The sequence below is a fragment of the Lepisma saccharinum genome, chromosome 1 (assembly GCF_977018435.1).
Source record: "Lepisma saccharinum chromosome 1, izLepSacc3.1, whole genome shotgun sequence".
NCBI lineage: Eukaryota > Metazoa > Arthropoda > Insecta > Zygentoma > Lepismatidae > Lepisma > Lepisma saccharinum.
The window spans coordinates 16278634-16350722 of NC_139229.1; the positions used below are offsets into that span (position 1 = coordinate 16278634).

Sequence of the window (72089 nt, forward strand, 5' to 3'; positions counted from 1 at the left end):
TAACTTTATTTTTCGTCAATTGGATCTAACATTCTTCTTTTTTTATTCAATAAATATTCAATTATTTATCTTTTTGACAATTTCTTTGGCTGAGCGTTGTTTTCACACATATTTTGCCGATCTTTAATTTCTATGGGATTGCGCTTTTTAGGTATAGGAGTTACTTCGCATTTTTTTTCCATTCTTGAGGGAACCAACCTTTGGAAACGGAAAGATGAATAATGTGCGGAAGAGCTTGTAAGCAAAAGGGGGATTCAATATTGCAGAACGGTTAGATCCCGTTCGCTCGTCGCTCTCTTTCATGCCTGGTCATTCAGACGGAAATCGCGTATGCGGCGTCGCAAGGTTTTGCCACTAGATGTCAGGCCTTACCCACTATCCTCGACTGGCTGCTTAACGTTTGAGACAGTAATTTAAAGGGTAATTGCGCTTTTGAACACTAAAAACATGGGTTTAACAAAAGTAATGATAATAATATATGTGAAATGAAATACTCCTTTCATTCCAATAGAAAGGCAACAGTGACCAATTCAAGAATAGAATTACGTGTTCCCTTACGTACGAACATAAGAAAAAAAAGCAACTCAAGATATTGCAGTAGAGTCCACGGTTGATACGTTTGTATCATTTTCAACAATTATTTATCTCAGTATATAATTTATGAACAATCTTATATTTGTTTACATAACTTGTACGGTTGTTATTCAGAATAAATAAGCTTAAGAGGTATGAATTAAACTTCATTTTACAAATGGAAAGTGATACAATTGTAATAATAATTATTCAATTATTTTTTATAGTTATTATTTTCTTTTATAGGACGGCTGTTTTTACAGAAATGTTAGTGATCTTAGTTATGAGCTAGATAATGAACCTCTTCATGCAGTAATAATAGTAACAATCAGTGTTTTTTCTGGAGGTACGCAACGGTATGCAGTACCCACACTTTTTTTTACAAAAAAAAACATTTTAATTTAACGAGAAAAGTATGTGTGTGTATTATATATATATATATATATATATATATATATATATATATATATATATATATATATATATATATATACATACATACATATGTGTGTGTGTGTGTGTGTGTACGTACATGAATGAAGGATCATTTATAAACATGTGAAGAACACAATACAAATCAATAGAATAATAATAAGTAGCCAACTTGAAGAATATCAGAACCTTTCTTCCCAGAAAAACACAGCAATAATAATAATAATAATTTATGACCTACTTAATAATGATAATAATATTAATAGAATATTAATCTTTTTAAACTATTACTTAAAAAAATTACTATTATTATGTGTGTGATACTTGATTCGAATTTGCGAGTTTGTGTGTGCACGTAATCATGTAGTTATGATTGTAATGAGAAATTTATCTGTCTGTATCAAGGTTTTTTTTCCTCATCGGTTTCCGAGCACGTTGAATGTTCCTTTTTCAATTTCATATAATCATCATTCACTTCATCGTCGCTATTTGTCAAAATGGCAGGAGAGCAACGTGAAATAAGGGAAGAGAAAACACCAAATTCATTACCTTTTTATTTGTTTATTTCCCGTGGGTTTTTAATGAAATCTTGTGGATTGCAATAAATGGTGAGCTTGAGCTACTCTTATGGATGAAACAACCACAAAGTAACATGCATGTGTGCTCCGTGAAATGAATACGGATCTTCCCCTTTGTTAATTCCAACGATTATGATGAAATTACCCGGCCTTCGTGTCGGAGTGGGTATCATAATGTTCTACAGGGTGTATCAGAAGTCTGTTACCACCCCTTGTAAAATCCGCAGGGATGTATTTTCATGGAATTTGATATGGGCGATACATAATAAGCCTAGGGGGACACCTTTTGGAGTATGTCACGCGGACAGTCGCCATCTTGGTTCCGCAATCTTGAATTCAACATTTTTTTTTATTTAAAATGATAGCTGGGTAATGTGATATATGACCATCGGCTAGAATTTCGTGAGGATGTCAAATCTGAAATCAGATTTCATGTAACTTCATTTGGTGAAAAGTTATTGGCAACTGAAAGTGATGTTTACCTGTTTGTCTCAGGTGCTGAACCATGCCGTTAACAACTGAGGAACGCATCCAGATCGTCTAACTGTGGGGTGGGAGAAGTGCCCGTGCAGTGGCTGCCGATTTCAACCTGCGTCATCCAGAACGTCACCCTGTGTCACATGTTGCAGTGGCACAGTTATTAACCAAATTCGAGGAGACGGACACGGTCTTGGACAGACCGCGTAGTGGACGACCGCACACAGTCACGGATGAAGCACAAGCTACGGCAGTGTTGGCCTCCTTCTCGACGTCACGGCAGCGAAGCCCACGTCGTTGATATGAACCTCACGGCTCATATTCATGTGCCGTTAATTATTCTGGATTATTTTATATTAGTTGGTTCTTATTATTTGATTATTAATATTTCGTATTTGTAATCTTTTATATTTCATAATTTTTGATAAATAGAAAGATTTATTACTAGGCTTATAATCCGCTAATATTTCCTTTATTGTAACAATAAGTGTAAACGCGGCCTAATGTAATAATCTATATGTTAATTTTCTGACCGAATCTTTAATATTGGATATGTAAATCTATGTTCTTTCACGGCAGAAAATGTTTATGATTTAGATTGACATAGATTTCGTTTAGCAACAATGGGAAGATCGAATCTGTTCTTTTAAGTTTAATGTACTCAATAAGGTTCAAGTTGCAACGTGGAATGATTCGAGTTTAGTCTTTATTAACGGAGATGAATCGTTCCCCTTATACAATTTTATTGGGTTTTGCTGCAACGTGGAAATTAGTTAAACTTTGATATTGAGATTGTGAATATAGACATTGATGAGTATTTAGTTTTTGGAAATGTCTCAAGTCGCGCTGTGCAAATTACGTAATGCTTAACAACTGAGCATCGATTGGAAAGGTATATAAGTAAATGCGGAGCTTAGTTTGCACGCATTCCATCAGCGTCGGCTCTACGATATAAACATCTGATGACACTTGGGAATAAAGACACCTGTATTTCGCCAAGCACATTTATACTTCGAAATTTATAATGTTATGGGACGACAGGTTATGATTGGCCGAAATCCTTTGAGGTTAATGACGCCTGCCAATTGGACATGTATTTGTCACTGTTGACCCACATGTTCTCATTCTTACGGATAAATGATAGAATTTCAGATCTTCGAACTTTATTTTGGATTTCTTCAAAATTTATTCAACGCATACTTATTTGAGCAAGCAAGCAAGACTAGACATGTAATGCAATGTGTCTCGTTTTTCAATGGAAAATGTCATCATTGGCGTGTATCTTGATGCAAGCTCTGCCTACATACGTTTCTCAATCCCAAGTACTCAGTAGAGCCCGTAGACTCTATTCTGCTTAAATCCTGCCCGTATTGACATCGATACTCGTGACACATTTTGGTCGCAATACTGTAGGAAGGGGCACGTACGAAAGTTTTTGTCTGCTACTGAATGGAAGGCCGTTAGCTTCGTCTACGGTTGCAAAAACAACAGGGTTCTCTTCCCTGGTACGGCTTCCTCCTAGCGACGCACATACACACGTAACTATTCCCTGCACATATACATATTTGGATTTTTCCCATGGAGACATGCAGCAAATTAGAATTCTGGATTCATCGAATCTAATATTAACGAACAGGGGATCCTGTATTTCTTTTAAATTTAAGGATATTCATGGATTGTAAATTGTTAACTGAGTGTAATTTAAGCTTTCGTATGTATTGGAAATAAACCATCTCCTGGATAAAAATGAATCCAAAAGAAAGGTCAAAGTAACCTCCCAGAAGATGCAGTTGACAATCTTCAAATTTGAGAAGAGTCGTTCAATTATTTCATGATTCACCAACACCTCCCTTAAGTTCTCAATGCTTTATTCACCAAGCCCGTACCTGAGAGGGGTCAGAGTATCCCATTTAGCCGTCTGAGTTTTAGCCAAGGTGAAATTAGAACATAAGGTATTTGGAAGACAGAGGCAGGCTAGGATTACCATTAATTTGCAGCTGTGTGTGTGTGTGTATTACTAAAGGCTATCTATAGTGGAGAGTGAAATAACATACAGTTATATATATATATATATATATATATATATATATATATATATATATATATATATATATATTACGCAGAAGAATTGCGTCTTACATAAAGCTAAGGTCAACCCTCATGCATGAATAAGCGCGCGTAACGGCCATGGTAAGTCTCGCAGGTAGGTAAGACGAGCAGAGCCGCGCTCGCTGTGAAAGAGATTGAGTTGACAGTAGCATCGAGACGTTCGTCGCGTCCAGTTAAGCAGCTGCCGTGCGACCGGTCAGTGGTTGTGCGTTTCAATTCGCCTGTGCCTCATTTGTCTACAGTATATTTGGGTATACAAATTGACGTCCGACCGGAAGTGACGTCGTCCTTGGCAATTGGCACTGCCATTGCGGCGTAGTTATTGATTAGTTGCGGTGTCGTTCATGTGACAATTGGTGCCCAACGTCACGGACGTCGAAACGTCTATCTGACAACGCCGCAACTAAAAACAATAAACTACGCCGCAATGGCAGCGCCAATTGCCAAGGACGACGTGACTTCCGGTCGGACGTCAGTTTGTATACCCAAATATAATACGGGCTATCACGTTTAGTTTCGTGTAGACAAATTAGGCACAGGCGAAGAAAAACGCACAACCACTGATCGGTCGCACGGCAGCTGCTTGACTGGACGGGACGAACGACTCGACGGTACTGTCAACTCAACCTCTTTCACAGCGAACGCGGCTCTGCTCGTCTTACCTACCTGCGAGACTTACCATGGCTGTTACGCGCGCTTATTCATGCATGAGGGTTGACCTTAGCTTTGTGCAAGACGCAATTCATCTGCGTAATATATATATATATAACTATAACTGTGTGTTATTTCACTCTCCACTATAGATAGCCTTTTATTTATTTATTTATTTACAGTAACACACACACAGAGAGCTGCTAATTAATGGTAATCCTAGCCTGCCTCTGTCTTCCAAATACCTTATGTTCTAATTTCACCTTGGCTAAAACTCAGACGGCTAAATGGGATACTCTGACCCCTCTCAGGTACGGGCTTGGTGAATAAAGCATTGAGAACTTAAGGGAGATGTTGGTGAATCATGAAATAATTGAACGACTCTTCTCAAATTTGAAGATTGTCAACTGCATCTTCTGGGAGGTTACTTTGACCTTTCTTTTGGATTCATTTTTATCCAGGAGATGGTTTATTTCCAATACATACGAAAGCTTAAATTACACTCAGTTAACAATTTACAATCCATGAATATCCTTAAATTTAAAAGAAATACAGGATCCCCTGTTCGTTAATATTAGATTCGATGAATCCAGAATTCTAATTTGCTGCATGTCTCCATGGGAAAAATCCAAATATGTATATGTGCAGGGAATAGTTACGTGTGTATGTGCGTCGCTAGGAGGAAGCCGTACCAGGGAAGAGAACCCTGTTGTTTTTGCAACCGTAGACGAAGCTAACGGCCTTCCATTCAGTAGCAGACAAAAACTTTCGTACGTGCCCCTTCCTACAGTATTGCGACCAAAATGTGTCACGAGTATCGATGTTAAAACGGGCAGGATTTAAGCAGAATAGAATCTACGGGCTCCACTGAGTACTTGGGATTGAGAAACGTTAGTAGGCAGAGCTTGCATCAAGATACACGCCAATGATGACATTTTCCATTGAAAAACGAGAGACATTGCATTACATGTCTAGTCTTGCTTACTTGCTCAAATAAGTCTGCGTTGAATAAAGTTTGAAGAAAGCCAAAATAAAGTTCGAAGATCTGAAATTCTATCATTTATCCGTAAGAATGAGAACATGTGGGTCAACAGTGACAAATACATGTCCAATTGGCAGGCGTCATTAACCTCAAAGGATTTCGGCCGATCCTAACCTGTCGTCCCATAACATTATACATTTCGAAGTATAAATGTGCTTGGCGAAATACAGGTGTCTTTATTCCCAAGTGTCATCAGATGTTTATATCGTAGAGCCGACGCTGATGGAATGCGTGCAAACTAAGCTCCGCATTTACTTATATACCTTTCCAATTGATGCTCAGTTGTTAAGCATTACGTAATTTGCACAGCGCGACTTGAGACATTTCCAAAAACTAAATACTCATCAATGTCTATATTCACAATCTCAATATCAAAGTTTAACTAATTTCCACGTTGCAGCAAAACCCAATAAAATTGTATAAGGGGAACGATTCATCTCCGTTAATAAAGACTAAACTCGAATCATTCCACGTTGCAACTTGAACCTTATTGAGTACATTAAACTTAAAAGAACAGATTCGATCTTCCCATTGTTGCTAAACGAAATCTATGTCAATCTAAATCATAAACATTTTCTGCCGTGAAAGAACACAGATTTACATATCCAATATTAAAGATTCGGTCAGAAAATTAACATATAGATTATTACATTAGGCCGCGTTTACACTTATTGTTACAATAAAAGAAATATTAGCGGATTATAAGCCTAGTAATATATCTTTCTATTTATCAAAAATTATGAAATATAAAAGATTACAAATACGAAATATTAATAATCAAATAATAAGAACCAACTAATATAAAATAATCCAGAATAATTAACGGCACATGGATATGAGCCGTGAGGTTTATATCATATGGCCCCCACTTTGAAAATCGTTTCTTGGACGAAATATATATATATATATATATATATATATATATATATATATATATATATATATAAATGAAGGAGAAGAACGATTTACGGAGAATATGCACTATACTATTTACCCTTTCTCCACAAAATTACTAAATAATACGTAATAATAATACAAAGGAATATTTACAGGTACAGTCATCCATTAAAACCATTAAATATCTATGGGTATTACAAACATACTATATACACCAAATACCTGGAGTGTTAGTCATAACATCCCCTTTAAATTTCAAAAAACTTTCATGCAAACAATGCCCTTATTGACACAAACATGTTTCATCAGCCTTTTATTTAATTTTGCTACGGCTGCCCACATACTTAAGTTCTGCAACCATACGGCTAAGAAATTCTTCAAACTTCAGTTGTTTTCGAGCGATTTGTTCGGAAATCTTCTCCTTAAGATTTGATTAGAACCTTTATCGATTTCACACACTAAAGGAAAATTCCCTATCGAGTCTACTTTACTGATTTCTTCCATTTCATTCCAAACTGACTATTCACCAAGAGCACTAAGTTCGTCATAAAGTCTTGGCGATATGGTTAGATCCACCAACATTTCAGATCGCCGCGTGCAGTCTTGCGAGTGGGCTATCGAGCAAGTACTGCTAAATCCAAACGTCGCTATGCAGATACTCCATTCTGATGAAGCGAACTTCTACGTAAATGGGGAGGTGAATAGGCAAAGTTGAAATTATAAACGTAGCGATAAAGATTCGAAACACAACCCTGGGAATAATCGGGATATACAAAGCACCCAATATATCCTACACAAAATTATCACGTTTAGAAACCGCAATCTCTGAAGTTTTCCCGCGTGTTGACAAATTGATTATTTTAGGAGATACAAACGTAGACTTTCTTTCGCCACACAAACCGGAGACAAAATACTTTCGATCAATTCTTAATTCTGTCGGCCTTACGCAAATTATCAATAAACCGACTAGAATAACGGAAAATAGCGAATCACTCCTGGATGTCGTAATAACAGATGACCCTGCCATTGTACGTTCATCAAATGTAACCGTACCTATCGGAAACTCAGATCACTGCATGGTAAGTGTCACCCTTGCCATTGAAAAACCGAAAAGAGAAAAACATTATGTCACATACCGTAATTTCTCAAATTTCAATAAGGAGAAATTTGATGATGATGCTGCAAAAATTGATTGGGCACAAATTAACAGCTACGACAACATCGAAGATAAGGTACAGTATACATCTACCAATATTATCCACCTTTTTGACAAACATGCACCTCTCCACACTAAACCGGTTAAGCATAAAAGTGTTCCGTGGATATCCGAAAACACGAAATTACTCATGAAACTCCGCGACAGAGCTTTATTAAAATATAAACGCGAAAAGACAAACAACAACTGGGAACATTACAAGGAACTAAGAAACTTTACAACTACGGTGCAGCGACAAGAAAAAAAAGCATTCTTTAACCATCACCTACGATCTAATGAAAACAACAAAGACCTGTGGAGCAAACTCAAGGCGTGGGGAGTGTATAGTAAAACTACTAATAATGAAATACCCTCTGATATACGAGACGTAGATAAAATAAACGAACATTTTTCAAACATTTGTCGTGAGGCCGACTGCTCGAAATCAGCCTTAACCCGTTAAGTACCACACTTTTTCTTTTGATTTTATTGACTGAAATTCTGATTGGATATGATAAGGGGGTTGTTTTAAAGTGATCCACGCAGCAATAAAAAATTTACCTGTTACCAGTTTCATATAAATAACTGTCCTAAAAATAGGACAGCAAACTTCATTACCATTCCACAAAGACAAAAACCTCGTGGGTTTGAGATATTATTCATATAAATCGTATGGAGACCCTTTCAAAGTTATATATAGCATTTTTACACGCCCACTGCATATTGTTTGCAAACTAGATGAATTAAACTGATAGCATGACAGAGTACTAAATATTGCTTTAATTAACTGTACTTTTACTTATGCTGTTCTCAACCCAAATTGTTATCTTTATTTATGAACATAGTTATTAATATGCTTTATTGAATAATAAAACAATTGGTTGTTCATAAACTTAGTTTTACATTTAATAAAAATTAAGAAATCAACTGTCCTATTTATAGGACGCTGGTACATAATGGGTTAAATAAAACCAGTAATTTTTTTAACTCCAAAATATTTAATGAAAGTGCACAACAATTTCATCTTAAAGAAATCAGTGAATATGACACAATTAAAGCAGTAAATAATATACGATCCAATGCCTCTGGCAATGATGGAATAACAATAAAAATGCTCAAACTATCACTTCCGTTTATCTTAAGTCACCTGACACATATAATAAATTTCTCCTTTCGGACTGGACAATATCCAATCAGCTGGAAAACAGCGCGCGTGATCCCTCTACCTAAGAAAAAAGTAACATCGTCCTTAAACGATCTTCGTCCTATAAGTCTACTACCCACCCTTTCCAAGATCACCGAAAAAATTGTTTACAATCAAGTCAGAAATCACGTGAACAGCCTCAATCTCCTTCCGAAATGCCAATCGGGCTTCCGCCCTGCTCACAGCACGGCGACGGCGTTGCTAAAAGTCACGGATGATATATTTCGCTCAATGGACAAGGGTATGACAGTTGCTCTGGTTTCACTGGATCTGACAAAGGCTTTTGACAAGGTTCATCACGACCTACTCTTAAGCAAGTTGAAATATTATAATTTTTCACACCCCGCACTCAAATGGTTCAGATCGTACTTGACAAACAGGCAACAGAACGTGTTCCTAAAAACTGCCACGCCCTCTCTCTCGAACACGCTTCCGCTAGAAACTGGCGTTCCGCAAGGATCAATTCTAGCTCCTCTCCTATATACAATCTTCACAGCAGATTTAGAAACCAACATAGAGCATAGTACCGTACACTTTTATGCAGATGACACCCAAATTCAAATCCCATTTCCACCAAAATCACCAGATTATGCAATAGCATTACTTAACAAAGATTTGGCAGCCATAAATACCTGGTGTAATGCAAATGGTCTGAAAATAAATCCTCAAAAGTCTGTTTTCACCGTCATGGGTTCCAAGAATAGCCTCGCAATGATAAATCTGAATAATCCACGCGTCAAAATAGAGACATCCGAAATTCCACATTCAAAAAGTATAAAGAATTTAGGAGTTATGTTAGACGAACACTTGAACTGGGACCTTCATGTTCAAGAGCAAACTAAGAAAGCCTACGCAGCACTAAGATCCCTCTATAAATTTAATGAATACTTAAATACAAATACTAAAATGAAACTTGTGCAAACACTGATTCTCCCTCTTCTAGACTACTGTGATATAGTATACGGTGCAAACTTGTCTGTTCGAAATAAGGTCAAAATTCAAAAAGTTCAAAATTCGTGTTTACGCTTCGTATATAGCATTAAAAAATTCGATCATATTCTTCCAACCCTGAACGAGAACAAAATGCTAAACATGAACAGACGTCGCAGACTTCATTTCTGTTGCTTTATACAGAATCTTTTGCATAAAAAAATTCCCGAAAATTTATTCGAGAAACTGAAAACCAGAAGGGAAATACACAACTACAGAACAAGAGGAACAGCGAAACTTGAACTCTTCAAACACTCACTGGAAATTTTCAAATCGTCTTTTACACTTTCAGCGGCAAAAACATGGAATGAACTTCCGCCCTCCATTACCTCCCTCCCCAGTCCTAACACATTTAAGAATAACCTAAAGAATTTTCTGTTAGATGAACAATATCTCTGTTCAAGCTCCCACGAGTAACACTACACAGTACAGTTTAGATTACATACGAGCCTCGCCAATCCAATCCAATGCTTGACAAATCTACAACTATATTGTAATATTTACGTATGCGTTGTTCTATCGTATCTCACAAAACTACCATAATCATGTACATCAATCTCAACATCCGTGCGTGAATGTCCTGCTCAGAAATGTTTAGTATGTGTGTTTTAATGTGTGTGTGTGTGCGTGAATGTGTTTTTTCTCTCTTTCTTTTTTACGTGTTGTCTTGATTTTTTTTTTTTTTAAATCTCATCTTTGTTCTTTCCTTGTAATCATTTTTTATTGTATTTTCTTCTCTTTTTTATGATTTTGTTTATGTACACTAGGTAAATGTCAAACGGGGTTAGGTGGGAGAACAGCCACAGGCTGAACCTCGCCCTTTAATAAAGAAATTTGAATTTGAATTTGAAATTTGAATTTGAAAACACGCGCTATTGGTCGCCTGACAACCCCGCATAGACAGATCCCTCCAAAATTACCGGTGCAGGGAAGATATCTGATGTCGGAAGATGGTACATTTCCCAAGTTCTTTCCCGTCAGTACCTGGATGAACAATTTCCTGGGGCATGGATCGGTCGACGTGGGCCCGTGGAATGGCCTGTCCGATCACCAGACCTAGCGCCAATGGACTTCTACCTTTGGGGACACGCTAAGGCTATGGTGTATGGTGTGAAAATCCGTGATCTTCGTAATCTGGAACAACGTATCATGGCTGCCTTTGAGCAAATTTCACCAGATACCTTGCTCGGTGTCCACAGACATTGGGAGAAGCGTCTGCACATGTGCATTGCCCTACACGGACAACATGTGGAGCACATTCTGTAACACGTAAACATCACTTTCAGTTGCCAATAACTTTTCACCAAATGAAGTTACATGAAATCTGATTTCAGATTTGACATCCTGACGAAATTCTAGCCTATGTTCATGTATCACATGACCCACCTATCATTTTAAATAAAGAAGTTGAATTTAAGATGGCGGAACCAAGATGGCGTCCGTCCGCGTGACATACTCCAAAAGGTGTCCCCCTAGGCCTATTATGTATCGCCCATATCAAATTCCATGAAAATACATCACTGCGGATTTTACAAGGGGTGGTAACGGACTTCTGAAATACCCTAGTAGAGGATTGCCTACTAACACTCAAAGAATAAGAACATAAGAAGAAGAAAGAGGAAAATGAGAAAGAGGAAGAGAGAAAGACAGAGAGAGAACACACACACACACACACACACACACACACACACTCACACACATACACAAAACAGAGAGAGAGAGAGGAAATATAAAAGAGGGAGAGAAAGAGAGAGTGAAAGAAAACTAGACTGAGAAAGAGAAAAGGAGAAAGAGGGAGAGAGAGAGAGAGAGAGAGAGAGAGAGAGAGAGAGAGAGATGGAGAGAGAAAGATTTGAAAAAAGGGGTAGAAATGTGTTTATTTTGAGATTTAACACTCAAAGAATAAAAGACGACAGAAAGTGGACAAAGAGAGAAAGAGGTAATGAAAATGCGAGTGATTATAGGTGGCGAACACAAGAAAGGGAGAGAGTTGAAAAAAGGTGGGTAGAAAGGTGTTTTTTGGTATTTAATCCGAGGGAGACACAGAGAGAGAGAGAGAGAGAAACTGAGATACCAAGAGAGAAGGAAAAGGGAGACATACTGAGACACAGTGAGAGATGGAGAGAGAAAGGGAGACATAGAAAGGCTGACATATATAGAGAGAAAGATATATATATATATATATATATATATATATATATATATATATATATATATATATATATATATGAACACGAGAAAGAGAGAGAGCTAGAAAAAGTGGAGAACATGGTTTTTTGGACATATTTTTGTTATATATCACTGAAACCACAAAAAAGACAAAAAGTTATATATAGAGAGATAGAGAGGATAAAGAGGCGAAAAAATATAAGTGTCAAACATGAGAAAGAGAGAGAGTTGAAAAAGAAAGGGGGGTAAAAAAGATGTTTTTTGGTATTTATTCTGATATGTTTGACAAGTAACCCTCAAAGAATAGAAAGAGACGATTTTGCACAAAAAGAGACAATAAAAGAGGGGATGTAGAGATATAGAGAGGATAAAGAGGGTGAGAGATCATAGGTGATGAACAGGAGAAGAAGAGAGAGCAAAAAAAAATGCGGAGAACAATGTTTCTTGGACATGTTTTGTTACCTACTACTCAAAGCACAAAAAGAGACGATAAAAAACAGGATATAGAGAGATAGAGAGGATAAAGATCAGTTTCCTGAGGCATAAACAATAATGTGGCGAACAGAGTAAATACGAAAGACCAGTTCTCCGATGGCCTTTGTTGAATTTCGAAATTGTTTGAAAGCACCATTGTAATTAGAAACGACTGGCAGTTAACGTTACTTAAACGAACAATTACTGTTGACCTTTCTGGCGGAAAATTACCACCACGTGTTAAGATATACGATTTAAGCATTTTCGCGAACTTTCGCAAACAGTATTCATGGACGGCATGTGAAAACAAACAAATCATAAGTGATTTTGCTAACCCTGAACACAATGCGAATGTGGATATGAAAATAGTCCAACGGGGGGATCTGTCTTGAGGGGAAACTCGGAAGTCAATCGAACCTGGGAAAGAAAGTGCGCCAATATAACAAGAAATCAAGGCCAGACGAAGACAGTGCTCGAGTATATCTTTCGCTGGGAAGGTGCACAGAGTGAACCAAGGATGTATTCAGAGTGGTGCTTTGTGTGCGTGGTGCTCTGCTGCTTGTCGTTCTCCGATGCAGGCTTTCAAGTGGATTTGACCCACCCGTTCAATGCTTCCTCCCAGTACTGGTTCGGCTATCCTGGGTTTGAGTTCACGAGGATGAGAAAAGAGTACCGTCCGGACGGGAGTTGGTGAGTGAAGTTTTCAAGTTTGATTAATTTAGTTTAGCTTTTGTGCCACTTTTGGTACCCTTGACCCTCTGTACCCCCTGGAAAAGGTGAAACATTTGCATACTTTATGAAGATTTTGTTGTTAATGAACGTGTTCAGTTGATTTTAGCTCGCGAAAATGTGTTATTGTGAAGTAAAGTACGTCTGTTACCTTAGCGTGTTACTTTACCGTGTATCAGAACAGCCCGAAGGCTCTGCGGAAGTGAATACAGCACCCAAAACGACTTTTCACAACAGCATCTATAATTTTACATACAGTGAGTGTAAAAAGTGTTTGGACACTGCTGTAGTTACGTTAATAATGGATCCTCTTGGCGTTGTGCATGATGGTAGGTGAGCGGGATAAAAGGGCAATGGTTCTACCTCAAATTCTTTCTTTCTTGGCACAACAACGAAATAAAAATATCAAAACATAAACAATCCATGAACAATCATAACAAAAATGCCACAAATTATGGGCACGGAAAGTCTTTGGACACTTAGTAAAAAACATTAAAAAGGACCTCTGTGAAACACGATCAATAAAGCTGGACTGCCATACACGTACCACTGACCCATTCAACCTCTGTGCTCACAGCTGTCAGTTCGAAAGTCTCAGTACTGGCAGTAGCTCCGCCTCATTGAACATGATAGTGCAACATGGGTCCCGGAAGGAGAGAGTTCACCGTTTGCAAGTTATCTGGCTACACAACCAGTGCAAATCGTTAAGGGAAATATCACGCTTGTCCGGAATTCCTAAATCAACAATGCACGTGATCATAGATCGCTTTGGCTAAAGAAAAACAGTAGAAAATAAGCCGAGCTGTGGACGACCAAGAGTGCTTTCTGTGCAAGACGAACGGTTTATTTTGCGAACTAGACCGAGGTAACCAAGTTTCCTTCAGTACAATTCGTAACGTATGCAGAGGAAATGCCTACCATGGACGCGTGGCAAGAAAGAAATTTTGGGATAGTGCAATAAACAGAAAGGAGCGCCTCGAATATGCCCTACACCACAGCAATTACGATGCAGACTTCTGGAACAAGGACATTTTTTTCTGACGAAAGCAAATTCAACTTATTTGGGTCGGATGGTAGACTTATGGTATGGCGGCAAAGAAATACAGAGTTGGAGCCGCGAATCTTAATCCCAACTGTCAAACACGGTGGCGGTTCACTCTTAGTAAGGGGTTGTATGAGTGCTGCCGGGGTCGACAAGTTGCATTTCATAGAGGGGACGATGGACCAGTACATGGACATTGATATATTGAAGAATAATTTGAGCGCTAGTGCGGCTCAAATGAACTTGGGTAATGATTACTTGTTTCAACAGGACAACGATCCTAAGCATACCGCCCTTAATACAAAAGTGTTGCTGTTATATAACACCCCAAAATAACTTCACACACCCCCTCAATCCCCAGATCTGACCCCCATACAAAATTAATTGAGTGTATTAGAGAATCAGATAAGAAAAAGAAACTTATCCAACAAATCCGACCTAAAATTAGTATCGCAGGAAGAATGGAACGCCATTTCACCTCAGATTACTGCAGATCTGGTTAAATCTGTATCAGACAGGCTCCGGGCAGTGATTCGTGCCAAAGGAAATCCAACAAAATATTAAATGATTGTGTTTTTTGCAGAAAATATGGACAAGAATGGCAAGTGTCCAAAGACTTTTTGTTTTCAAAATATGTGCGTTCAAAATATGTGAGGATAAGTATAAATTGCTGATTCCCCTTCGCGCTTGAACATAAATAAAACTGCAAATTTCACAGTGACCTTCATCCCTCTTTTCCAAGAACTCCGCACCTACCTGACCCAGCATTAGTGTGGCAGGGGGTTAAGAACATCCACCTATCTTACCACCACGAGCTTCAAGCAAGAATTGGCAATGAATGGTTTATGTCTCTCAGCGTTAACTAAGCAGTTACATGCCTTCATAGTCAAGTTTGGGTTCAACTTTCACTTGCCCATGCCTTTGATCTTGCTATCTGCTTCCCAGGAGGGTGGTGTTTTATCCAGTGTTTCTAGGAAAATCTATGGAACTTACTGTGCTGGTCTCCCAATCTGCCACAAGGAAGGGTGAACGAACTTTTAAAAGGGACAAATGTTGCGACGAACTGTTGCCTTTGCCCGCTCATCTAGTCACTGAAAAACTTTGGTATCGGATGGTATCGGTAAAAGAAAATCAACCGATACTCACCGATGCTGATACCCTCGGTATTGGCTCAGCCCTAGTTGTAGCAACGCGATATAATGGTTGGAAATTGTGTCAAGTAACCGAAAGAAAACGCCTGTGGTCGTTAATGAAGGTACCATCCTAGCATTAGGCTGGAGTGACTGGGGAGAATCGAAATTACTGAAAAACTATATCGCCTTCTATTCAAAGAGTCTCAGGTTCGATTCCGTAAGTCTCGGGTTCGAGTCCTGCCTTTATGTTCCTTGAAGTATTCTTTCATCATTGCCATCTAATCATCATTCATCCTATTTCCTTAACAGGGGCAATTTCTTTCTGATTAAACATGATTCTTGCTATTTGGCGTCGCTTTTCTGCCACTTTTGGTTAATCGCGACGATGTGGATGAGTGATATAATGAAATTGATGAAGAAACACTCACAAAGAACGTGTAATTAGTCGTGAATCCTTCTTAGTGAAAGTTTTAACTTTCTTAATTAATTTTACAAAACTTTAGAATGAATGTATCAAAATTGCGCCGTATAAGTGACAATACTACTGAATTCGCTGACTGTATCCCATGTGTATACTAATTGCAGGTATGCCGGAAATGACTTCTGCGCCGGAGAACACGGAGGAACTCATTTGGACGCCCCCTACCACTTATCGAAGACTGGTTGGAAGGTTGGGGATATTCCTCTTGATCGACTGATTGTCAAAGGTAAGCGATTAATGTAATTCTGTGCGGCATTTGGTGATGAACACACATACACACAAGACATAAAAATGTACCATGTGGTTTTATCCCCTCACCCATATCAAGTTTTGCGACATTGGATTGATTTGTATAAGTACGTCTGTCTTTTATAGGGATGGTACCAAACTATTCGTACACGACACAAAATGACCAAGTTACGATAAAACTGAGCTCACCATCATGATTCTCGCCATATTCTAGTTAATTTTGATATATTTACTACATGACCACCTTCTCATTTAATAAAATGAAGTTGACTCCAAATGGCGGCTTTCAAAATGGCGGCCATCTTGGTAGATTGACCTGGATGGTTTCACTCCTCACCCACACCATATTTTGCAACATTGGATTTTTTTATATCAGCTCGTCTGTGTTTTAAAGAAGTAGTTCCAAACTATTGGCCCAACCTGTATACAAATGTATGTTAATCTTCTAAATATATGTTTTAGCATAAACATTCATGTAGTTAGTTTCGTGTAATAGTCATAAATATAATCGTTGTAACATGTTGATAGTTACTACAGTAAATTAAGAAAAGTCTTGGTAATGTGCAATATAAGTGTTTATAATTCAAGTGAGTTTCAGAAATTAACATAAATTTTATACACAGGCCATCAAAATCCCACAACTTTTTCCCATAATATCTTAGAACACACTTCGAGATTTAGTGAAACACGAAAACAGACAAGTTGAAAGGACCGCCTTTGACCAAAATATTCACAAATGCAATTTGTTGTTTTCACAGTGAGAAACATGTTTTATTTATGCAAAATATTTTTTTGTGACAATGGGGATAACATGTAAGTCTTCGGGCATTTTTCATTTTATTCTGCACACTTTGATTGCCGTACAGAAAATATTTCATGAAGCATGCCGAAATATAATTTTTTTTTTAATGCACTACACTCCTGAATCGAAGAACCAGGAGCTACATATGTCAGCAAATCCTGGAAACTTGGACCTCCTGCAACTGTAAAAGTATAGGGCCGAGAGAAGAAAAAAATACTACGGTTTCTTATCTGGGTCAAAGCTACAAGTGTACAAAATTTAATTGAAATTCGTGTCGGTGGGTGACATGGCCTGAGTGAATTAACATGGAATGACCCTGAATCGAATTGGGTTCTTCATGACTGCAAAAACATTTCATTTAACAATTGGCTCTTCGGCTTTCAAAGTAAAGAAATTGAGAGGTAAAATAACTTCTGCAATGATTTCGCAAATTTGCGCAAACTTCTTTTAATTCTAAGTGCAACTAGAAAACTAGTTTTGGTTTTAAATATTGTCAACGCTTATTGCGCCATCTGTAGTTGTTTGCCTTAATTACGGTGCTACAAATGATTTCTCTTCTTTCCAGGGGTTTTGGTCGACGTGGCGTCGCACAGTGAAACCAACAGAGACTACCAATTGAGGGTGAAGGACCTGGAAGAGTGGGAGGACGAGAACGGAGAGGTTCCAGAAGGATCGGCCGTTCTGATAGACTTCGGATGGGCCCAGTATTACTGGAACAGGGCAAGATACTTCGGTACCTTCAGTAACAACGCCAGCTTTGCTCATTTCCCTGGTAAGAACATACTTAATATTTTGTACACCCAACGACGAAAGAAACAGTAGGCGAATTGTCCACCACCATTTTAATTCGGCTTGTATCACACATTCTGATGACAATCACTTGAAATAATGACGTCAATAAGCAGAGAACAAAACCTGCTTCGAACCAACATAGTTTCATTCCTTAAAACAACACAGGATGTAGTACCAATGGATGATTTATGCATGGTGTCTCACTCGCTCTCGGCCCGTGATTTTCCATTGCAACTTTCAAACTATTGAACGTAATTCAGTGAAATTTGATATGGACCTGCTTTGATGTACGAGAAGCACGATGACCTCGTAGCGTGTGTCTAAAGTGGCAACCACATCAGCATGCCTGGGCATGCCCCTCCATGTTACGGAAGGTATTAGTTCGCTCAGGCGTAGACGTCACATGCATTGCAGTAGAGACTAGCGTTGCCACACTATCCTTCTGCAACCGTGCTTCTCATGCACCAATGTATGTCCGTGTCAAATTTCACTGAATTGCGTCCAAGGGAAAATCAGGGACCGAAAGCGAGTAAAACACCCTGTATAATAATTATTATACATTTGCTTCCTTATTATCAATTGTTCAAGAATTTAGTCGTAAGTTAAGTTGAAAATTATATGAGAATGTGATCCAATTCGAAGTTTCTTGTTCGTAACTTATCTGCACACAAAAGAAGTGGACGTGGGATTATTTGTGGATAAATTATCCTACATAAGTGAAAAAATCGTATAGCGTGTTCCGCTTAGAGGAATCGATAAATAAGTGATTAGTTTATTAACACACTTTTTATATACCACGGTGCTATATGCCCGGGGAACTTTACCTTTGCATTACCTTATTATTATTGTATCCTTGGTGACACTCTTCTACTTGAGCCACATTTGTTTTTCATTATTTTTTTTCATTTCATGCAGGTGTACAAATGCATAATTATTTCATTGTGATATTATCATTTTTTGACGTCTCACTAAAAGCTATTTTTGGCAATTGTTACAATCGTGTTACTAATTATATTTTTGGATTAAATGGTTTAGCATGAAAATATAATCTGGTTCCTTTATTTTACAGCAAACATTGACATAATGCAGTTTTCGCTTTGGATATTCTGTTTAAATACAAACATAAATTTATTTATGGTATTAAATTTTTCCCCCCATTTTCTTGACCCGTACAAAGATAAAGTACCCCGTGCATACAGCACCATGCCATGGAGACACATATAGGGGATGTAAAGCTAGGGTTCCACACATTCTCGATTTCGGCAAATTTTAAAGGTGATGTGATCAGCACCACGCTTCGACCGCCTTTACTCCACCCCCAGGTACCCATTTATTTCAGGCCGGGTGGACTCCAGGCCCGAAAAAATTCCGACCTTAGATCATTCAACCAGGGAATCGGACACGGTCTCCGCGTGGCAGTCAGACGCCATACAGATTAGAGCCCCGCGACTCTTCACTTAAAAAAAAACATTATAACAAACTAATAAAACTATCTGTTGTTTCAGGTGTATCCCCAGAAGCAGCACGGTGGTTCGTAAAGAGAAAAGTAGTGGGGGTTGGAATAGACGTCCCCTCTATCGACTACGGACAGGCAAAGTTATTCCCCACTCACCGCATCCTCCAAGAGGCGAACATCTATATCCTGGAAAACGTAGCCCTGAACAGTAGACACAATTGGAGAGTTCTGCAACCTCTTTTGAGGCTCGAATCATCATTTGAGGCTCGTCGTAGCCTTTTATGATGTATATTTTGAGGGCACAGAGTTGGCAACACTGTGGGCCCTTACTGTAGCCTTTTATGAGGGGGGTCTATTGCCCCCTGTTTACATCTGGCAACACTGCCGTAGATCCTTTGACAGTGTTGTTAACCTACTGGGTTTTTCACTGTAAACTTTCATCAAAGGGCCTGAGGGGTCCATGTACTCTTTATGTCTGGCAACACTGTTGGGGGCCTAGTGTTGGCGACCTGTGGGTTTTTACTGTAGCTTTTTATGAGGGGGACCTATTGTCCCCTTTTTATATTTGGCAACTCTATTGGATGTTCCTCCTTTAAGGCTTGGGTTTTGCCAACCCATCCGAAGAAAATTCCACTATATGATTTTTCACTGGCTAAGCTAACCTACAAATAGGAATTGGCAACACTGACGAGGCTCGAATTATCATTTGAGGCTCGAATCATTATTTGAGGCTCGAATCATTATTTGAGGCTCAAAATCATCATTTGATGCTCGTCGGTGTTGCCAACCCACTCTACAAAAATTCCACTATATGATATTTTGAAGCTTTTTACGGTGTATGTTAACCTCACAAGCAGTGTTGCCAACTCGGGGCGAGGCGTAGCCTTTTATGGTGTATGTTAACCCCACCAGCAGTGTTTCCAACTCGTCGTAGCCTTTCACGGTGTATAATTTTTAGCTTTTTATGCTGTACGAATACTGGAAGCTTGACAGTGACAACCAACAGAGTAGGTAAACCTACATCCAGGAACTGGCAACACTAGTTTCTGACAGTGAATTTGAAATAAAATATTAAACAAAATACATGAGTAAGCACTGTGAGTACAAATAGTACCAGTGTTATGCCCCCGACTCCAACTAGGCAACTGGGAGAAATAATTGTACAACAATTTGTACCTAATTGTACAATACTTGTACCTAATTGTACAACATACATATACACAGACATAAAAGAAAAAGCCTTCCCGTAACTTACTTCATGTACAATTTATATGATTTTACAACTGTGAAAAGAAAGCATATGTGTTCTGTATGCACACATTTATTCTTATTTTTCGAAGTTGAATGAAAGCACATGTTTTTACGTTCTCGTAATACTAACCTTGCTCCACTGATTTTAAATTGCTTCCATCCGCTTTTTTTTTTCTGTGTTATTTCCGTATGCACGCAATATTCGCTTTCAATAGTATAATAAAACACAGAAGGAGTGTTAGTATAGCAGGCTCCGAGTTTACAATTTATTAAATTAAACAATAATTTATGTAAGAATATACTTGTACTTACCGAACACAAAATAATAAAAGCACATGTGAATGTTTGCGTGTGTTCATGTTATATGACGACTGAGTAAAAAAATAATGTTGACTCCCCGAAAGATAAAGTTCCTAGTTCGACATCAGATGCATGCAAATTTTATGTTTTGCTCTCCAAAATCTTGATTTTATGTTTGTGCTATTTGTCATACAGCAGAGGAGGAGAAGAAAGAGGGGGAGAGGAGAAGAGGGGAGAGAGAGAGAGGAGGTACTATCAGCGCCATCTATTAGCAAACAATAGAAATAAAAAGTAGGTCAAACTTTTTCAACACCCAAACATTTTGAATGTCTTCGCTTAGTAATACGATCTAGCTGAAGACGTTTAAAAGAGTACTCTTAGTCGACGAAGCTAATTGCTAGGGCCCTTATATTACTAAAATATTCTTTAATTTGCATATTTCTCATACCGCCATATGTTGTTCTAGTTGACTTCTTCCAAAAAAATGCTAATTAGCGAGAGTTAATTAAGCAAGGCAAGTAAAAGAAGCAAAATAGAACAACATATGTGCCGGCGTGAGATATGTAAAAAATCGATTCAGAGGTGGATCGAATTAAAATTGGGGGATATTTTGCATTTTTTCCCTATAATGTACAAAACATTTACCGTACATAATCCTTTCCATTTACAACAGTATAAAATAAGAGGAATGTGTGACAATATCCATATTAATTAGGAAGGTATGTTGTATGCTAGGTTAGCTAATTGTGTCTTCTACAGCTTCACTGTATACAGGGAAGATGGAAAAAAAGAGCTCTACGGAAACTGACGCTCTTAACAATATTGTATGCCCGTGAAAATTATATATAAATAAGACTTAAGCGTATTATCTGCTTTCATATCAGATTTTGCCAACCTGTAAGCTGTAGTGTTTAGGTGACAAGCGACCTGCTCAAATATGATACTGTTGACAATATTGTACGCCCGTGAAAATTATATATAAATAAAACTTAAGCGTATTATCTGCTTTCATATCAGATTTTGCCAACCTGTAAGCTGTAGTGTTTAGGTGACAAGCGACCTGCTCAAATATGATACTGTTGACAATATTGTATGCTCGTGAAAATTATATATAAATAAGACTTAAGCGTATTATCTGCTTTCATATCAGATTTTGCCAACCTGTAAGCTGTAGTGTTTAGGTGACAAGCGACCTGCTCAAATATGATACTGTTGACAATATTGTACGCTCGTGAAAATTATATATAAATAAGACTTAAGCGTATTATCTGCTTTCATATCAGATTTTGCCAACCTGTAAGCTGTAGTGTGTAGCAACAAGTTATTACGTAATATAATGATGTCATATCAGTCGTGTTGTTTTCTGATTGGCTTAGTGTCTCGAGTAAAAAAACAGAAATTTTGATTGGCTAATAATTTATATGTGGTGTTTTCTGATTAGTTTAAGTAAGCAAGATTTCTATTGGCTGTCTAAATCTATATAAGCCGGAGCACAGCGCTAATTTCTCACCTTTGCTGGATTGGCAGAGGAACCCACATAGCGAGGGATAGAACCTGAACGGGCTCCACCAAAGTATAGGAGACTAGAAGCATATAATTTAGCGGAAAAACCCAAGTAAGGTCATAGAGAATATTTTAAAAATAGATTTTTTTTTAAAAAAAAGTTAACAATTATATTTTGTATTGCACAGCATTGGGTATTAAATAACATACCCCCAAAAAATCTCTGCATTATGCGTTCTGTAAAAAATTGCCCTACGTGCCAAACTGCTGTGTCAAGTAAAAATTTTCAAAGACACTGTCGTACTTGTGTGCCGGAAAAGCGAATATGTGCGACCAAACTGTGCTCTAAGTGTGAAAAAAATATTACTATTGCCAACTTCAAGCGACACCAGCTTACTTGCAAGAGCACTGGAACATCTCTACCGCAACCTTCCAAGCGAAAGGTAGAAGTAACCTCCCTCGATGCATCGCCACCTGCCAAACGCGTCAAGCTGGCGAAGAAAGCAGACCGGTTTGCGTTTGAGCATTTATTAGAAGACTTTGACATAACATCAGACAGCTTCTGCGATGTGCGTAGTTTTCTGGGGAGCGAGCGAGCTAAGATAATATCCATCCTCAACGATGCATTGGCCACATACTCCACTAAATTCTATGCTGTGCTATGCTGCAAGTATAAGAAACCGTCTGATAAAATATATAAATTCTTCCATGCCACAAAAGCAAAAACACTGCATCAGGCAGATGTCACTGACCTCGACAGCATCTACGACAAGTTTGTCGAGGAACTTGTGGCAAAGCACGAGGAGCATCAGGCTAAAGGCTCGGGCGGTTCGCTGTGTGGCGACCCCCACGAACTTTGTCTGACACTTAACAAGTTCCTGCCACTGGCAGGGTCTAGCTATATTGCCCTGCCACCCGAGGTTGAAGCAAGGAAAGCTGTTCTGAATATTCAGAACAAAGACACCAAATGCTTCCTCTGGTCGGTGCTGGCAGCATTGCACCCTATACCTCGGGAAAACAGTCCACACCGTGTTGCACACTACAAGCAGTATGAGTCGGAACTGGAGGATGCAATGGCCGAGATTGCCTACCCTGTAGAAGTCTCGCATATTTGCAAGTTTGAGGTTCGTGCTCGTGACTTGTTGGGCCTACAATTAGCCATCAATGTTTACGGTCTCACCGAGGCAAACATCGTCTACCCTATTCGGGTAAGTGATGTAGATGATGATAGTGCACAGCAAATTGACCTTCTTCTTATCAAGAATAACACCTGCCACCATTATACGCTTATTCGCTCTCTTTCCAGACTTGTTTCAAATCAGAAAAATAGACATAATGGTCATATCGTGGTGTGTCGCAGGTGCTTGTCTACTTTCGACAACCGAAACCATTATAAATTCAAACACTCTCGAGGACCCAACATTGCTGCTGAGAAGCTAGCTCGCCACATGCTCTACTGTGGTACCAACAAGCCTGCACGAACTATCCTGCCCGAACCTGGTGCAGTAGAGTGTTTTCGCATGCACAGTGCTATGGTGAAGCATCCTGCCTATATTGTAGCAGACTTCGAGGCCTTTCTTGAACCTCTGTCTAACTGCCATCCCAACCCCGAAACATCCTCTACTATTCCTTTCCAAATCCACGAGGCCTCGAGTTACTCCTATGTTGTGGTGTGGCGAGACCAACATATTGCCTCCGAGCCCTATGTGTATCGCGGTCCCGACCCGGTCAAACACTTCGTGGAGAGAATGCAACAGGAAGGCATCAAGATAGGGAAGGTGCTGTTGGCCCTCAAGCCCATGCTGCCTCTGTCTCCGGAAGACAAGCATCAGCACGAAATGGCTCTAAATTGTCCTGTTTGCAACTCAGTCTTCAATGACGATAACAAAAATGTCCACCACCATGACCATTATGGGACCGGAAGCTACATTGGCCCGTGGTGCAACAGGTGTAACTTGAGAGCCAGGGACCCGCGCTTCATACCGGTTTTTTTTCACAATGGCTCGGGATATGATTTCCATCACTTGGTCACACATCTAGGGTACGACAATGCAAGAATCAATGTCCTGGCACAAAACGAGGAGCGTTATATTAGCGTCAGCAAGTGGGTGCCGATCCCCGACTCAAAAAGCAGGAGCATCGAGCTTCGGTTCCTCGACTCTCTAAGGTTCCTCCAGGCAAGCCTGGATGCTCTTGCTGGGAAGCTCAGAGACGACCAACTAGCCATTACCACATCAAATTTCCCGAACTTAGATGTCGCACTCATCAGACGTAAAGGGGTCTACCCCTACGAATACGTCACCGACACTTCCAAGTTCGAAGAAGAGTTGCTGCCTCCCCAGGATAAGTTCTACAGCCAGCTGAGAGGTTCAGGTATTACCGACGAGGAGTACAAGCATGCTCAGTCTATGTGGGTCAAGTTGGGTTGCCGAACTTTTGGTGATTACCACGATGCATACCTGAAGCTTGATGTGACGCTTCTTGCCGATGTGTTCCAGGCGTTTCGGGCGACTGCAATAAACATTTACAACCTGGACCCTGTATATTTTTACAGCCTTCCTGGACTGGCATGGTCGGCCATGCTCCTGCTGACTAAAATTAAACTTTCACTTATCTCCGATATTGATATCATGCTTTTCATCGAGAGAGCTATCCGGGGCGGCATGGTCCAAGTGTCGCAACGCTTCGCACACGCCAACAATCACCACATGGCCACTGGTTACGACCCCTACCAACCATCAAGCTACATCATGTACACTGATGTGAATAATCTTTACGGGCACTCCATGATGCAGCCACTCCCAACAGGACAGTTTGAGTGGGTTGATCCTTTATACCACGACATCGAAAAAGAGTGCGACAAGTTTGGGTTTTTTGCCGAGGTGGACCTTGACTTCCCCGAGAAGCTGCAGGATACATTCTGTGACCTTTCGCCTGCTCCGGAATTCAAGTGTCCACCTGGCTCGGATCAACCGAAGCTCGTCATGGACTTGGAGCCCAAAAAGCGTTATGTGCTACACTACCGGAACCTCCAGTGGTTAATGCAGCAAGGGGTCTCGGTCAAAGCAGTTTACCACGTGCTCTTGTTCAGGCAGTCTCCATGGTTGAAGCCGTACATTAAACTGAACACCAAACATCGCACTGCTGCCACTTCGGAACTTGATCGCGATTTTTTCAAATTAATGAACAATGCAGTATTTGGGAAGACCATGGAGAATGTGCGAAATCGCGTTGATGTGAGGTTGGTGACGAAGAAAACACAGTGTCGTCGACTTGTTGCAAGCCCGCTGTTCAGGTCTCGAACAATTTACAACGAACAGATGTCTCTGATTCACATGAACCGGGGCGAGGTGCTACTCAACAAGCCCATCTATGTGGGAGCTGCAGTTTTGGATCTGAGCAAGTTGTGCATGTTCGAGACATATTACGACATACTACGTGCACACTACAACCACAATATCTCGCTCCTCTACACAGACACAGACAGCTTGGTGTACCATGTTCGCACGGCCGATGCGTATGGTGATATAGCGAAAGTTCCAGCTCTTGTCAAGCTCTTCGACACATCAGGCTATCCCCAGCCGAACCAGTACGGCATCCTGCCCCGAAACAAAAAAGAGCCCGGCAAACTCAAGGACGAGAAAGACGGGAATGTGATTGTGGAGTTTGCTGGACTTCGTGCCAAAGCCTATGCGATCCGGGCTGAGGGTTCTGTAACAAAAAAGGCAAAGGGTGTAAGCAGGCAAGTGGTTCGGGATCACCTCAAGTTTGAGGATTACCTCGAGTGCCTCAGAACAAAATCGCCTCTTCTACAAAAAGAGCATCGTATCCAAAGCGTCGATCATGTGCTTACAACTAATATTGTCAGGAAAGTTGCTCTGGATGCACACGACGACAAGAGGTGTATTCTTGAATGTGGGGTCCATACACTTCCGTGGGGCCACTATCGCCTCCAAACTAGTAAGGCCTGCCCAGAGTGTAACAAAAAAGGCAAAGGGTGTAAGCAGGCAAGTGGTTTGGGAGCACCTCAAGTTTGAGGATTACCTCGAGTGCCTCAGAACAAAATCGCCTCTTCTACAAAAAGAGCATCGTATCCAAAGCGTCGATCATGTGCTTACAACTAATATTGTCAGGAAAGTTGCTCTGGATGCACACGACGACAAGAGGTGTATTCTTGAATGTGGGGTCCATACACTTCCGTGGGGCCACTATCGCCTCCAAACTAGTAAGGCCTGCCCAGAGTGTAACAAAAAGTAATAGGCAATGCGAAAAGAAAAAAAAAACAATTTTAATTTACTTCCACTTCCTCGATTACATGCATGCATGGCACAGCAAAATTAAACTTCTGGAAACTGCTAATTGCAATTTGTACTTATATATATAAAATTCCACATTTCTTATTGTGTGCTATTTTTTTTATTTATTTAAAACTGTTCAGTCACTCTTTCATTCTTGACGTCATACACAAATGTTTTCTCTGCAATAAGAATGACACTGCACAGAGTATCTGCAGGCAAGGCGTCGTGGAACTCGCATACAATCTTGATGTTGGTACGATCGTTAACAACCACCTGTTTTCTTTTAGATGTGTTGATGACAAACATGGGTCTGCGAGCTATGAACTCGTCGGGGTTGTAGTACACGTCCACATTGCCGGAGGTCACTCTCTTGTAAGCTGTGTACGCCTCGTAAAGTTTCAGGTAATCGTTGTTCGTAATGTTTAAGTTATAATTCTCGCGTGGAAAAACTTCATTCCTTCCATTTTTGAGGTAAACATTCTTAATTTTGCAATTATCAAACTGGCTAGAATCTTTCTCTTGGTTATTATCTTTCCCCGTCTGGAAGAGCACGACCGCAAACTCAGGCATATCGTACCGGATGCTGTTGAACTGCGTAGTAACATCAAATTCAAAATGGCTGCCGGAAGCAGGTTTCTGCACACACTGGTAACCGTAAAATTGGATGGGTACTTGGGGGTTCTTCAAAATGTCGGCTTTGTACTTGAGACCGTAGTTAGATTCGTATTCCACCACAGGCATGCGCAGCTCCATGAACTGGATGACGCACTTGGCTGCGTCGGGTAGTGTGTTGGCAAGTGCTGCACCGTCTGCACCCAAGGTGCTGTAACGCATCAGCACATCGTTGTCGTTGGCGCTTCTGCGAAAAGTGACGCGCAAGCCACCCTTCCACATAATCTCCGTGTAGTCGGAGAAGAAGCCTGGAAGCAAGCGCATGGGAAACAGTATTGTGTGGCTTCGAGTTTTGATTTTTGTATCTGCTTCGAATCCCCCTGCCTGGTAGTATGCTGCATCGGTCTTGGAGAGTTTCAGTGTTCCCACAGCTGTAGAAGTAATCCCAGGGTAGTCAACCCTATCGATGACGGTGCCATGCTTTCTAACTTCCACTTGCGAGAACAGATGCGGCACAAAATTGTCCACAAGTCTTAAATTTGCATTGGCGTGGAATGCTTCGCCGTTGTCTCTCTTCACCACATCAAACTTGATATACAAATCAGCTCTGTGAGGGTGAATGAACCCATCCCCAACGTCCACATCGTATTCGATCTCCCTGTTCGGCTCGTTCAAATTGGCGAACGTGCGGCGATTGGGTGGGAAAGATTGCAACTCGTAACTTTCGATTTGCTCCATGATTGTTATTTATTATACGTTAATCTCCACGACGGCGGTGGTAGTAGCTCCGGCAAAATTCACCACCTCATTTTTTTCGTTTGTCACTGCCAATTCTATGTTGTCTATGCGATTACGAGATATAGGGAAGTATATCGGTGGTGAGGGTGTGTAGATAATCGGTTCCATGAATTCAGAGTTTGGTTTGAACGTAGCGATGATACCTGTTTGCTTGTGGCTGCCTGGGATACCATCCGAGGATTTGGTGATCATGCCTTCTGCCACATTGCAATGTATGTTCAGAGTCTCGATGGCTAGAAATTTAGGAATGTTGGCACCGATGTGCTTGATGCCAGGTTCGAGCTTTGTGTTGTTCTCGAATCCCAGAAGCTCTCCAACAGTGCCTAGGTCTACTGTTTCCGTAGCAGACACAATTTCAACTCTGTGAGTTACAGAATTTTGAGATAGCAGTATATTTCTTGGCAATTGGGCTTGCAAGGTAGACAGATTGTACTGTCCTGGCGTGATAACTATTTTTTCATTTCCAACAGTAATTTTGTTATTGTGCTCCGTGACATTGGGTATTAGGTACATGCTGTAGAATGCACGAAGAGCAATAGATTTAGGATAGATGATGTCGTCATGCAACGCGAGTTTCAAGACCGAAGTCTCGCTGGTGAGATGGAACACTCCCATGGTGTTTTAGGTACCACAATGCTTTCTGAAAATGTTCCACCGACGGGTTATTTATTTTAGACATGTATGCGAGAACAGAAAGGCATAGGTGGCCGCAGTTAACATCGGTGAAACCCTGGATGCGTTTGTCATTGTAGTAGAGGTTGGCAACACTGAGATACTTCACCAACCTGGCAGGCGGTGTGCCACCGAACGAATCGAAAACAAATGCATTGTTATCGTTAATTTTGAGGTAGCATATCCAATGTGTACCAGGATTTTTGTAACTGTCCAGGTTGACCACGCCATACTCCTTTTTCTTCACAGCAGAGGGTAGAGAATCGGACATGAAAACACCCCTGAAGTTCCTTATTCCCAACAGTTCGATCAGAGATTCAATATCGAAGTTGGACAGGGCTTTTTCTTTTTTTTATATTTCTTCAAAGCATCGAGGTTGCTTTTTTGCTTTTTGGTCACACCTTTCCCCTTCTTCTCCATAGCCAGGTTGTGACGTTTCTGTTCTTCCAGCTCGGCCTTGTTCTTCTTTGCATCGATGACGGTTTTGGCGATAGCGGCACTGCCTCCAGCCAAGCTGCCCACTGCACCCAAAGCTGCCAAGATGGCCGGAATGCTGAATATGAAACCTCCAATCTTCTGCTGCTTCCGCGAATGCTGCAACTTTTTCAATTGTGGAGTGCTGAGCAGCAATTTCATTCCGTGTCCTTTGGACAAGCATGGACGTTTCTTCTCGAGTTGTTTCTTGGTGAGTAACCCATCGAGGGCACCCAGCGTTTTCAGATTCGAATATGGTATCTGGTACACGACGCCCTTGGGCTTCATGATGTATTTTTTTTTTTTACGATATGTTATTTTATATATGTTCCGAGATTTTTTGTTTCCCTCTCGTATAATTTTTTTACGGCATATTATTTATATATACTACGCAACCGTTAAACAAATTCTATTATGTGCTTTGTTTTCTTACCAAGAAGTTCTTTTGTCCCCTTGTACACGATTCGAGTTTTACTCTCGATTAAAATAGATAGCTTCTCGTCGGATAACATGCTAGCGTATCGATCTGGTAAAAATAGACTGTATTGTCCGTTGAGCAACAGACGTACTTTGGGACCATACTGGGTTGCAACAATTGAACCGGAAGTTATTGCGTAAGGTTTGTCCACTTCCAATTCTTGAATTTTTATATATTCGACTGACAAATTTAGCATTTGTTTTAATGCCTGGACGTCACTAATTTTTTCACTCATATCGAAGAAACATTTTTTTTTGGTCTCGTAGATTTTTTTACAGTGTGTTATTTATAGAAAAAAGTTTCGGCATTGCCTAATGCGATGAGGTGATCGATGATCCTACTGGTTTCTGCATTTGAAGCGTACCAGTCGTCTGTATATCGTCTCCTCCCCTGTCTCCACTCGTGAAGTTCGTCCATCATATCAGCCAATTTTTCATCAGCAGCCCGAAAAAAAGCATAGGGAGAAGAAGAAGATTTCACACTGCTTATTTTTCTCAGATGATCCAGAAGTAGCATTTCACAGGGCAAGCGAAATTGTGGTGTTATTTTAACTAAATCAATAAGCTTTTTAATATTCTTGTGACTATCGTCGAAGGTAAATGTAAATATTTTGCATAACACTTCAGTTGGTAAGTCTGTTATATGCGTAGACATTTTTTTTGCTAAATTTTTCTCTCTGTAATCCGTGTGTTATTTAATTACAGCCCCCACCCCAATTTTTGTTTTGTGTTCATGGCAATGGTCGTACCCAATGCTGCAACCCGTTCACCCAGCGAGGCGTCTCTGCTAACAAGTCTCCCGAACGCAGCATGCTCCAACATTCTGTCTGCATCGTGACGCGTGTCGAGATCAGTGTGAGTATTGTAAGCAATGTCGTGATCCTTGCATGCTGCGTTCAATGGGTTCACTCCCTTGTCTCCTCTCTCCAGTCGTCGTTCGAGTTTGGTACCCGGTCCGCAGTACTGGTAACCTGGCAGGTGCATCTCGAAGGGTAGCTTGTTGATGATGTCGTTCACGAGACCTCGACCCTCGGCCACATTCCAGAATTTGGGAGGCAGGGTGTTGATGATTTTGATAAGGTAACCTATACCTTTGTTGTCGTTGACAATGAAGTTGCTAAGCTTGGTGCTAATCATGTCCATGATGCCCACCTTCTCGTTGTGAAAGTTGCGATTACCTGCATTCTCTTCACCTGCGATAACCAGCAATCGATCTACAAGCTTTCTTACGTCGTCTACCCAAACAAACTCTTTAGGTAGGGTATTGTAGAGTTTGACACCGCTGCCAGTTTTAATTTGGTTCCATATTGGCTTGATGAGGTTCCTGTATTTTTCTCCACTGCTTGATTTTACGCGATTCTGTGTTGCATCGATGTTTTGGTACAGGGCATCCGTCATGATTAAAATTTCTGTGTAACTTTGGTAATCCTCGTCTGTATAATCTTTAGGTTGCTTTTTGGTGATAAGTTCCCACAGGCCCACAGTGCCAGGATACCTAGTCCAGCTGTTCTTCTCGCCCAAATTAATTTTCACGTCGTCACCTTCGAACGTGACTTTCGATTTCCCAATTTTCCAAACCACACCCTCGTTAGGTTCCACAGAGGGGTACAATCCAAACACCTCGTCCTTTTCAAATTTCCCGGTGCTCAGGTAATCTCTCGCCAACGGACCTAATTCAACTACCTTGTCCGAAAAGGTACTGCCTAGAACCTGACGTCTCAGAGGTGCAGCTCCAAGTTCGAACGGGGTAGTGTGAATACTGGATATCGGTGTAGGCACAGCATAATTTCGAGCAGCAAGTGGCACGAGCTCGTTGATTAAATCTTTGTTTTGCTCGGTAACATCTTTGATGTCTTTACCTAGTCCACTTATAGCATCGATGATAGGTTGGTCCTGTCGCTTTTTCTCTTCGTAAATTCCGCGATTCTCTGATTTCCAACCCCTGAAGCGTTTGGCCAGGTAGTCGCGCAGCTTCAGGTTGTCGTCTGCGAGTTTGCGTTTCATCATTTGTTATTTATAATACGTCAAGACGTTTCTTGTAACGTCGCAACGTTTAGAAAATTGTTAATTTTGTTTCTGTACTTTCCGTTATTAGGTTTCCTCGTCATGTCTATTGTGGCAAATCCGAAATCATCTTGGTTCCAGCATGAAGAGCAAAATTTAGAAAACTGATTGAAGTTCATGTCCCCGCCTACATAATCATCGTAGGCGTGTTTTAAATTGGTGTGGTCTTGACGAAACAAGCAAATAAAATTAGCATTGTCTCGGAGAAGCTGCTTGGGAATTTTGGAGAAGGTCTGAGCAAGGTAGAAGCAGTCTATGCCTCTGTGCCGCCCCTGAGTAAAAAAATTGCGAATCTCGTTCTGGTTCTCCAAAATCACATCGTCGAAGACCACCACCGAATTTTCATGGCAGCAGTCTAGTGGCATTACTTCGGAGGCAAAGGTAGCTATGCTCAGCCCTTCGTACAGTTTTGTCAGCTGTTGATATTTTGCTTGCTCCAAACTTTTGGAAAAAAACATACAAGTGCCTGTTCTTCCAATCTAACCAGTCGGGAGCAAGAAGAAAATTATCAATAAGTAAAGTTGTTTTCCCACACCCTGAAGGTCCGACAATAAGGCTGCGAATGTTGTCCGGCAACAATTCGCCGTTTTTCCTAGCCTGACACTCCGAGGGAAAATCTGGCAGTCGTCTCTCCACATCCCAAGCACCTGTTACACAATCACTTCGTTTGCGTCGATCCAACTTTTTTCCTCGAGTCCCAACCATTTCACCAACAGTTTGTCACCTTTTCTACGTAATACTTTTTCGATAAGATACGTATTGGGGTATTTTGTTTTGGAGAGTTCCTCCTCGTAGAATCGCCCTTTCAAAATTTCGTCGCGATTATCTTTTATTATATACGTGTGACGGTTACCGGGTAACAATCGAGCAACGGTGAAAAGTTCTGTACTCCAGTTTTTGGTAAAGACTTTTTCAAACATGCGCTTAAATTTACTAATTCTTACTTGGTCTCCAATTTTGAATTTCGGTTTTTTGTTAGTGGGCCGGTACTTGGGGCAATAAACAGTAGAGATCAGTCGTGCCTCATCAGACTTGCTGACATCGGCAGGCTTCATGCGTATCGTGCTATGCAAACTGTGATTATAGTCGTTTACGAGTTTCTGAAGTACGTCTACCCACTTGTGGTTACCTTGAAGCGTAAATCGTTTCCACATGCGTGTTTTGAGAGTACGGTTAAAACGTTCTACTACGCTGGCTTTGATGTGACTGAAAGTCGAGTAATGTTGAATATTTTGCTTCTGAACAAACTGTTGAAATATCGAGTTGTAAAATTCTTTTCCGTTATCCGTTTGAAGAAATCGAGGTCGCCTGCCACTTTCATTGAAAATAGTTTTGAATGCTTCCATTACGCACACACCTGTTTTAGCCTTGAGGGGCAAAGCCCACGCAAATTTTGAAAATGTATCTATAACAGTAAGAAGATACTTGTATCCTTTATTGATTTTATGTAAATTTTTTAGGTTGCCGCTACTCATTTCCACAAGGTCAGCCTGCCAAAGGTCATCCACGCCTTTGGTCACCACCGCCAGTCGTTTGTAGTTTCGTCGTGCAGGTTTATGAAGCTCGTTCACGATACCCTGCCTAGACATGGCGCGAAAATAAGAATATAGCCTGGATGGGATTTCTGGCTGCAGACAATGCTGGGTTTTCTATGTACAGCTTGTCACCTATTTCTATGTCGATAATTTGAGTGGCATCTTCGGCATAGGCAGTCTCGCGACTTTCGGGGTGTGTGAAATCGACCAGCTCAACTCCTCTTATTTTAGGCTCATCGCCAATGTTCGTCACGGTCATGATTGGGTAGTGGGTTGCGTGAGGCAAAGACCAGTAGGAAACCTTGACGAACTGAAGTGTGCCAGCGAGGAAAAATTGATGATAGGCTTTTGCAGGAGTCAACATGTAGAGTTTGTAACCTGGATTGAAAGGGGAGGAGAACTCTCTGTTTGGTATGCTGTACAGTTCGATGACAATCGTAGACTTGAGATTGTCGATGCTGGCATTTAGAGTGTTTACGTTGGTTCGAACCTCAGTCTCCACATCCTCCAATCTGCCATTCACCGATTCCAGGTGTTCCTCGATAGCATGAACAACAGTGTCGTAGTTTGGTTTGATCTTTACATCGACAATAAGGCTCTTGAATTTTTCATTTAAGTCATGTAGTTGGGTGCTGAAATTAGCTATAGTCGATTCCTGACTTGCCTCGATACTCCCAATTTGCTCTTTCACGCTGGCAATAATCTGCTGCAGGCTTTCTACAAGCGTCAACTTGGAGCTCTGTATTACAAGGTCGTGGACCTGGGTTCTAATTTCCGCAAACAATTCATGCAGCTCGGTGATGTTCTGGTTGGTAGGTAAAGTCGCGACAGACCCCCGTATCGATTCAATTTCGGATTGGATGTTTTTGATGTCGTCGGATTTGAGTATTCGGTTGAGAGTTCTCTTCACGCTTTTCAGTTCCTGAGAGGTAGGCAGGGTGGCCACCGTGTTTTGGAGCGATTCCAAAGCTTTTTTCACCGCGTCCAACTCGGAGGCATCGGCAGCAGCACGTATGCCTTCTTGCAGTTGCGTTATGTCATCCTGGGTTGGGGTAGATTGTTGCAGGGTTTCCAACTTAGTCTGTATGTCGTCGATCAAGTGATGGAAATGAGACAACTCGGATTCTGCATTCAGATTTTCCAGTTTGGCGATTTGCTGTTGAACATTGGCCAGTGTATCTCTGATGCCCGGCAGTTTGGTTTCCAGCTCATCGTGAACGTTCGCCAGATCATTTCTAATGACAGCAAGAGCATCCTCAATATGGGTTATGGTGCCTTGCAGCTTCCCGAAATCCTCGTAGGTCTCAAGTTGGAGTTTGATGTTGGCCACGCTACGGGCAATGGCGTTCAGTTCGCTGGACGACGGTAGATTGTTGATAAAATCCTCCAGCGTTTGGAGTTTAGTTTTTACTTCGTCGATGGCCGCCTGCAAAGCATCCGTTTGAAGCTCAGCCTTGATGCTTTTCAACGTAGGGATTTCGAAAGATTGAAACTGTTCGCGCAATTTAGCAATACTAGCGTTCACGCGATCGTAGTCGCCTTGTGTTTTAATGCTTTGGATGATAGTTTGCAGTTCGGTCTGGATGTTGCTTGTTTGATCCTGCAAGCGTTGTTTCAGCTGTTCAACGTCTGAGGTTTGCGTTTGTTGCAGCTTCAGAAGTTCGTTCTGCAGATTGCCCACACTCAGTGCCAGCTTGTCGAGATTGTCTATCGACGCGAGGTCGGTGTATTTTTGCAGCAGCGATTTTAGCTCTGCATCAATCTTGAGTACAGGGTCCAAGCACTGAGACTGCAAGCTGGCTATCTCGGACTGGAGGCTGGAGTTGAGCGTGGACTGGAGGGCCTGCAGATCGCTTCGCAGCTTCTTGACCCTGACGTCGAGCATGAGAAGCTCGTCGCCATGGTCGTCGCGTTTCGTATGGCCAAAAATATCGTTAGGCATTATTGTTATTTATTATAGGATAGCTAATTTTCATTTCTATGAAAAAAGGGATGAGTTTGTCGTAGTCGTCCAAGAGCTCTATGTACAGGCGATCGCCAGCAGATACATCGTACGTGGTGGTACTGTTCATCCTATCGTGTTTGATGCGATAGATGTTCTTGCCGGAGGAAATTTTGGCCTCTCCTTTATTCTCGGGATTCATGTCAAACTGCAGTTTGCCGGAGATGGGGAATTGGTAATAATTCAAGTTGTTGAATATTTAGAAAGTCTTGCCCACATCCTCGTCGTACTGGGTCAGGATGCTATTCAAGTGTATAATCAACAAACCGTTGAGTTTAGATAATAGGGAGGGTAACAGGTCCCAGCTTGCAGGTGGCGATGGTGCGCTTTGGGCGGATACCTCCATAGCCTGCTTCCTGAAGCCAAACAGGTTCATAGGCATTGTTATTTTATTTTATATTTAGCGATTCGTTTCGAGCAAGCCAATTTCAGCGTTGGTAAAGCAAAGCCCTTTTTCTTTACCCCCTACGCAAACATAAAGCATGCCGGGGAAGGAGGGAGTAGCATATGTTTGCTTCGTACAAAAAAAAATTAGGTTAAGTTAACCTCTCTCCGAGAACTGACCCCGAGCGCCCATTTTCAGCGAGCGCCATTTCAGCGAGCGCCATTTCAGCGAGTTTAGTGTTTTGTAGAGCGAGTTGGCAACACTGCCAGTGAGGTTAACATACATTATCAAAGGCACATCGTGAAAGGCTACGTTTTGTTCGGGCACACGTACACTCACACACACACAAAAAGCTAAAAAAATTATATACCGTGAAAGGCTACGACGAGTTGGAAACACTGCTGGTGGGGTTAACATACACCATAAAAGGCTACGCCTCGCCCCGAGTTGGCAACACTGCTTGTGAGGTTAACATACACCGTAAAAGGCTTCAAAATATCATATAGTGGAATTTTTGTAGAGTGGGTTGGCAACACCGACGAGCATCAAATGATGATTTTGAGCCTCAAATAATGATTCGAGCCTCAAATAATGATTCGAGCCTCAAATGATAATTCGAGCCTCGTCAGTGTTGCCAATTCCTATTTGTAGGTTAGCTTAGCCAGTGAAAAATCATATAGTGGAATTTTCTTCGGATGGGTTGGCAAAACCCAAGCCTTAAAGGAGGAACATCCAATAGAGTTGCCAAATATAAAAAGGGGACAATAGGTCCCCCTCATAAAAAGCTACAGTAAAAACCCACAGGTCGCCAACACTAGGCCCCCAACAGTGTTGCCAGACATAAAGAGTACATGGACCCCTCAGGCCCTTTGATGAAAGTTTACAGTGAAAAACCCAGTAGGTTAACAACACTGTCAAAGGATCTACGGCCGTGTTGCCAGATGTAAACAGGGGGCAATAGACCCCCCTCATAAAAGGCTACAGTAAGGGCCCACAGTGTTGCCAACTCTGTGCCCTCAAAATATACATCATAAAAGGCTACGACGAGCCTCAAATGATGATTCGAGCCTCAAAAGAGGTTGCAGAACTCTCCAATTGTGTCTACTCTGAACTATGCAGATGACGTTCCTCCAACGGGTTTCACCCTCCTTGTCCTCCCCATGAAGATAGAGGAAGGGACGGGGGCGCCCATGAGGCTGATAGCAACGGATCTCACCCATTGAGCTGCATCTGCCGTGGGGAAGACATTTACTGTGTTTAACATCTCGCTGTACACAATCTTAAAATTACCTACAATTGCATTTAACCAAGTATACTCTGAAGAAAATAATCGAAAAAAAACCTTGTTCTGCTCTTGTTATTTTGGTAAAATTATTCTTTGTAGTGCAACAAAAAGAATTTCCTTCCTTTGAATAAATTGTTCAACTAGTAAGCATTTTGTTGCGCAACACTTTGTAGTATAACAAAATGTTTTCTTGTTTTGAAGAAATTGTTCATCTATTAAAAATTTTGTTGCTCTACGAAGAACAATCTGAAAGCAACACACAGAAAATCAATTCTCTAGTGCATACATGTGAATTTCGAGTCACCATTCGTCACTTGCCTCCTTGCTTCTTAGAACTGAATACAAAACTATCACAAAACTTTTAATATCATATTCAATTATATACACTTTAGAAACACATTAAAGCTAGAAATGAAACTTTGTTTACATTTGTTGCGCCACAAAGACTATTTTTGGAAATAAAATTTACACACAAAGAAAGCATTTCTCCAGTACACACGTGTCAATCCTAAGTCACCATTCGTCAGCTGAGAAAGCAGTAGACTGTTTTCATGAATTATAATTTCACAAATTTTCATAAATAACTAGCATAATGGACACGAAAAGATACAAAAAAATATTTGGGGGCAACTCCAATGTCACATTCTTAGGATTTTACAAATCTTCATGCAGATTCCAAACAAAACACACTGTACTGACCAAAGATGTATCAAATTGGCGGTTCCAATTCACTAACACTTCTCCAGAAGTGTTCATGAATTTAAAGTTGTTTCTGGTACTTTCTTATGCCATTGTTCTACTTTTTGGATGCGAATGTCTGAGCTATTTGTTTCTTCTGTTCTTCCCGTTTTTTTTTCAATTTTGCAAGGCCGAATGGTTTATATTGCTGCTTCTTCATTATTATATATCTATATTCTATATTTTGAGCGTGCATTTTCTCTACATTTTTCTTGGGCAGCTTTTAACACACTGCATCTTCTGAATCTATGTTTCCAAGTTCTTTTTATCTTCCTTCTGCTTCTGCAAAAAAAATCTTCCTTAGTCCGATTTTCTTCTGCCTTCTCTTTTGCAACAATACCCTCCTATGATGTCTTCACTTATGGTTTTACTTAGAAACGATTCAATTCCAGAAACGATATTCTTCATTGCCGTCATTGGACTGCTGGTCTTCATTTGTTTTTCTTTCTTCTGTGATGAGTATTTTGAAGACATTGTTCATCTAGTAAACATTTTTACTTGCGCTGCAAGGACCTTTTTTTTTTAATTCAGTTCACACACAAAAGGATTTTACTAGTACACAGATGTCAAATCTCAGTCAATATTCCTCACCTAATAAACAAAGTACACAATTATTGAAAAATTTCATGCTGCCTCGTTGTTTCTTAGTACTGAATACAAAAATGTAACAAAACGTTTGTTTATCATACTCGATTCTAAACAAAAAATGGAAATCCTGTTTCCAAGGACATTTCTTTTACTCTTTACTTGAACAATTTGTTTACAATAATAAAACATTTTATTGTGGTACATAGAATATTCCTCAAAGTAAGGTTCCCATTGTTGGGGTACTTTACAGAAGTTTGTTTAGGGTGAAAAATTAGGGAAATTCACAAAAATGTAATTTTTAATTTAATGTTGCAATTATATTTAACCAATTTAACTAAAACTAATAAGAATTCAAGTAGGAGACAAGCAAGAAGATATAAAGCAAATTGAAAGAATGCAATGGGTGAATTAATACAAATAAGTTTATTAAGACAATATGCGCATTGTTCTTGTAAATATTGCTGTGGTCATAATCTCATGGTTGGTAGACTTGAAATGAATATGTAAAATACTTCTTTCTTGAGGTTGTCTTGAGCATAAAATGTATATAGCCTAATATAATATAATTCGTATATTGAGGCTATTGTTTCTTAATTTTCAAGGTAACTTTGCTAAAAATTTGATTATTTCTATTTTAATATTCAGTCTTGCATTTCTTGTTTTTAAGAATTCTTTCCCGCCCTTGGAACTGGCGTATTACTCATGATTAGGGCTCGGGCAGTTATGCACTAAAAAAAACGCAAAATATGCACTAAAAAGTGTAAAATATGCACTTAAATATGAACTTTAAAAACATGTTTAATTTATAAATGCTGTATATTACAAACTATGAAAGATTACATTCCAGACAATGAATATGCATTATTCTGAATGCTCAATTGCTACACATACTTTTTTCCAATTAATATGGTTCTGCGTTAAATGAAACACAATACATTACAGATCAAGATCATGATTGCATTTGAAAACAATATGATGTCTCAAATTTTCGAACTTGAAACTCCTGTTTTCAGCTAGAATAGTCTTATATTCAGAAAACACACGTTCCACTTCAATTCATAAGTATTACCTACCAAGTTGACCATCACCATGCTTGTTCTGTATGTTTTATGGAATGATATATTCATCAATTGAAACAAAATATCAAGCAAGCAGTTGAAATCCTGTAGTCCTTACATCCACGTAGGGTCCAAGAGAAAATTTAATGAAAACAGTCGTAGACAATTTGTCAAGTAGTAGCCTACTTGTGCATCCCGCTGTGCACTGAACACACTACACTGTCTGGTATTGTTCACATCTGCAAATTCGATTGCAAATTCTAATATAATAATGATACGATCAAAGTTTTACGTAACTAGGGGGAGGGACACAAAAGAAGACATTAAGAAGACATCTAAATGCTGTCGTATGTTCTATTGTACAGGTTGTATCATCTATTGTACAGGTTGTTCCCAGAAAGGGTCATCAGTCGCAGAGGGGACATTAACTGGCCACCGAGAAGTCCCGATTTGACACCAGCAGATTTTTTTTCTTATGGGGTTACCTTAAGAGTAAGGTATACACCCCACTTGAAGCAAAGCATTACAGATGAAATCAATGCTATTCCTCGTGCAATGCTTCGGCGAGTGATCGAAAACTTTAGTTCAAGAATAATTGAATGTGAAAACATGAATGGTCACCATTTGTCCAATACTCTTTTCCACAATTAAAAATTTAATGTTTAAGCTTTCTTTTGGTAATAAATTTATCTTTATACAAATAGTTTAATAGTTTTGAAACCAAAAATATTTCTGAGACACTCTTTACTTTCTCGCAATTCAAACGCGTGAAAGTACGTTTCCCTCTTTGCTGTAGAAAACATTCTGTTTAGAAATAACATAAATTTAGCATTTCTTTGTCAGAACCCTAGCGTGTCCTTTTATTTCCTGTTAGAATGAGTAAATAGCTATCTTGAATATATATTCCAACCTTGAGGGAAAGTTATCATCTCTTGGGGTTCTGCTAAACTAGTAGGAACTTACGTAAAACGATGATCCAGAAACAATTGAGTACTCTATTTTGGTTGTAGTCTTTGATGTTGAATACTGGCGCCCTCTAGATCGGTTGTAGAAGCAGATGTGCAAGGGATCTTCCTTGTCGCACAACGGTTTTGCTACCTTGTGTTCTGACGTCAGACGAGGAATGCCTACGGGGTTAGGTTAGGCCTGTTAGGTTAAATTCCATTAGCATAAACACAATGAAAAATTATTATTTATGGTAAGAGAACTAAGCATAGCTAGTCTAACATAACAACGTAGGAATTTAGCCTAAAATTAAAAAAAGCTTTCTTTCCGTGACGTCAGAACACAAGGTTGTTCAAGTGTTGTGCGATAAGTGAGACCCGATGTTGCAAGGTGTGTGCGTTATTCAGTCGCTGCAAAGAATACGTCGTTATCAGCGATACGATCAGTATTGTGTTTCATGCAGTGTTTTCTTCTTGCCTTTCTAGGTTAACGTGGCCAATAGGATTAGACAAAGAGACAAACACAAATGTTTGAAGTCGGAACTTCGTTGGTTTTACCAGAGGCACTGAGAATGTGCAGTCGATTTAGGTTTCTTGTGCAGGATACAATGTGTTGGATTAGATTTTGTGACGCATTTACGAACCGAAAGGAAAGCGTTTGCCAATGGTCACTGTACACGGTTAAAATGCGACCATTTTACTGAAGTGCCTAAGTATGTTTCGTCTCAAGTAAGTCTGTGATGCCGTTATAAGGAACATCGCTTCCTTTTAAGGTAAGTTCTTGGTGATTATTTGCTATTTACGTGTGCATTCGCGTCCTATTCTCATCTACACGATACATCCCCACGTTCGATTTACGTAAAGATTCGTACATTTTTTAACTTGTCTCGCAGGCCACCGTGGCGGAGTGGTTAGCACATCGCGCTACGATCGAATCCCTGCCTTGGCGTGGATATTTGTGAGTGTCCATTCATCAATTTCATCATATCATCACTCATCCCCATCTTCGCAAATTAGCCTAAACGAGCGAAGTAAAATATAGCCAATCAATCAATCATAATCTTGTCTCGACTTGTCCGGAGAAGAGAGACCACGTACTTCGATATGTCACTGGCCGGTTAATGTAGTTCGCGTTCACCGGGAAAGACAAGCTCTGACGCCGGGCTGCTTGCCGCCGAGTCTCGTAGCGAATGTCAGGGAATGTTCTGTACATGTGGGGAAATTACGTATTATACGCTGTAATATGGATTGTTGTGTATAAAGTACCACTGCGCATGTAGTTTATGACTTACGGAGATATAGAAACTATGTTGGAAAGGAAGTTGCATGTTGTGTTTCAATTATATTGTGAAAGGATTATCGTTAATATTTGGTGATAACAGGTGGCAGCACAGGTCTTGGGTCAGTGAACTTCATAAAGCTCGAATTCTCGTGGTGCTGTTATCATTCGTGCATAAGCGTGATTGTAATGCTCATAATGGCGTGCTATTTCGTTTGATAATGATATTTCGGGTACCCTTGATCCTCTGTACTCCCGCTAAAATGTGAAAAGCTTTGTGTGGTTGTGAAGATTTACGTTATTTATAAACGTATTCTGCCGTTTTAGTTCGTGGAGATGAGTTTCGTTTGAAATAGCATTTCTCGCAAGCTTCGCGCAAGTGAATATAACACCCAAAACAACAATAAAAAGAATACCAGAAGGAACGTTGCCTACCGCTTCAATACATTTACAATAAACATTAAAATTATGAAAACAGATGTGAAACTCGTTGAATATTTTTTAATTAACAAAACAAAAAGAAAGAAAAGATGTTAGATCCATGTAAGTGGCAGTATGCATAAATTTTCTTTAGTACTGTCATTCAAAGCTGTATGATCCCAATCTAATGCATGCCTTCGTGTAAGTAAAGCGGAAATAGATAATCCTCAATTATACAACAAACACCGTGCGTCCATTTCGATCTGCAGCCGAGAGATCGGGAGAAACGTGGCGGGCGGCGCTGACGGAGGTGCCGACATTTGCGGCCTGTAATGCCCGCATATTTTTATGGACATATGCAGACATTTATATAAATATTGCAAAACTAGCACTAACCTGTGTTATAAGAGTTGTTCAAAGTGATGTCCACCTACATTCACACATTCCTGGCATCGTTTGATGAAATTTTGATTCACACGCAAAAGTTCTTCTTCCGTAATTCTTCCTAGTTCTGCCCTTATATTGTCTTTTAGTTCGTCGATGCTATGAGGGTTATTTCGGTAGACTCTATTTTTCAAGGTTCCCCACAAATAATAGTCACATACGGTAAGATCTGGCGAACGTGAAGGCCATAAACCTCTTGAAATTATTCTGTCATCAAACACCTCCCTTATAGCGTCCAAAGAATCAGCGGCGGTATGGGCTGTGGCCGAATCTTGTTGAAAATACCCATATTGTCTCTCATTATCTGATAACAACTGAAAAAACGGCGCGAGTATTTGTGTGCGGTACCTCTCTGAATTTATTGTGTCTTCAAAAAATATAGGCCCTATTATTCTTTTGGCACTTACAGCACACCACACACCAATTTTTGCATCGTGTAACGGAACTTCGTGTATTATTCGGGGATTTTCAGTGCTCCAGTATCTATTGTTCTGTGAACAAACATGACCACGCAAGTGAAACCATGCCTCATCCGAAAAAATTATTAACTGTGGATCAACAATACCATCTACAATATTCTGCAAAACCCAATTACAGAAATTTACTCTACTTACGTTGTCAGGGGGCCGTAATTCTTGCACTATAGAAACTCTGTACGGTTTTAATTTTAGTAGCTTAGTGGCTGTATGAGCTGATGATTTTGACACGCCCATCTCCTGTGGAACACGGCGTAGAGGTTTGTTTAGAGAACGTTCTAACGCTGCACCAATTTCATCGAGTTTTGCTTCGGTTAGAATCCGTCGTTTTTGATTAGGTGTTTTAAAATTTAACGATCCAGTTTCTCGTAATTTAAGGACAAGACGTCTAACCGTATCTCTATGTGGAGGTGAAACGCCTGGGAATTTCTGTACAAATTGCCTACACACGTCTCGACACGAGTCTGTTTTCACGTAAGTGTCATACATAAAAATTCTTTGTTCTAACGTGAACCTTGCGGCTGGCATTCCAATCGTCTGACTGACACAACACACATACACACTGCAATAACACAAACAAGTAACGGCAAGTAACCAAGAATAACACTCTTACGCACAGTACGAAATTAACACGCTCTTGGTTTACATCTGCCTGCCACTATATTCACAGCTCTGTAGTCGCGAAGGAACAAAAAGCTTGAGCTAGGAGATTTCGGATTGCAAGGAAGCTCACGAACACCATTAGTTTTTAACGGTTCGTCTGCAGCGTGATCTTGATACAGTGTTGCACATTCGAAACCTCCAAACGATCCCCATCGACACAAAACTCTTTCAAGGATATAAACTTAAGCAGGACGTTACTGGTCAAAACTATGATTAAAATGTTTTACAGAGTATTATCTGTGGCTCTTAATATAATTTCTAAAGCGTATTTATTTGTGTATATAAGGGTGGAACTTGGAAGAATTACAGAAGAACTTTTGCGTGTTATAACACAGGTTAGTGCTCGTTTTGCAAGATGTCCACAAAAATAAGCGGGCATTACAGGCCTCAAATGTCGGCATCTCCGTCAGCGCCGCCCGCCACGTTTCTCCCGATCTCTCGGCTGCAGATCGAAATGGACGCACTACTAAACAAGTATATTTTAATTTTTCAATGTAATTACTTTGTTAACTCTTTAGAGGGAATCCGGACCTCCCGGACCCCATTTAAATATGTTCATGTTCACGGCGCAGTTGAAAACCTTCGATTAGCAGAAAGACGAATGAAAATATCAATAAACAATTTTTGTACTGTCACGAGCATATTTGGATTGTAACAGCTCTATTGAAAGCCAGAACCTCCCCGATTGCGTAGTGATAACCTCATTGCCTTGTAATCAAGGGGTCCCGGGTTCGATACTTCGTGGAGGCACATTGCACAGTGGTTCGGATCCCACTTTAAACTGTAGGTCCAGTCCCGATTAGCCTATCTGTGCATAAAGTGGACTTAAAACATCACTTATTTCCACAATTCTTTCCATTGAAAGCGAGTGGAGTTATTACAACGTTAGAAGTGTCTAGGTACCTACATTTTACTGTACGTATCAGGCCGTACCAAGGGGGGGGCAAGGGGACCATGGCCCCTCCTTGATCCATGAAATATTGTGATGCAAACGTACAAAAATAACATGGATAATTTTTAAGATTTTGCAAGAATTTAGATTTTCTTGTATAAATGAATGGGTTGTCTTTGGAGAGAGGCGGACTAGTCTGCAGTCTACTATATTCAGTAATTTTAGTTTTATAACCATTTATGCGAAGCTACTAAATGTTCCATTTTGGTCGGGACAGTTCACCATACTTACTCCCTGTTTTGACTTTTTTCGAACTGCAGTCTTGATGATAAAATGTCCTCCTTTTGTGGTTAATTCACATTCAGAAATGTTCTTCATTATAAGGATAATTCCATAGCGTTGGTGGTCACATTCAGGGTACGAATTCTCATGGCGGAAGGGGGATATCTCAGCTTCCCACCAACGATCTTGTTCTATTGATATTTTCCGAGGGTAAGAGTTTGTGTTATAATAACAAAGATAAGCAATTAGTTTGCACTTCAAACATACTTTACTAAGAATAACATCATCATAAACACATACAGAGACGGAATAACAAAGAATGATGTCTGCCTGTGTGTGAATGTTGCATACATTTGGCAGATGTGAACAATAACACACTGCTTCAATGAAGATGGTGTGGAATGCACAACCGACTGTCTTTTTATTAGCCACATATCTTGAATGCTAAGTTTTCTTTTCATCGGATTCAACGGAAAAGAGTAAGTACATAAAATTTCTACAATGTCTAAGTATGCCAACTACATCTAGGTAAGGGGTGCGGAAATCATTCTCGTCCTGGGCGATGAAATCTCTGATAAGGAAATATTGCCTTTCGAGAGACCATTAATACGGGAACACAATAAAAGTATGAAAATGTAATTATTATTTTTAATAAAAAGCAATAATTAAATAAAATCTAACACTTATTAAAAACATTTCACCTATCTTCTAATTTCTTGACATTTTGAAGCAGTCGTTAAAGGAATTAATTTGCTAGTTTATAAATGTAGCAAATTAATTTGTTTATACATGTTTATATATATAAATATAGGCTATATAAATAAATAAATTGAGGATATTAATTCATTTTTTAATAATTGACATATATTTCATGACAATTATTTTCCGGCTTGCCCCCCCTCAAAAAAATACTGGGTACGGGCATGGGCGGAGTTTGAGTTTTTGCTTTGGGGGGAGCAGACTCGGGGAGAAGCATATGATGTACCTGAGGGTTGTTGAATATCGCCTACCTTATAAGGGGTCCGGAGACCTTCCCTCGGAAATTAAAAAAACAACTTAAAAACACTGAGTTCTAGGCCTTTTAGATTTGAAAATGTTAAATTTCCTCGCTTAAGTAAACAAATATTAATTAGTACGTATATTGGTTGTCAGTTTTAAAAGAAGCAAAACAGTACGATTATTGCATTTTGCATTTCATTAATTTTTTATTGATACAATACTCGTATTGCTTTAAAAAAGTTACGGTACAATAGTAAGCTTCAGAAATTTTAGAAAAATTAAATTGAAAAGTTCTTTTGATGCAGTAACTCTCAGCAGTAACTGTTGACTCAACACAAAGTCATTTTACGATTTTCTTTCTTCAAACTGTACATATCAATCAAATCGTCTAAGACCCGCTATTGCGGCGCAATTACCTCACATTCCATCATGCCAAACGTCAAGATTTGCGGTATGGCTTCATAATAAAAATGTAGTAACTGAACTTAATCATGTGTTATTATATTAGTTTTTTTTAAGTTGGTGGGGCCAGGCCCCCCACCTATTCAGCATAAATTGAAATCAAGAGCGAGCTTATTTGTGTGTGTTCGACTTTAGATGTATAGATGGAAGCACTTGCCTACTTAAAGCTTGAGTGTTATAGCCAGTATTTCGGCATATTTATGTGCGAATACCGTACGGTATATATTCACGCGAAAAATGACTTTTAAAAATGATTACTTACGTTGCAACACGGGTAGGGTAGGGTCGTCATTTCTTTTTAGTGATACAGTTGCCTTAGATAGGTACTGTTTTTAAAAATAATATATTTTAATTTCGGAGTTAAAGTCTGCAAGACAAATCAATCTCTGTCTCCCGAATCCCCTCAAGTATGTTTTGTGGATATTTGTGTTAGGTAAATGTACAGTTGTTGAAAGAAATACTTCCCCCTTAAGCCTACTGATCATAAGTATGGGGAAGTTTTTTCCGTGACTGTACATGGTTATATTAACATCTTTATTTATTTAAAATGTTTTGTATCACGGTTTATTTTTTATGAATGGGAATAAAGCGATAAAACTTAGTTCGTGGAGTACCAAATCGAATATACAGGGTGGCCCAAGAAAAGGTAACCGAAACATAAGGTAACGAAAATTTTTTTTGTTACCTTTTTGGGCACCACTACATCAGCGGTTCTCAAAATTTTTTTGTCATTGTATCCTTTAGTCGTAACTAAACGCCTAATGTACCCCCGCCATATGTTTTCTCCGAATAGTGGGTTTCATGATTTTTTCTTTTAGCTGCCTGGTTATTGGGGCGTTCTTGATATGTCGGAGGCGTGTATGTGCAATGGAGCAAAATAGTATTCGGGCTCTATGTGGAAAGATGGTAAGCAAATAAACATTATAATCCTACTTTATTATTTTATTGGCTGTTCCCACATTTAAAATATTTATGATTGTTTATTTACAAAAATAAACACACGTATGCTAAGAAGTATGTAAAAGAAACTTTAATTTTCACATATTTTTTTCCAGAGTTATTAAGAAAAAGAGTAAAGAACAAAAAGAGTAAAGTTTGCAAACAAACTGTCAAGAACAATATTGGAGTTTTTTTTCTATCGTAAATCCTCAGAGTTTGTAGTGAGAGAGTTACGGCTCCGTAGCCTGACAAAGTTTCGTGATGTCTTGATTGTGCACTTGAAACTTTCAAGCGGAGATTCAGCTCCAAATTTAGTCTATTTCGGTAGGATACTTGCTTTTTTAGGTACACCACGGATGAAAAACCACTCTCCGAGCTGATTGCGTACCCCCTTCACATAGGCGTGCGCACGGGGGGGGGGGGTAAGGGGAGGCAAATGCCCCCCTAATCATGGACGTCCGCAGATTTTTTCCACGTAGGGACTAGCAAGGTATTTTACCATGGGGCATATTACCCCGATAATGGTGTAGCCCCATCGAAAATCACCTCTTGAATTTGAAATTATCGCATTCCTGCATCCCCATTATAATAATTAATGTAAATTATTATGACTGAAATCAAATTATACGTGTGGAAATGTACTTTTAGGTTGATATTCATTCGTTTTCTGAGGGGGAGATATGGCCATCCTTGCTCCCCTTCCAGACGTACATACCCCTATATTATTATATTTTCACCTAGACATTTAGGATAGAGAAATCTTTTCGCCGTTATTAAACGATATTATACTCTTAAGAGAAGTATTTTCAAGCCGGTGAAAGTTCAAAGCAACTACGGGGAAAGGGGTGCATTGGCGCAACCACAGGGGGTACCTACCGTTCCTGTACAGACGCCGTTTGAGCGACACTAGCGCCGCCACCGCTAGTCATACATGCATGAAAGTTTGCTGAACCAAACTCTCAAATGTATTATTGCTTTTGCAATGTTTTGTTAACAAAAAGCTCTTTTTTGTTGAAATGTAATAACTATTTAAAAACTGTCAGCTAAAATCCAGACACCCTGTATTTTAACCATGGTTTACTACAGTTAAACCCTCGTTAGATGCAAATGAACAACAATCAATATCTTACCTCTTGTCTAATTGTTAATGCAAGTTTATTTATGACTATTCCTGCTCATATTATCTTGACGAAATCTCCATTTGCTGTTTTCATTATCAGAACTGGCCTTTCTCAGAAACCTCTACCCTTTCATGTTGCAGCCAGGGACCTTCGTGATGCTAATCTCCTAGATTCTGAATGATTCAGAGCTTCGTGAAGGATTTAATAGGGGGCGTTGGAAACACTGTTTAATGGAAAGATTTGCCATTCAACTTCCTGGTTCATTGTCCGTCACGAGAAAGTTTAAGGGTAGTGGGCTTTGCAAGTCGAGTAAAGCATCCAATTTTTAAACGTCCAATGTCAAACAAGGTTTCATGTCAAGGGAAGGCTGTGTGTAAGGTCGTGTCTTCTGATAAGTGATTGTTCCGTAAGTAACTTGCTTTCGATTAGTTCAAAAACCCAGTTACCCACAGAAAAGATGTGACGTTTGTTTAACTGTCTTTGAAGGATCGCACACAATGGAACATCAATGTCCATCATTATTTATGAAGCCAACTATAACAAAAGATATTTCGACTTCAAACAACATAATGGTTAAAGTTAACGTTGCAAGTACGTACATCATTTCACTGTTGACATTTTAGTTAATTTTGAAGTGCCACACTACCATTTTGCCATTTCAGATCTCAAAAATATTTAGTTAAAATTTATTGTTGTGAAAACTTGTCAAGTTGAATTGTGAGAAGTTATAATTTAGCACAAACAGTCTTTATTGTACATACAAGTATTTTGCTTTGCAAGAAGTGAAATAAATATACTTATTTAAATTCGTCAAAACTTGGACTTGCTTTAATAATGGACGAGGGAGTAATACCAATGCCTTGAGTGACATCTATGGATTCTAATGTGAACATATTTTCTTGTTTTATAAAAAGAGTGTTCTTTTTTTAAAAAAGAAAACAACTGTCACATTTCACAACATGATATAATAATAATTAAAAACTATAATTAAAAACTATAGCTATGTGGAAAAAGTTTACGCCAAGGGTTAGTAGACCGCCCTCTGAAACCAGATTTCATGTACTCGAATCATCATAGATTTCCTATCGTATTCATCATTATTTGTATACGTTCAATTTAATTTTATCACGAAATTTGCCCATTTCAATTTGACAGTGTGGGCCACGGCCCTCTCTGGTCCCCCCTTTGACGCCGCCGCTGTATCGAATTCTTCAATTCTTTCTTCTCGAGTTCTGGATTAACTTACCTTTTTTACTGTAACCATTCATTGACTTTCTCGCGTTTATTTTGGCTTCGTTCCTTTCTGGGATAATATTTCCACCGGGGCAAGAAGGATTTTTAGCCCCCTCTCCCCTAATTTCTACCCTGCCACCACCTAACTTTCCACTACCCTTTAATAAAAAACTTGACTGGTTTTCAATGATTGAATCAGCTTTCTTCACGTCGCTTTTCTGCCACTTTTGGCTACTCGCGATGGTGATTATGCGTGATGATGAACTTTATGAAGAGTCATTCGCAAGAAACACCCATGTCGGGATTCGAACTCGGTACCCTTGGCGTTTCAGCTCGCTTTGTTAGTAACCATTACGCCAAGGAGGTCTAGCCTTATTTTTAAAATACGTTAAGTATTACCATTAAACAACACTTTTAATGTAGGTATGTATTTTTTATTACAGACACAGTGATATCAAAATAACAGTAACCTCTTAGCCTGAAGTACTGCTTGATTTTTCAATATTCTTGTAATCAAGTGCGTCCGGAGGTTTTTCTCGGGGGGGGGACAGTCACAGAAACTTTTATTATTACTATTATTATTATTAGTTATTATTATTACTACTATTGTTATTAATACTCGTATTTACTGCTACTATTGTTATTAATACTCGTATTTACTGCTACTATTATTGTTTTATTATTATTATTATTATTATTATTATTATTATTATTACATTACTATTACTACTTGTATATAATTTTAAAAAAAAACATATTTGTAATTTCCATATTCTGTATAGTATCTACATACAATATGCATAACTGTATACATAGCATTAATTCATGTAGGAGAAAAAGCTGTTTCTTGTTAATCAGTATAAAATAGACTGTAAGCTTAAATGTACCCTGCTTCAAATAATAATCATAATAATAATAGTTGCTGTAACACAGAAAACAATACGTTTTGTTATAAAATACATCTACAATTTCACAATTCGAATTACATTAACTGTTTCCGGAAATCTCAAGGGGGCACTGCCCCCCCCCCTCACCCTTCGGGCGCCCATGCTTGTAATGCAGCAGTATCTTCAGTTATACCCGGGCCAAACTAACTCCCGGTGCTGAATCACAACACAGAAGGGCTGACAAAATCCTGTTTCCCCGGCTGACCCGGGGAGGAGGGATTCTAATGTTGCCGCTTATTGTCCAAACAGGGAGACGGGAAGCTTAATCAGCTGTTTGACTGCAAGTTAGTTCGTAGGTAAACACGGCAACAGCGGGTTAGTGCAAGAATGGTGGGTCTCGAGCAGAGAGTTAGCCTTGTAATCAAGGGGTTGCGGGTTCGAAACACGGTAGAGGCGCATTGCACAGTTCTTCGGATCCCAGTTTAAACTGTAGTCCCAGTCTACGCAAATTCAATTCTTTATTTTAAAAATAGCGACGCTACTTTATGCGACGCCCGGATTTCACGCTCACGGGGACAGTGCTCTGGGAAGTGTTCCAGCCCTTAAGCCAACCCTGATAAAGGAAATGTTTACTAAGAAAAGGTGCTTGTTTTCTTGACCTTAGCGAGCTTAACGAACTTCGTTATTTAATTTTTTTTGATGCTCTGTTTATACAAGATAATCCAGGACGCAAGACCAAACGAATGTCTCGCACAGAACTTATCACTTGTTTAGGACATGTTCTGACCGAACCCTTCCCACTTTCCAGCCCGGAAATGCATGTACTGGATGCATGCAATGCACAATATCAACGTGAATGCATAAGCAGGTAGGTCACTGCCATGAGAGTCGGGTGGTCGAACCAGTCCGTCGACCCCCCTCTAGATATTGGCGACGTTCATCAAGTTACAAAACATGTGAAAGCTTATTATTTTTATTGTTAATAACTAATAAAGCTCAATAGTTATTATTCGAACAGAGTGTCCTACTACATATTTAAACCACCATGCTTAAATTGTTTGTTTTCAAATTACAAGAAATTGAGCTTGCTTTTTTTTAATTCGCTTTTTGTGCCACTTTTGGCTAAACAAACATCCATGCCCAGGCCGGGAATCGAACCCGGGACCCCTAGCGTCGCAGAGCGATGTGGTAACCACTCCGCCACGGGGGCCGGCAAATAGAGTTTTATGTTCGAGGTCACACAAGATATACACTGTGACCGTGAACGTACGCAGGAAGGCGCTCATGGAGTTACAAACCCCTCCCGAAATATTGAGAAAATCGAAATTTTCAAAGCTGTAAGGAACTCGTGAAGAACCAAGGTAGTGAATGAAACCCCCTTAAAATGACTCCCTCCCAGATTACTATTTTTGTCTGAATAATTATAAAATATTTTATTGTATCTCGTCAATATCCAATTTTACAATTTCAGCCCCTCCGAAAAATAAATATCCTGCGTATGCTAGTGATTGTGACTGAAATTTCCACCTAGCTTTTTTAAAGATATTTCTGGAACAAGGCGCGTAAAAGTCAATAACAAAGTACATTAAGTATGTATTTCGTTGCACTAACTGTATGAAGTGCAGAAGAATAATTAACGAGTAGTTTCGTATATTCACTCATCTCTTGTTGGGCAGAAAAGTCTCCACAAGCCTCCCCGATGGAGCAATCAAGATGTCCCGGGTTCGATAGCCGGTGAAGGCAAATCCTGTTTCGGGTCCCACTTTAAACAGTATATCCAGTCTCGATTAGCCTATCTGCGCATAAAGAGGAATTATTAAAAACTCCAAAACACAAGTTGGCCTCCGTGGTGGAGTGGTTATCACATCGCACTTCAACGCAATGGGTCTCGGGTTCGAATCCCGGCCTGGACATGGGTGTTTGCCAGTGTCCATTAATCATATGAGCCTTCGCGATTAGCCACAAAGTGGCAGAAAAGCGGAGTAAAATAAACGACATCACTCAATCAATCAATCCAAAATACGAAAGTCTTCCCAAGAATTTCATAATATTATTTGGAATAAATTTGGTGTATTTATATTAGCTTATTATAATTATTATTTTATAATAACGGCATGATAATAATTGTCGTTAATTCTACTATTCAATTTTTATAGATAGCCTGCCCCCTCCCCCCCAAAAAATTTCCGGCGACGCTCATGTTAGTTGCATATGCAGTTCTGATCAACGCTAATATATGCATCGACGCAGTTCCACGACACGTTTACCGTAGCCAATTTATTACGGCAATCTCGTGCTCATAAAAACCACACCCGGACATCGATCTTGCACGCTTCTAAGAGCAACGTCCTGCTTAGGTATTCACACCCCTCTGCTTTATGCAAGCGGCCCTTCAGTAAGCTACGGGTCGATATGCACAGGAAGTAACTTCCTTCCTTGGTGCATTGACTGCTTTTTACCCGAAGGAACTGGACGTTAACTAAGTTTTAACCCTAGTTTAACCTTTCAAAGTACGAGAAACTTACTTTGAGGTGGCGATTCACAGGCCTACACTTCTATTTATCACTAAAATTCAAGAAACAATTTTGTTTATTGCTTCACTGCTTCCTTTGTGGTTTATGTAGATGCAGTTCTTTATTGATTATAATAATTACAAGAATTACCATAATTAGTAATAAATTATAAACAATTATTGCACGAGTGTCACAAACATATTTATTTTATCATATCATTTATTAAAACGCACAAAACATATCAATATGTCATCATATTATTTTGTTTATAGGGTGCAGTTATATTTTAATTAGCGGGTTATAATACCCGGTGGAGGCACATAATAGTTACGATCCCACTTTAAACTGTAGGACCAGTTTCGATTGGCCTGCCTGTGAAACAAAGTGGAAGTCTGGGCATTTTGTTGCTTGATCAGTTTGTCATGCATCCTCATAGTCGCGATTAACTACAGTGAGAAATTGTACGTGATTTACGAAGAAATTCAAGCTATAGGGATAACATATCTTTTGAGTTATGAGCTGCGTTCTCGAGAAAGTACTACAGGGTGTTCAGAAAGTAACGCGACCTTTTGGAGAAATAATTTATTTCACTGTAAATACTGGGAGTGGCCGCCGTTTTGTGTTTCATTCAAGTGAACACACCGAACCATGTACTCAAACTCTCTGTAAACTTTGATGTGAGGTTGCATCGTTACAATTCTGAATGCTCACTTGCAATTCCTGAATTGTGTGTGGTGAGTTGTATACATGGCATCCTTCAGGTATCACCACAAAAGTGAAGTTGGGGGTGTTAAATCCGGCGATCACGCTGGCCATAATCCGTTTGACATCAGTTGTCCAAGTAAATACTCTTCTAGGAAAGCCATAGAGGAAAGAAAAAAGAAAACAAATACATGCATTTCGACATAACATTGTGACATTTTTTGAATACCCTGTAACAGTAGACTTACGTTGTGTTTACATCTTTTTATGAACAGACAGCCTTCCCAACATATTTAAAGAATTATGATTATATGCATGTGAACATAAAATAGAGGAAATAACGAAATAAAGCAAATTAGCTCGCATTTTGTACAGACAAGAAAATAGTGAGGGAAATGTAATTTATTGAATATTCGAGGCAAATTAAATTGCAAGAAATTCAAACATACCCTAATGTGTGTGTGGAAAAAGTACTCTTAGCTTCTTATCCCATCTGTGAGACGGAAGTGGAACTAACTCAATTTTGCAATAAACGTATCTCTACATACTGGTAAAAGAAAGTTCATGTGTTACGGTTGTTTGATGAATGAGCGAAACAGACTAATCTTTGTCTCCTGCAAGAATGTAGTCTATAAACAAATAAACGTGACTTCTGAAAAATATAAATATGCTGACCAAGGCAGTAATTTATTTTATTAAAAACATAAACTAAACGTAACGTTTCAACCTTCTAGCAAGGTCTTCATCAGACTCTGTATCAAGTACAAAAGTAACAAGATACACAAAAAGGGCATTATATATACACAAACTTTACTCCCTCCAGACTATTAGAAAGTTGTTAGGAACTTTCTAGCAGGGGGCTTTCACTTTCCAACTGTACTTTCACCTAAAAGGCTAAACATAATTACTTTCATACAGAATGTGAAGAGATATTCATATAGAATATCTCACGCTCTTTTTCCTTCATTTTTCTCCCTTCTCCTCTCCTCTTTCTCTCTTGTCCTTTCCACTCTTTCTAACACTTTCTTCCATTCTTTGTTTAACTTCAGTCCCCCATTCCAGTTCATTGTGTCTTCTTCACCTTTCTTCTCTATTTCCTTGGCCTCCTTCCATTTTCTCACTAGCATTCTCTTCTCTCTTCCTATCTGCTTAGCCTCATCCCACTCTATGTCATGTACTGTTTCTCTCGTGTGTTTAAATATCGCATTTCTCTCTCTCTTAAGTCGTACATCATCCCTATGTTCTTTCAACCTATCTTTCAGTCTCTTTTTTGTTTCTCCTATGTACACACTCTGACATTCTTTACATTTTACTTCGTAGATAATCCCTTCCTCTTACTCTTCTCTGTTTTCCTGTTTTATTGGAACTTGAAATAGAAGAAGGCAAGTTAAGCTACCTTGATATATTGATGAAAAGGAAGAGAGGAGAAGAAATTGAAACCGCTTGGCATCAGAAGAAGTGTGCAGCAGGGGTTTTCTGCCACAAAAGAAGTGATGTAAGTGAGGTGACAAAAAGAAATTTCATAAAGAATATGGAGGACAGAATAACGAAAATATGCACGAAGGAATGTGAAAAAGAAGGCAAAATAAATAGCCTATGGAAACAGCTGGAAAAGAATGGCTATGAGAAGCAGGATAGACTAGACATAAACAGAAGAAGGAAGAAAAGAGGAAGGGGAGAATTGGAAGAGAAAGAAAAAGATGAAGAGAAAGAAAAAGAGAGAAGGTTTGGAATAAGGGGTAAGGGGGAGACCACGGAAAAGATATGCAAAGTGCTTAGGAAAGCGGGCATTAAAACTTACAGGAAGGGAGGAAGAAGCATCTTAGGAATAGCGAAGAATGCAAACAAGAAAAAGGAAAACAGAGAAGAGGAAGAGGAAGGGATTATCTACGAAGTAAAATGTAAAGAATGTCAGAGTGTGTACATAGGAGAAACAAAAAAAGAGACTGAAAGATAGGTTGAAAGAACATAGGGATGATGTACGACTTAAGAGAGAGAGAAATGCGATATTTAAACACACGAGAGAAACAGGACATGACATAGAGTGGGATGAGGCTAAGCAGATAGGAAGGGAGAAGAGAATGCTAGTGAGAAAATGGAAGGAGGCCAAGGAAATAGAGAAGAAAGGTGAAGAAGACACAATGAACTGGAATGGGGGACTGAAGTTAAACAAAGAATGGAAGAAAGTGTTAGAAAGAGTGGAAAGGACAAGAGAGAAAGAGGAGAGGAGAAGGGAGAAAAATGAAGGAAAAAGAGCGTGAGATATTCTATATGAATATCTCTTCACATTCTATATGAAAGTAATTATGTTTAGCCTTTTAGGTGAAAGTACAGTTGGAAAGTGAAAGCCCCCTGCTAGAAAGTTCCTAACAACTTTCTAATAGTCTGGAGGGAGTAAAGTTTGTGTATATATAATGCCCTTTTTGTGTATCTTGTTACTTTTGTACTTGATACAGAGTCTGATGAAGACCTTGCTAGAAGGTTGAAACGTTACGTTTAGTTTATGTTTTTAATAAAATAAATTACTGCCTTGGTCAGCATATTTATATTTTTTCATAATCATGGAAACAAGGCTTCATGGTGTTATAACGTGACTTCTGAAGAAATCCTATTTGTTAACTGTGCATGAACCTTGCGCGTAGGAATATAGTCTGTGATAGTGACGGCTATTAGGAGGGCACTTTTTGCCACTTTTGCCTTCGCACTATGCTAAACCTTATCTACTAAGAAAAAGTAAACTGTCCTCCCCACAAATTTTGGGACCCAATCTCCGCCACTGGTCTGTAGCACTCAATATAGCGGCTTCCTGCTATATTGAAATTGTGGGACCTAATATTAGGAACTGTACAGCTACAACCAATGTATTCATGGGCAAAATAACATCAGAACTAACACGTAGGAAAGGAACTATTTTTCTGAAGTTACGTGATCCTATTACACTAACTTTGTTCTTGAAGTGGATAGAGAATAGTGCACTTTATGTATTCCCTTTTGTTTTTGTAACTTCCCCTTCCTCGTTTACTACATATCCATAGCTACAGCTTTATACTTTTCTCGCTCTTACTCTTTGGGTGATTAAATTCACCCTATTCCTCATTTTGATTCTCCTTGCTAAGCATCTTTCCTCTCTTTGTCCAGACATAATTTAGAAAGTTCCCAGATTACTTATTTGCAAATTTTCACCCCCAGCCTCCCTTCTCGTTACATTCTTTATTATACTCTCTGTTTCAGAGTCATCTAAATCTCTGGCTGTGTCCGAAAGGTATGAAGTACAGACTTGAAGTATGGTTGACGTAAGTGACGTCATCAGTGAAGACATTCCCTGTCGTCCTCCTGTTTGCGTTTTAATTGTGTCATTCAGAGGCGCAACCACGAATTTTTGTCGGGGGGGGCAAGTACCAAGATAAACTTACCAATAATAATATAATAATAATAATAATAATAATAATAATAATAATAATAATTTTATTAATAATTATAATGTTAATAAAAATAATGTTAATAATAATAATGTTACTAATAATGATATTATAACATTATTGTTATTGTTATTATTGATTTGCTTTATTTTACTTCGCTTCTTGTGCCACTTTTGGCTAATTGTCTCTTAAATGTGCACGCTCCCTTTCCTCCAAACAATTTTCATTCATTTAAAACAAAATCAATTAAGACAAGTGTTATTTCTCTGTCTGGTGATTTACAATGCATTACAGCGAACAAACCTAAATTGCGAACGAAGCGAGCAAGAAAACATTTGGGCACATAGTGGTTCGGATCCCACTTCAAACTGTAGGTCCAGTCCCGATTAGCCTTACTGTGCATAAAATGGACTTAAAACACCAAATCAACCGACCAACCAACCAAGAAAAATTTTGGATCCAATTTTTTTGCAAGCTGAAATCAATATTAATTTAATAGGATGCAAATAATTTCACGGAACGCCATGGCATTATATCATTTACAACTTTTGTGCCTCCCCGATGGTGTAGTTGTAACATCGTCGTCTTGTGATCAAGGGGTTCCGGATTCGATACCCGGTGGAGGCACATAGTGGTTCGGAACCCACTTAAGCTATAGGTCCAGTTTCAATTAGCCTTTCTGTGCATAAAGTAGACTTAAAAAAGAAAAATCGATCAATCAATTTTATAACTTTTTTCATTTAGATCGTTCGGCGCCCAGAGCGGTCTCCCGCTGTCCCCTAGCTACGGTTCTGAACTTGATAAGACTAAGAAAAGCAAGAATTGCGAGCGAAATAAAATTTTACGAATAGTATTTTTATTTGCATAAATTTTTGAGTTCTGAGCGGTAATTGACTCCTGCATTTACACTTGGGCATCAATATTTGCCCCCTTGCCCCCTGTGGTTGCGCCACTGGTATCATTCCCCCAGTCTGAACCAGGCCAATTCAACTACTACTGTCCCCACTCCAAGCCCTTATTCACTAATGCTGCTGGTGTTAAAGATATATTTTTCGCCACAGTCTGATAAAATTTTTGCTAATGTCTTCCAATGTGCCATTCCATTCCCTGAATATCAATTCTCTCATGTATCCCCCCTCCCCTTTTGTGACAGGCAACAAACAGAAACCTTCAGATCACGCTCCAGATGGTAAACATGGAAAGAGAATTCGGAGGGAGATATTTTCTTAGAAAATGATCAGACCATTCTTTAATCAATTTACAAGGTGAAATTTGAGCTTCACTATTATCAACAATATCCAATGTGAATAAAGTGTTCTGCCATATTTATATGGGCGCCTACAAAAGTGGTATGTGAAATATTTGATGTGCTTTTACCTTTGAGAGCCGAATTTCGAAACAAATATCAGGCCATATTGTGGTGTTTTGAGAAGCGGAAAGATGAATTTTTAAGGCACGTTTAGTTGCCAGTAGTTCACAGTTCTCCTACCAGGTGGGGGAAAGATACGTTTAGTTTCTTCCGCCATCTGTGACACGCAAGTGGAACTAACTCAACATCACAATTCAGTGATTGATTTGATTGAATTGGTGTCCACTTTATGGACAGTAAGGCTAATCGGGACTGGACCTACAGTTTAAAGTGGGATCCAAACCACTATGTGCCTCCACCGGGTATCGAACCCGGCACAATTCAACGAGAAATATTGGAAGAATGAATGGACGAGTCGAAATTCGGAGTAAATGTGCCGATTTTTTTTACAACAGCAGACTTAATCTAAAATCTTTAACTGCATGCTGTTGTTAAAGGCAGGGAAGAAAGAATGTGCATAGAGACTGTTACAAATGCCACTTCTTGATACTAGAATCCTTTAGTCTTTTAATGTAGTTTCTATAATGGGAATGTGCACGCGACTGCTCATAAGTAAAGATTTGTACTTTACACGAAATTATTACTGTTAATAGCTGACTTCATATGATAAAATATACTTGATTTAGTGCCTAATGTCATTTAACAACCTAAAAATAATTGCTGAAAGAGACGAAATAAATATATTACCTCAAAATAGTAAAAAGTGATGCATTTGAAACATAACCAACAATTTTTAAAATCATTTCCATGTTATTAGTTCCTTAACAGGCAATGAGTTAATTTTGCAGATGTCAGAGGTTCCAGGTTCGAATTCCTTCATAAATTTGATCATATCATCATCGCAATTAGCCAAAAGTACCACATAAGTGAAGTAAAATACACCAAATCAACCAATAAAATAAAATCTCAAAATTGAACAAAAATGCCATTGCCGTTCAGAAAACTATTAAAAATGATCAAATACCTACAAATTGCCAAAGCATATACAACCGTCCAACTTATAGAAAAGTTGGAATATTCTTATGTTCGTATTTCAAATTTCGTTCGTTAAGCTATAGGATGGCTTACATGGTTATTAGTCTTACCTTGATATAGTCGTCTTTTAACTTGATAATATAACATCATAATCATTGAAAATGACGAACAATGTACAAAAATGATAAAATAAATTGGCTCTATTTAACCAATTATTCCATGATACAATTATTTTTATATATTCTAGCAATATTTCAACCCTTTTTACTAAAAGAGATGCAAAATTATCAAATGCTTTACCCTAATAAGAAGGAAAAAAGCAATTGATTTGTCTAGCGATAATTTGAAGGTTATTTACTAACGATGATCAAGGTTCTGTGTCAAGCGGATATTGGCTGAGTTTGCAGGAGTTTAAACGTTGTTGTGACCGACAATACGGTTGATGTGACAGTTGTATTAAGGAAGAATACAGTAGAAATCTAAATCAAATTCCAAATTACTGTTCTTCGTCAAACAATGAACTTTTCAAAAGTTGATGTTCATTGTTAATTTATTCACATTGATGGATAAAAAAACCTTTTGAGTCGAAACAGCTTAGAGATGTGGAAACACAAGAAGCTAGGTGAAGGATACTGTTTTGTTTTGATCAATATTAGACTGCAATGAGGATAACCATTGCATTTTTCGTACTTTTTCCTTTAAGTTTCATGCTACTAAATCGAAAGGCTTTGTTTCAAGAGAACCAACCTAAGAAAAACATTTGGAACGCCATCTATGAACTTTTTGGGTTTTTCCAGAAGTTAATATGCCTGTGTATTATCGTGGACGAGAAGTCGGATATTTTGGGATATTCCATATTTGTTCATAGAATTCTTGTGCCAGTTACTATCAATACGGATAGCGGGTTGTATAGTCCAGTGGATATGGATGATCTAGAGCTTCTAGAAATGTGCAAATCGTTTCTATTTCTAGCGAAAGACCCAGCGTCTTTTGTCAATACTTTAGTGGAAGTAAGTAGGATGCCATATTGGAAAAACAGAGCTCATTTCGTGGTGGTTTTATCCCGAAGTGATTTGTCGAATGTTCAACTCAAGATGGTGTTTCGTACTACTTGGAAGTTGAAGATACTTAATATTCTTATTTTGTCTTTTGTGGGGGACAAGGAGTGTGATTCTTGTGGGAAACTTATTGTGGTAACATCATTCAATCCTTTCATTGTTACTTATAGATCTCGTACACAGGAACTAGACAAGTATAGTGAAATCTTACAAGATATGAGCGACTCTAGAAGAAAGAAATTGGATCTCCAAGGGCACCTGGCTCGGGGAACAGGATTCGAATATTCCCCGTTTGTTCTGAAACGCTATGGAAGAGATGCAGATGTGTCCTACTGCGGTGTCAGACGTGGGTGGGAAATGTTGTCAACGAGTAGTATAATTGGATGTATTATAAAATCGATAAATGAAGAGGTGTTTTGACTGAATAGAAATACTTAAAACTAAGGCAAAATGTCTATAAAATTTCATTGCTACTGTGTAAAACCTACGATTTTTGTAAAAAAAAAGCTTCCGAGAAAAGAAGACCCCCCTCAAATTGATGTGGCTAAACCTGAATTTGCTAAAATTGCTGTTTATAAATTTGTTAAAAATATGGCTTTTCTCCATATTGTTTTGACTACACTTAAAACTAATCCAAGATGCTTTTAAGAATTTTTTGATTATACAGTAGTACACTGTAATATAATTTTAAATACTTATTCAAAATATTTTTATATTATTATGTTAATATGTTGACTTATAACATTCTAAATATTTTAATTCAAGACCAGGTACAACTTGTTTATCTAATACTAAGAAAATATAATATGCAAATGTTTTCTAGAATTGCTCTGTGACTCTTTCATTTCTTACATCATAAACATATGATTTTTCACCTATAAGAATAACACTACATATGGTGTCATCAGGGAGTGTTTCATGGAATTCACAGATAATTTTAATATTTGTCCTGTCATTAACCACAACTTGTTTCCTTTTTGAGGTGTTGATTACAAACATGGGTCTCTGTGCTTTGAATTCATCTGGTGTGTAATACATGTCAGTATTCCCAATTGTGACCCTTTTGAATGCTGTAAATGCCTCATATAATTTGAGGAAATCATCCTTGGACATGTTTAAATTATAACTTTCTCTAGGGAACACCTCATTTCTGCCATTTTTAAGATATATGTTTTTGATGTTGCAGTTATCAAATTTATTTGAATTTTTTTCTTGATTATTGTGTCTTCCAGTATGAAACAGTACCACCACAAAATCTGGCATGTCATATTGTATACTGGAGAATGAGTTTGTAGCATCAAATTCATAATAGCTACCAGTGGCAGGCTTCTGTACACATTGATATGTATAAAATTGTAAAGGTACTTGTGGATTTTTTAGTATATCTGCTTTGTATTTAAGAGCATAACTGGCTTCATATTCAACTACTGGAATTCTTAGCTCCATAGTCTGAATAAGGCATTTGCCTTCATCAGGTAGGGTATTAGGCAGAGCTTCCCCAGTAGAATTTAATGTACTGTACCTCATCAAAGCATTATTATCATTGGCAGCTCTTCTAAATGTAATTCTTAAACCACCCTTCCACATAATTTCTTTATAATCTGAGAAGAATCCTGCCAACAGGCGCATAGGAAACAGTACTGTGTGACTCTTAGATATTATTTTATCACTAGCTTCAAATCCACCTATTTTGTAGTAAGAGGCCTCAGTTTTAGATAATTTTAGTGTGGCCAAAGCTGTAGAGGTAATACCAGGGTAGTCTACTCTGTTTATAACAACACCATGTTTTCTGCTCTCAATTTCAGAGAACAAATGTGGCACAAAATTGTCTACCAATCTTATATTTGAGTTAGCCGGATAATCTGTACCATCGAGCTTGACAATATCAAATCTAATATATAGGTCTGCTCTGTGAGGGTGTATAAATCCATCTCCTACATCAAGGTCAACCTCAATCTCTGTGTTGGCTTGATTTAAATTTGCAAAGGTCCTCCGGTTTGGAGGGAATGATTGTAACTCATAACTCTCAATATTTTCCATTTTATTTATTTATTTTTTGTATGTATTTTTATTTAAATATTAATTTCTATGATAGCAGTTGTTGTGGCTCCAGCAAAATCAACTAATTCTTCTTTTTCATTAGTGACCATCAACTCAATGTAGTCGATTCTATTATGGCACACAGGAAAATATAATGTTGGCGATGGAGTATAGATGATCGGTTCCATAAATTCAGAGTTAGGTTTAAATGTTGCAATAATACCAGTTTGTTTGTGAGTGCCTATGCCATTTGATTTGGTGATCATACCCTCGGCCACATTACAGTGAATATTTAGAGTCTCTATGGCTAAGAATTTAGGTATATTAATAGCAGTGTGTTTAATGGCTGGTTCAAGTTTTGTGTTGTTCTCAAAGCCTAACAGCTCTCCTATAGTACCCAGATCCACTGTTTCTGTAGCAGATACAATCTCTACTCTGTGAGTGACAGAATTTTGAGTTAATACTATACCTCTGGGTAACTGAGCATTTAAAGTGGACAGATTATACTGCCCTGGAGTGATGACAATTTTTTGGTCACCAACTGCAATCGTGTTGTTGTGGTGTGTAATATTAGGTATCAAGTACATGCCATAGAATGCTCTAAGAGCTATTGTTTTGGGATATACTATATCATCATGTAGTTTGAGCTTCAATATTGAATTTTGGCTGGTGAGATGGAATACTCCCATGATGTTTTAGATACCACAAAGCTTTTTGAAAATTTTCAATTGATGGTTTATTTATTTGAGACAGATATTTAAGAATAGATAAACATAGATGTCCACAATTAATATCTTTGAAATTTTGAATACGGGTATTATTATAATAAAGATTAGTTGATTTTAGATATTTTACTAAATTTTCAGGTGGAACACCTCCAAATGAATCAAACACAAATGCCTCATTGTTTAAATATTTAAGATAACAAATCCAGTGAGTGCCCTGATTTTTGTACTTATCCAAATTGACTATGCCGCACTCTTTTTTGAATGGTTGTTCTGGTAAAGAATCGGACATGTATACTCCTCTAAAATGTTTGATGTCCAGTGGTTTGATTAAAGCTTCAATATCTTGGTTGGTAAGCGGCTCTTGTTTTTTTTAACTTATTTATAACTTTTTTAACACCTTTGCCTTGTTTTTCTATGGCCAGATTATGGCGCTTTTGTTCATCTAATTCTGCCTTATTCTTCTTGGCATCTATTACTGTTTTTGCTATGGCAGCCGATCCTCCAGCCAAGCTCCCCACGGCCCCCAATTCTGCTAAAATAGCTGGGATACTAAATATGAATCCACCTATATGTGATTTTTTTCTAGATTGCTGTAATTTTTTTAATTGTGGGGTACTAAGTAATAATTTCATACCATGTCCCTTGGCAAGACAAGAACTTTTCTTCTTGCGCTGCTTTTTGGTTAGAAGATTATCAATAGTTTTAAGAGATTTAAGAACTGCATAAGGTATTTGATACATAACACCCTTGGCCTTCATTTTTTTGGTTTATTATATACATATTCTGGGATTAACTAGTTCAATTAAATTGTAGCTAATTTATTTAATCTATCACAACCCCCACCCCAGTTTTTGTTTAGTGTTCATAGCTATGGTGGTCCCCAATGCTGCTATTTTCTCACCCAAAGAAGCATCTTTGCTTACAAATCTACCAAATGCAGCCTCTAATTTTTGGTCTGCCACATGTCGCTTGTCAAGATCGGTATGTGTGTTGTATGCTATGTCATGGTGTCTGCAAGCAGCATCTAGAGGATTAACATCAGGGTCACCTCTGTTTAGTCGATGGTCTAGTTTGGTACCGGGACCACAATACTGATAGTCTGGTATGTGTAGTTCAAATGGCAACTTGTTTATGATGTCATTAACCAGCCCCCGACCCTTAGAGATATTCCAAAATTTAGGTGGTAGAGTATTAATAATTTTTATAAGATATCCAATGCCCTTAGTGTCATTCACTATAAAATTAGATAATTTGGTGCTTATCATGTCCATAATTCCAACTTTTTCATTGTAAAAATTGTGGTTACCGGCATTTTCTTCCCCAGCTATTACTAGCAATCTATCTACAAGTTTCCTGACATCGTCAACCCAGACAAATTCTTTAGGCAAGGTGTTGTACTGTTTGATCCCACTACCTGTTTTGATTTGAGACCATATAGGCTTGATTAAGTTATTGTATTTTGCTCCACTGCTAGACTTGACTCTTTTTTGTGTGGGATCATTGTTCTGGTATAGAGCATCTGATTTTATTAATATTTCTTTGTAATGCTCATAATCTTGATCTGTATAGCTACCAGGTCTCTTACGAGCCATCAATTCCCATAATCCAGGTGTTCCAGGATACTTAACAAAAGCACCTCTTTCTCCAAGATGAGATTCTGAATATACAATTAGATCATCTCCCATAAATGTTACCCTAAAATTGCCAATTCTATGTATGATGCTACCATCAAGTTCTGTGTCGGCATATAAACCAAAAAACTCATCTTTGTTGTCTTTAGGTGTGCTTAAATATTTCTGAGCAAGAAGACCCAATTCAATAGGATCCTGAGTAGCTTCAATTCTTCGAGGAGCAACAGGACTAGGTGTATGAATACTAGAAAGTGGGGTGATTGGATAATCTAATATGTTCCTAGCAGCTACAGGTACAAGCTCTGTGATCAAATTTTGATTTTGCTCTGTAACAGTTTTAATATTTTTACCTAGTTCACTAATAGCATCAATAATAGGTTGTTCTGTGCGCTTGTGTTGTTCATAGATACCTCGGTTCTCTACTTTCCATCCCTTAAATCTTTTTACAAGATAATCTCTTAAATTAAGATCATCAATAATTGGTCTTTTCATGTTTATTTTTATATATTTCAATATCTAGAAAATTGTTAATTTTATTTCTATATTTACCATTATTAGGTTTTCTTGTCATATCAATTGTAACAAACCCATAACTATCCTGATTCCAGCACCTACTGCAAAACTTAGAAAAATTATTGTAGCTCAAGTCACCACCTACATATTCATCATGTATGTGTTTGAGGTTGGTATGGTCTTGATGAAACACACATATAAAATTGCTGTTGTCTCTTATCAATTGTTTTGGTATTTTAGAAAAAGTTTGTGCCAGGTAGAAGCAATCTATATTTTTGTGTCGGCCCTGTGTAAAAAAATTTCTAACCTTGTTTTGGTTTTCTAATATAATATCATCAAATACAACAACAGAATTATCGAGACATTCATGAAGTGGTTTAACATCTGATTCAAAAGTGGCTATATCCAGTCCATCATATAGATTCATCAGTTTCTGATATTTTAATTGTTCTAAACTCTTAGAAAAGACATACAAATGCCTATTTTTCCAGTCTAACCAGTTAGGTGCCAATAAAAAATTATCAATCATTAGTGTAGTTTTACCACAAGCCGATGGCCTAACAATAAGACATCTAATATTATCAGGCAGCAGCTGGCCATTTCTCTTATTCTCCTGTTCAGGATCTGGTAGTCTTTTTATAACATCCCAGGTGTTCATAGTATCACTTTGTCTGCCTCGATCCAACTGTGTTCTGGGAGATCTAGCCACTTGACCAGTATTTTGTTGCCTTTTTTGCGAATAACTTTTTCTATGAGATATGTGTCCGGCTGTTTAGTTTTGTTAAGTTCTTCTTCATAAAACCTGCCTTTCAGAATTTCACCTCGGTGATCTTTTATTATATATGTATTACGAGCCCCAGGTTTAACTTGAACCACTGTAAATAATTCAATACTCCAGTTTCTTGTAAAACCTCTTTTGAATAAGTGCTTATATTTACTAATTCTTACTTGATCACCAACTTTGTATTTAGCTTTTCTAGTTGTTGGCTGGTATCTAGGATAGTAAACAGTACTGATCAATTTCTGCTCATCAGATGAAGTTACCTCAGAGGGTTTCATGTTAATTGTAGTGTGAACTGAATTATTATATCTATCTAGAAGTTCTGGTAAGATAGTAAGCCATTTATAATTACCTTGAATGGTAAATTGTTTATACATATGATTTTTTAGAGTTCTGTTGAATCTTTCTACAATAGAGGCCTTGAGATCACTGTAACTCGAGTAATGTTTTATTGACCGGCTTTTAATAAATTGTTGGAACACCGAATTATAGAATTCTTTGCCATTATCTGTTTGTAGATAGCGTGGTGATCTTCCACTCTGATTAATAATTGTCCTGAAGGCTTCTGTAACACATTTTCCAGTCTTAGATTTTAGCGGCAAAGCCCAGGCAAATTTTGAAAATGTATCTATGACAGTAAGTATATACTTGTATCCTTTGTTGACCTTATCTAAGTTTTTCAACTGTCCCGCCTTTAGGCGAGGTGCCATTTCCACCAAGTCACACTGCCATAAATCATCTATGCCTTTTGTAACCATTGGCTGTCGCTTATAGTTACGTCTGGCTGGTTTGTGTAATTCATCAACAATAATTTGTCTAGACATAGTATGTAAACAAGAATATTGCAACTATAGGGTGTTCAGCAGCTGATACTACAGGATTTTCTAAATATAATTTGTCTCCTATTTGTATTTTAAATTCCAGAGATCCATCATCTTCAGCATAAGATGTTTCTAATGTATTGGGATCTGTAAAATCTTCTAATTCTATATTGGTGACTTTTGGTTTGTTGTCAGCATTCGTTATTGATAAGGTAGGGTAGTGATGTGCCTGTGGTTGTAGCCAATATTTAATCTTGATTGGTCTAAGTGTACCTCCAACAAAAAACTGGTAATAAAATTGTGCAGGGGATAGTTTATACAGTTTGCCACCTGGTGTAAATGGTGAATCATATTCTTTGTTGGGGATACTGTACAATTCAAGGATTATTGTATGCTTAGGATTCTCGATTAGGCCAGTTATTTCTTTTTCTGCTGTAAGCAATCTATTTATTACAGATTCAAGATGCTCATTAATAGTCCTAACAATCTCATCGTGACCTGGTTTAATTCTTATGTCCACAGCAAGTTTTTTGTATTGTTGCACAATTTCTTGAAGTTGCGTTGCAAAAACAGACAGAGCACTTGCTTGGTTGGATTCCATGGTCCCTAGTTGTTGCTTGATATTAGCTACAATTTGCTGTAGATTTTCAACAACTGCCAATTTAGAATTTTGGGCAGTAAGATCATGGACTTGTCTTCTGATATCCTCAAACAAAGCATGCAGTTCATTAATATGTTGATTGGTTGGTAGAGTGGCTACTGTCTGATTAAGGTGTTTGATTTCTGTCTGGATATTCTTGATATCTTCTGATTTCAGTATGCGATTTACTGCTCTTTTAATATTTTTAAGTTCCTGAGATGTAGGCAAATTAGATACAGTATTCTGCAAAGATTCAAGTGCTAATTTCACACTATTTAATTCACTAGCGTCAGCCACACTACGCATAGCATCTTGGAGCAGGGTTATGTCTGCCTGAGTAGGTGTCGATTGTTGTAAAATTTCAAGTTTTGTTTGGATATCATCGATCAAGTGATGAAAATGAGATAGCTCAGATTCGGTGTTGAGGTTTTCAAGTTTGGTAATCTGTTGCTGGACACTGACAAGAGTGTCTACAATACCAGGCAAGCGAGATTCTAGTGTTTCTTGTACATTTGTCAAATCACTTTGTACTGCTGCTATGGTACCCTCAAGGTGAGTTATGGTACTCTGAATTTTTCCAAAATCTTCATATGTCTCAAGTTGCAGTTTGATGTTGGCAACACTGCGAGTTATAGCACTCAGAGCATCAGAAGATGGTAAGTTGTTCATAAAATTTTCAAGTGTCTCAATTTTTTCTTTAACCTCGGCTATGGCATTGTTCAAGGGGTCCAGATTAGGTATCTGTAGTGATTGAATTTGTTCTTTTAGAGTGGAAATTACTAGATCAAAATCTTCTTGTGATTTTATGCTTTTGACAATTGTTTGGAGCTGTGCCTGGACACTACTAATCTGCTCTTCTAGTTCTTGTTTCAATTGTTCAGAGTTGGTATTCTGAGTTTTTAATTTGGCTTGAAGAGCTGCTACAGCTTCCTCTAAATTTTGAAAATTATCCAATGTAGCCAAATCAGTATATTTCTGAAGCAATATTTTGAGTTCTGAATCAATTTTAAGAAGAGGGTCCATGCATTGTGATTGTAAATTTGTAATTTCTAGTTGAAGACTGGCATTGAGTGTGCTTTGTAAAACTTGTAAATCACTTCTTAATTTTTTCACTCTGACATCAAGCATCAGAATCTCATCACTGTGATCTTCATGTCTTGTATGGTCAAATATATCATTAGGCATTTTTATTTTTATTTTGTTTTAGGGGTTATTTATTTTTGAATATCTAATTCTTAATTCTATAAAAAAAGGTATAAGTTTGTCATAATATCCCGGGACCTCAATATATAAACAATCACCGGCAGAGACGGTATATACAGTACCAGAAATCATGTTTGAGTGCTTAATTCTATAAATATTTCTCCCTACAGAAACCTTGACATCACCCTCGGGAGTTGTAATAAATTGTAAATGACCACCTATAGGTAATTGGTAGTGGTTTAAATTATTGTTAAATATGTATAATGTTTTACCTGTTTTATCATCAACATCTGTAAGTATGCTGTTCAGATGAATCATTAGCAAACCAGTTAGTTTAGATATTATATCAGGAGAGGGTGCTGGTGTCGGCAGGTCCATAATAGCTTTTTTTTTAAATCCAAATAAATTCATTGGCATGTTTTATTTATTTTAAATCATGCTCTGTAATTGGGCATTGATTGCCACTTATCAAGTTACAATGACCCCACGGTAGAGTATGTACACCACATGATAAAATACATCTCTTATCGTCATGTGGGTCTAGAGCTACTTTTCTTACAATATTACTAGTTAACAAGTGATCCACACTCTGGATTCTATTTTCTGATGTTTTAATTAACCTCTGTGACATGAGACAATTTTTATAATCTTCAAATTCAAGCTCTTTATCTACAATATCTCTACCAATACCCTTAGCTTTTTTAGCAACAGCACCACTACATGTTTTAAAACTATACATTTTAGCTCTTAACCCAGCAAATCCTACAATAACATCGCCAAGTGTCTCATCTTTTAACTTGCCAGGCACCTTTTTGTTGTGGGGTTGAATATTTAGATGGCCTGGCAATTCACTAGTATCAAAATTTTTAATTAATTCAGGATGTGATATATCTTTATAAACATCTTCAGTTTGAATATTAAGAATAAAACTATCTGTGTCCATGTACATTAATTTTATACTTTTACCATAAAAAGGTTTCAACACATCATAATATAGTTTTAACATATGTAATTTTGCCAATTCTAATATCACCGCCCCTACATAAATAGGTTTATCAAACTTAATTTTTGTTTTTTTTCATATTAAAAAGTGCCATATTCTCATCATAAATTCTTCTATAATTAAAATTCGGCTTTGCCACTAATTTTTTGCTCCGGCTAGGGTCGGTAACTAATTTAACATCACTATACTTTCTAACATTTTCTATAGTTTTCCCATACACTGAATTAACCATTAATTTAAACAAAGTTTTATCAAATTGGCTTACTGCAGCTGTTCGAAGATTGGTGTTCGTATCAATATATGATTTCAACCATCTTCAGTGCCTGAATCTCAAAACTTTGCCAACCTTAGTTACTTTAACACCATGACGCATCAAAAACTGAAGGTTTTTGTAATGTATTATATAATCCTGTTTTGATTCCAAAGTCATCATTAGCTTTTTTTTGTTTAGAATTAGGCGAACACTCAACCTCAGAAATTGGGGGCAAATCAGAAAACTTATTGTGTAAATCTTCAGGAATTATCAGATCAACCTCTAAGAATAGACCCTAGTGACTGTCATCAAAATCCTGAAGATCTCCAATACTAAAATTTTCAACCCACTCAAGTCCTGCATATGGCAATTTATCCATCATAGCGTAACCATACAAGCTATTTGCATCCACATAAAGTATATAATTTGATGGCAATTCTGGATCATAATTAGAAATATATTTATTATTAGCTCTGGCATATCTCTGAGAACATTGCACCATGTCCCCTCTTATACATTGCTCCATAAACAAGTACATATCTTGATCTTGGATTAAATTTAACTCCATTTTAGTGTTTAAAAACATTGCAGACCATGCTAGCCCTGGAGCACTATAGAAATAAATTGGATCTAGCTTATAATTTTCTATTGAAGATTTTCTAAATGCCTGAAGTATATCGGCTAAAAGAGTTACATCAAGTTTTAAATATGCCATATGATAATCACCAAATGTCTGGCATTTTAAATTGGTCCACATCAACTGAGCATGGTGATAATCTTCATCAGTGATTTCGGATGCCCTGAGTTTACTATAGAATGCTTTTTGTGGTGGCAGAGAACACTCATCAAATTTAGAAAAATCAGTAACATGGTCATACGGGTATACACCTTTTCGCCTAATTAATTTCAAGTCCTGATTTGGAAACATGGCACAAGTAATTTTAAATTGATCATCAGATAATTGACTGGCCAGAGTAGCCAAGCTAGCCGACAAAATTCTGTATGAATCAAGAAATCTTAAGTGAATAAGAACACTATTAACTTTAATTATCTTGCTAATAGCTATATATTTCTCATCATTTTCTGCTAAAATATTTAAATTCTGCTTCTCAAACCCCTCGTACTTGATCAGATGATGAAAATCATAATTAGATGCACCATGGCAAAATATCGGGACAAATTTTGGTCTCTGGATCTTAATATTACAACTATTACACAGAGCCATTAAACATTTACCACTTGTATGGGAATGGTGTTTCACCTTGACATTTGTATCTGAAAATTCACAATCACATACCAGACATTTTTTTGCATTTTTAAAATTTTGAATTTGTTCTTCTGTTAAAGGCATCATAGGCCTTGATTTTAATAAAATATTAGATGCTATGTCATGGCACTCATTTTCTATTTTATGTGCAAATTCTTTAATAGCATTTGGTCCCATGTATAAGTGTGGTTCACTAGCTACACCATCCCGTATAATTATATAACAAAAACTAGAAGGTTCATGTAACTGGTATGATGTAATTGAAGATTCATCAGGATCTGGACTGCAGAATGCAAGAGGTTTCAGGTTTGACTCAAAATCACAAACTATATATGCTGGGTGTTCCAACAAAGCTTCAAATTTTTTGAATTTGGCATTTTCATTTGGCATAGGCATTACCATATGAACTGGTTTATGATTCCCACAATATTTTAAATGTTCAACTAACTTGTTTTTAGCAATTTCTGTGTTACGTTCACTAATCCCATTTACTATTTTTTTACCATCAAATACAGTTAAACATCTTCGGCACAACTTAAATATTGTATTAGATTTTTTTATTTGTTTTCTTACTAAAGCTTCAAGATTGTGTATCGAAGTGTAATGGTATGTGCCAT

General features: G+C 38.4%; 1 protein-coding gene across 1 annotated transcript; it reads left to right on the plus strand.

Moving 5' to 3' along the window:
* The first annotated feature begins 13198 nt into the window (after positions 1 to 13198).
* On the plus strand, positions 13199 to 37069 carry LOC145996209 (isatin hydrolase-like). The gene is made up of 4 exons (XM_083132643.1): positions 13199 to 13481; positions 16281 to 16402; positions 17793 to 17999; positions 36966 to 37069. The coding sequence occupies exons 1-4, from the start codon at positions 13309 to 13311 to the stop codon at positions 37067 to 37069; spliced, it is 606 nt and encodes a 201-aa protein (XP_082988769.1). The 5' UTR covers positions 13199 to 13308.
* The last annotated feature ends 35020 nt before the right edge of the window (positions 37070 to 72089 follow it).

What these genes read in the sequence shown, in the direction of transcription:
- LOC145996209 (XM_083132643.1), top strand. Translation starts at nt 13,309, where the DNA reads ATGTATTCAGAGTGGTGCTTTGTGTGCGTGGTGCTCTGCTGCTTGTCG. An exon ending in TGATCGACTGATTGTCAAAG is followed by an intron (nt 16,403 to 17,792) that starts GTAAGCGATTAA and finishes TCTTCTTTCCAG; the next exon opens with GGGTTTTGGTCGACGTGGCG. An exon ending in CAGCTTTGCTCATTTCCCTG is followed by an intron (nt 18,000 to 36,965) that starts GTAAGAACATAC and finishes TGAACTATGCAG; the next exon opens with ATGACGTTCCTCCAACGGGT.